Here is a 50,621-nt window from a genome sequence, read left to right as displayed (position 1 = left end):
TTTTTTTGCCTACAACTCCCATCAGCCCCAGCCATTGGCCATGCTGGCTGGGGTTGATGGGAGTTGTAGGCAAAAAAACATCTGGCGAGCTACCATTGGCCACCCCTGAAATAATGCATTTTGCAACTGGATTTTTGCTATTCTTACACAGTAAAAATTCAGTTGCAAAACACTTTATTTAGTGTAATGCAAACACCCCTGTTGTACAGGCCATCTTAGGAACTGTATTGTTGGAATTATCTTCATCTGATATATTTTAATCTTATATGTGTTCTATTTATTATATGTTGGAACCCCCTCTGAGCCCACATTAGTGGGGGAGAGCAAGATATAGATCAAATCAAATCAAAATGAAATAAAACTCCTTGCTAGGGGAAGAAGTTGCATGCATCTGCAAGGACAGGGCTGGCATCCACATACTCTGAGGTGGGGTAGCTGCCAGAGCCTTGGGCTGCTGGCAGGATCCAGCACTGTCTCCCCACCTATCCACCCACTCACTTGCTAAACCCCCCCCCCCACTCATTCTCCATGCTCTGTCCATGCCTCCCACCACCACTCATGCTCCATGCTCCTGTCCCTCTGTGGTCAAGATTGCAGGCTTCCCCTTATAGTATGTTGGTGGACCTGATAGCCTTGGGAGTGGAGGTCCGCTTTGAGCCATGCAGGAGTGGAATTCTAGCAGAAGCTCCTTTGCATATTAGGCCATCCCCCCCCCCCCCCCCCCCGATGTAGCCAATCCTCCAAGAGTTTACAAAATTGAACCTTGTAAGCTCTTGGAAGTTTGGCTACATCGGGGGGGGGGGGTGTGGCCTAATATGCAAAAGAGCTCCTGCTAGAATTCCACCCCTGCATACAACACTTACCGTTCCAGAGGGAGCAGACGTCCCTCTCTTTTGGGCTCTTTCCTTGATTCTGTGTCTTGTCTTGCTTTTGACGCTTTCTTTGCTTTCCCTGCAGGTGTCGGAGCACTAGGTGAGTTTGTCTTCCTTGAGATTCTTCCGCTGCAGGAGGCGGAAGGCTCTAGTCAAAGACAGTCCAGAATGTCATGTGACTTATGGGGAGGGGGGCGTGGTGCATTTTTAAATGTCAGCAGAGTTTGGTTCTTTCCATGGCCACATCAAGTAGTTCAAAGTGGGTTGGGGAGACAGAAAGAGGACGCTGCTTGCTGAAGACTTTGGGAACATCGAATGGACTCACCTTTCCTTCTCTGCCCCAGGGGGTGTTTATCCAGGAGGAGGAGCTTTCCCAGGAGGTGTCTATCCCGGTGCTGGTGGTGGTGCTGGTGCTGGGGGAGTTGCTGCAGCCTATAAAGCCGCTGCCAAAGCTGGTGAGTTGATGTCCTCGGTGCCCCTCGCCTCCTTGCCGCTCAGTGCCCTTGTCTGCTATCACCAGTCTCACCCTAGACTGAAATAATCACAGACAGAATGGATTCATTTTCTTTTCAACATCTCCACTCTGTACATATGGCACTAAAGCCGCATGCCCCAATGTGCCCTGGCCCCACTGGTGGACTTCCTGATGGCACCTGGGTTTTTTGGCTACTGTGTGACAGTGTTGGATTGAGTGAACCATTAGCCAGATCCAGCATGACTTCTCTTACATTCTTATGTGCCACAGGAGGAGGAGGCAAGCTGCATATTTGCATGATTCACTGATCTGGCCTTGGTTCCGCCTTCCTCTAGGGCATGTGTCCTATCTCTGCAACAGTAGTGATTGGTTCGTTCATTCAGTCCTAATGTAGACACACCACAAAGTTAACTGTTGTCAGAGGAGTTTCCTCATTACATCTCTGTATGATTTACAGATCTGGCTATGTTCAGTCAACCTCTATTCATATGTGTGTGAGAGAGAGAGCATATTTCTACTCTGCTTTGGATGTGATCGGAGCATTCAGTCACTTTTAATGCAGAAATGCAGTGGAATTACCCATCGAGATGGCTCTGCAGGATATCTCTGCATGAGCCATTGCTCTGTGCTTGCCTCCTCCCTGTCAAGAGATGCATCCAGAACACTTTAACTCATTATAGAGCACTGACTCATCCAGAAGCACAGAGGCTGGGCTTCTTTAAGGGGTGTCTCAGTCTCATGCATACTCTAAAAGGAGACCTTTTTATATGCAGTTTTAAGACTCATGGGCTAAGTTGAACTCATCCTTGCCTATTCTGCCCTGCACACAGCTATGGCAAGTGGGGCTGCCACCAGTGTTCCCTCTAAGCTGAGTTAGCGTGAGCTAGCTCACAGATTTTTAGCCTCCAGCTCATGAAAAATGACCCCAGAGCTCACTAATTTATGCAGTAGCTCACCTTTAATGCCAGGAGCTCACAAAGTAGAATTTTTGCTCATAAGACTCTGCAGCTTAGAGGGAACATTGACTGCCACCTACTCTTCAAGCTCTGTTCTGCTTTCCCTTAAGCAGCGGCTGGTGTTGGCGTTCCTGGAGGTGTACCTGGGGGTGTTGGCGTGCCCGGAGGTGTTGGTGTGCCTGGAGGTGTACCTGGAGGCGTTGGTGTACCTGGGGGTGTACCTGGAGGCATTGGTCTACCTGGAGGCGTTGGTGTACCTGGAGGTGTACCAGGGGGTGTTGGCCTACCCGGTAAGCTGCTTTGATCTTCCTGTGCCCCAGAAGCTTACCTGCCATATTGGTGTCCAAAGCAAGGGAACCGTGAAGCTGCCTCACACTGTTTTTCTTCAGGGTTTTTTTTAGGGGTTGCGTGCTCAAATGCTTGGAAGTTACAGTCAACTTCTGGCAACCCCTAGTGGTGCTTGGACATTTCAGAGAGGTGGCTTGCTATTGGCTGCCTCTGCCCCCTGCTCCTGGTATTCCAAGGAGGTCTCCCTTCCAAGTACTTTCCAGGGTCAGCCCAGCTTAGCTTCTGAGATCTGATGAGATCGGGCTTGCCTGGGCTATCCAGGTCACAGCTGAAGCTGGCTCATACTGTGTCAGACTATCCGCATATCCTGTGGTGGGGCAGCTGCCAGAGCAGGCCTGTAGCTACAGGGAGGCCAGGCCACTCTGTTCGAATCCGCCTTCCATCTGTATGCCACCCCCCCCCATTGGAAGGCCTCCAATTTCCCCTCCCCCCCTTTGCTCACTGCTGCTCTGAACACATAGTGCAGTCAACCCTGACTGAACATTGGTCTATTTTGTCCTGAATTTGGGGAGAGCTATGTGTGTTAGGCTTAGTTTGTGGCATGGAAACCACCTCCCTCCCATTTGCGTTCCAATAGAGTCTTCGTGGGACAGATCTCTTTCCCTGGCCTGCCAGCTGTCGATTCCTCCTTTCCCTGTCTGGATGCATGTCAGGCTCTGTGATGTGTCAAGTGTCACCCCCCCACCTAAAATTTTATCCCCTGACCGCCCCCCCATCTAAACTTTTCTGGCTATGGGCCTGTGCCAGAGCCCAGGCTTCCCAGCCGCCCATTGATAGTTATCCACCTTCCTGCTCCCTTGCGAGTGCTCCACTAGCTGCATGCACTTCTGAGGGCCGCCAGAGAGGGGGTTCTCTGGATTACAGTCTGCAGAGCACAGGCTGTGGGAGGTCTCATTGGCACACAGGAGAAGGGCACACAGTCAGGAAGGGGAAGGATGGGTGGGAGGGTACAAGGAGGGCCTGGTGTCGGGGAGAGAACAGAAAGGGGCCCCTGGTGACACTTGGTCCAAGACCGCCCCAAACCTGCAGTCAACCCTGACTGAACATTCATCTATTTTGTCCTGAATTGGTATCTATCCTTAATTGGTAGGGACTCAACAAGGGTCTCAAGCAGAGTTTCCTAGCCCTAACACTTTATTGCTGATGTATTTATAACTCACTCAGTCCCTGGGGCTCTGGGTGATGGACAATGTATCTAAGACCACAATAGAATAAAACCAATTAAAATCAGTTTTACAGAGCATTTTAACAATCCAATGGCGATAAATAATTCCAGTTCTGACTGCCAGGCTACATTCCTGGGCGGAGGGTGGGGGGGGGGGGGAAGAGGGCCAAATAGATGTAATTGGTAGAGGAGGATGGCAACTTGGTATGTAATGGCAGTGGGTCCTGGGGCCTTCTGCATGCAAAGCAGGTGTTCTGTAGCATTCCCATACTAATGGTACTTGGGTTAGGGGAATGGAGGATGATTCAAAAGGAATAATTAGTCCCAAGGTGTAGATGATATTCCCTATCTGGGGCAAATGATGCTCTGTATTCCTGATGCTTGGGGAGGGCAACAGGAGGAGAGCTTCTAGAGTTCTGGCCCCACTGGTGGACCTCCTGATGGCACTTGGGTTTTTTGGCCACTGTGTGACACAGAGTGTTGGACTGGATGGGCCATTGGCTTGATCCAACATGGCTTCTCTTATATTCTTATGAAGGTTATGTTAAGTGTCCATTCTTGACATCCCACCTTGCTGGAACAGAATTCCCGTAAGCTCAGAAAAGAATGTCAACGTGCACCTTCCAAGGTGGTAAGGAAGCATTACAGCCCTCAAAAGTACCCCCCCCCCTCCACACTCAGACCCATTGCCCTGCTTTTGATTGGAACAAGGAGCCCGGCACATCTTTAGGTGGAACAAGAGGCCCATTTAGAGCCCTAGAGTTCAAACCTCCTGTCCAATCACAATGAGTCTAGATCTGCTCTCTGGGCCACTCTCTTCAATTTCCAAGGATAGCAGGAGATCTGTTTCAGCCAGAAGTGGATTTCTCCTCCTCCTCCTCCAAATCCCCCATAGGTCATTGAACTGCAACAAGATAGTTCAGTTTTCCTGCAGGACCATCAACTGATTCAGAGAGACTTCATTGAAGTGCATTTCAAAGCACCTTTCAGCTCTGCATACTGAGAGGGGGAGAAAGGCTGAACGTTGCTTTCAGAGGGTTGTGTAAAACCAGCTGTACACAGGTTATGTTTATGCTGGGTCAGCTGAAACCACTCCCCCCCCTGCCCACCCCCACACACACACACAAAACATATGCCCTGATGGTTCTTTCTCTGTTGCTCCCTCATAGGTGTTGGAAAACCCGGGAAGATCCCAGGTAAGTTGACAGGAAAGCACAGGCCCAGACAAAGGCTGAGCCAGAGGTTTGCAGTTACTTATTTCTGCACCTCCTTTTTTTGAGGAAAGTTTGATACCTCCAGCAGGCACTGCAGTGTTCCCTCTAAGCTGAGTGAGTGTGAGATAGCTCACAGTTTTTTAAAGCCTCCGGCTCACCCATTTTTGTCTTAGCTCAGGAAAGATGGCACCAGAGCAAACTGATTTATGCAGTTGCTCACCACTTGAATCCCAGTAGCTCACCAAGTAGAATTTTTGCTCCCAAGAGTCCACAGCTTAGAGGGAACATTGGCAGGCAGTATGCAACTCTCCCCCCAAAGCAGTTTCCTGTGCGTGGAAGTGTTCCCTCTAAACTGAGGTAGTGTGGGCTAGTTGGCCTCTGGCTTGCACATTTATATATATATAATTTTTTTATATCCCGCCCTCCCCGCCAAAGCAGGCTCAGGGCAGCTAAGACATTTTTGTCTTCGCTCAGGAAAAATGGCCCCATGGCCAACTAATTTATACAGTAGCTCAAAACTGTAATGGCTGTAGCTCACAAAGTAGAATGTTTGCTCCCAAGAGTCCACAGCTTAGTGGGAGCATTGACGAGTAGTATGCCAAGATCTCCTCTGTTATGACCAGGCAGCTTCATTGTGAGAGTGCCTTCGGTGCAGTGATGCCCAAAGTTGGGGTGGGTTGCAAGAGGAGTTAGAACATGCCTGGAAAACTCAAGTTACCATATTGGATTCCTCCATTATTCTGTGCCCTTCAGAGCAAGGGAGCCTGGTGCAGAATCATTCACTTTCTACCGATAAGTGTGGGTTAGATTAGGGGCTTTTGCATGCTTGGTGTTTAATGCAAGTCAGCTTCTTAACTGTGTAAGGTTCCCTTTCCTCCCAGCAACCTTTCTTCCAGCTGCTTTTTTTTTTAAGTTTTCCCTATTTTTTCTCCAGAGTGCTTCAAAGGTGGCTTGACAAAACAAGAGGAAAACCTGAGAGCAATGACTCTCTGTAAGGGAGAGGAAACCCATGATACAGTTATGAAGCCAAGCTGCATCACAAGCCTTAGGTTGGGCCTGGGATGCCCTGATGCAGCTTGAACTACAGCAAACAGGTGTTGGCAGAATCTTATTTCTCAGAAAGCAGATTCCATACAGACCTAACTGACTAATCAAAAGAGAAGAGAGGGTTTTATTGGGGCTTTCATGAAGTTACAAGAAAGGTGCCCGCTTGTCAGTCTGGAAGCTGATCAACGAATATAAATATGCCTCTGTTTCTTTGACCATCAGAGTGGAGCGTGCCTGCAGTTATAATCCTGAACAAAAACACCCTGCATCCCAAGTATCAAAAGATGAGATTCTCTGTACAGCTCTTGACAATGGGCAAAAATGAATACAGACTTCCATGTGTGCGGCATGCCATAACAACAAACGGAGGGAGGTGTTCATTGAATCAAGCAAAACCTACATTGACCTAGGTATTTCTCAGGCCTAAATCCAGATTGCGCCTGGCATACATTGCCTCATGACATACAGTGATTCTCAGCCTCAGTTGCTCCATCTGTAAGATAGGAATCATCCATATCAGGTTGCTCTAAACACAGGTAAGACAGACAGGGTAACCAGGCTAGCAAGTGAAAGATGATACCCTGACAAGGCCAGGTGACATGTTATATTTTACACTACTTTGTCGTGGTAACTGGAAGCTGTATAGCAGCTTCGCCTCCCTGGTGGCCATTCTGTGTAAAGGCACTGCAGGAACCTAATTTGGCTTGGGAAAATGGAGAGGGGGGAAGGCAGGAGCCCCTCCTCCCCCTGTGCTATGGTTCCAATCTGCAGGGCTTTTTTGTAGCAGGAACTCCTTTGTGTATTAGGCCACACACCCCTGACGTAGCCAATCCTCTTGGAGCTTACAGTAGGCCCTGAACTAAGAGCCCTGGAAGCTCTTGGAGGATTGGCCACATCAGGGGTGCGTGGCCTAAGATGCAAAGGAGTTCCTGCTACAAAAAAAAGCCCTGCCAATCTGAATTGCGCCTCTGCAATGCTTTTACCCAGAGTCATCACCAGCGATTTGCAGCTACAATATAGCTGCCTGCCCTCAGTGGCAACTCATGTAAAAGGAGAGTTCACAGCTTCCTTTTCCTTCCTTGGCAGGTGTTGGGATCCCCGGTGTTGGGATCCCCGGAGGTCTCCCTGGTGGCGTGCTTCCTGGCACAGGTGAGTCCCCTTGCCCATTTCATCCCACTGTCCCCAGCAGATAAGGGAGAATTGCACACACACGTTCCAGTTTCAGCAAACCAGAGCTTGTTTTGAGCAGGAACACAGTTCTGGCTGGCTTGGTGTCAGGGGGTTTAGCCTAGTGTGCAAATGAGTTCCTGCTGGGCTTTTTCTTCCAAAAAAGCCCTGCAGCAAACACTCAAAAGTTCAAATGATGTTTAGTTTAGCAATTTGGCTTTAGTAGACACTTAACACTTAAATCTGGAGGTGGGGGGGGGGTGGAATTGTCAGAATGTAACTTCCTTTCATTGCTGTGTTGTAGGGATCCGTTATCCTGGTGTAGGGGTTTTGCCGGGTGTGCCAATTGGAAACGGAGTCAAGCCAAAAGTCCCAGGTAGGTGTCCTCCCTTTCCCCATTCTGGGTGACTGTCTCGAGGCTCAAAGTGAGATTTGTTTCTCATACCGTTTTTTTTAAATCCACATGCACTAGAAAATGGCCTATTGTACACATTGCACAGGAAAAAAAAATGTGAGTTTGCTACTCAACTTCCTGATGGTACACCTGTGTGTCTTTCTAAATACAAAAAAGGGTTGTGTTTGCCCTTTAAATTAGGAACATAAGAGCAGACCATTGATCCAATTATTCCCATTCCACACAGTGGCTAACCAGATGCCCCCAGAGAGCATACAAGCAGGGGCACAGAGGCTGGAGTTCCCTTGTGTTGTTGCCTCCTGGTATCTGGAGGGTTACTGCATCTGAATTCAGACCAACTGAGCCTGCCTCGGCAGGGAGGGCGGGATATAAATCCAATAAACCTAGTCATTGTGGCTAATAGCCATTAAAGGACCTATGCCAGTGTTTCCCATTTGCAGGGTCGTGACCCGGTACCGGGCCATGGAAGCCTCACTACTGGGTCACAAGAAAAGCCAAAGCTAGCCCCGCCCCCAGCAAAGCATGACCTCTGCTCTGCTTTCTTCCTTTCCCTGTCTCTCTCTTGTGTAGAGAAAAGCTAGCCTTGAAGACTGACACAGGCTGCAAAGCCTGTGCTCCATTTGGCTTCCTTCCTTTCCCTGTCTCTGTGTTGTGCAGAGAGGAGCTGGGCTGCCTCTCCTTCCTTCTCCCCCCCTCCCAGTGTTTAAGAGAAAAGCTGGAGTCCACTGGCACTTTAGACCCATTAAGTGTTCTTCAAGGTATGAGCTTTCATGTGCCTTGTGGTATGCTCTTTTGGGGAGATTTCTCTGGGAGGCCTGGGCGGCAAAAACGGGGGTGTGTGTTTTTTTCGGCCGGGAGGGGCGGGGAGTGGACATTCCAGTAGCTATTTTTTTTTAACCAAACAACCCCTGGGCAGAATTGTTGCTGGCTGGGGTCATCTGATGGTGAGAAAGGCTTTTTTTTCTCCCCCCCCCCCCTTCTTTCTTTCTTTCCCTGCAAGTGATGCTCTGTCTGTATTCTTGGTGCTGGGATGGGGGGAAGCAACAGTGGGAGGGCTTCTAGTGCCCTGGCCCCACCGGTGGATATCCTGGCGCTTTTGGGGCATTGTATGAGGGAATTTTGGACTGGATAGTCCACTGGCCTGATCCAACATAGCTCCTCTTATGTTCTTTCTTTCCATGTCTTCTTTTCCTCTCCTTCTATTTCATTCTTTCCATTTCTTTCTTTCCTTCCATTTTCACTGGATGAAACTTTTCTGTTCATCATACTGTTGATGCAGACATAGGAGTTCTGCCAATGAAAAATTGGCACCCCCAGTTGTAGCTAGCTGGCCTTTCTATGAGAGTGAGTGAGAGTGGGAGGTGTGGGGCAGAAAGAGATTGTTGGAGATTCCTGCATTATATCTCAACAGCACTGGAAGTGATGGTATTATGAACTTGGCACCATTTTTCTGGTTCTGCTTTTAACAGCTGTCTGACACCAAAATGAAACTCCTCCTGTAGGTATTAAAAAGGATGAAAGAAGTTCACGGTCTAAATATCTGCAAAACAGGTTGCTTTTAAAGGCATGGGAAACACAGCCAGTAAAAAGCTGCAGGCCCCTCATAAATATCCTTTTTGGGATAACTACAGAAAAGCTTGTATGAACTTCATATAACTGGAAATTAATTCATTAATTGCAGTACAATTCTCTGCTACCTTTCACAGCAATTTCCCAGTGTTTCAGCCAAAGAAAAGTATGAAAAATAGCTGTCAAAAGATTTTCTTGAAACCAAGCAAGCTTGGTTATAGCTTGAGCCAGGGTTCCAGTAGTAGCAGCTGAAGGAAGGGCCTCCTAAATGTTTCAGCATATTTTGAGGTAGAGCAGCTGCCAGGGCCCAGTGTGGGTGATACACAGTGCTGTCATTCCTGATGGAAATGGCAACAGCACTCCCAACTGCATACACTGGCCAGTGCTGTTGAGGAAGGGGTGTGTAGGTGGTGCAGGCAATTGAACATGGGCATTAGGAGTGCTTGCAAGCTGGAGAAGAACACACAAACAGATAGGTGCATGCAGGTGTGGGAGTGGAAAGAGAGGACCGCCCACTTTCCATCCCCATTTTGGCTCAGCATAAGTTTCAGAGAGATTTTTCTGAAAATGAAGTTACTTCAGAAGAAGAGGCAGGTTTGGGGGAGTGCCCTGAAAGTGACATCACAGGAAAAGGTGGAGTTTTATGAACATATGTAGCTGCCTTATACTGAATCAAACCCTTGGTCCATCAAAGTCAGTATTGTCTTCTCAGACTGGCAGCAGCTCTCCAGGGTCTCAAGCTGAGGTTTTTCACACCTATTTGCCTGGACCCTTTTTTGGAGATGCCAGGGATTGAACCTGGGACCATCTGCTTCCCAAGCAGATGCTCTACCACTGAGCCACCGTCCCTCCCAATTTTTATTCAGTATGCCCCGGAAATGACATCACTTGGCCCTTGACACCACAAGAAATGACATAATTTCTGTCTTCTGGCTCCACCCCCAAAGTCTCTTGGCTCCACCCCCAAATTTTAAGTGGGCCATGAAGGAGAAGTGTAAAAATAACCAAGCCACAGGAAAGAAAAGTTTGGGAAACCCTGACCTATGCTTAAAGAAAGTATCTAGTTCTCTTTTAAAGTCAGTGAAACTAATAGGCACCACAACATCCTGTGGCAGTAAGTTCCATTTGTTTTATTATTGACTGAAAAACTATTTGCTTTTTTCCACCCTGAATTTATTGCCTATCTACATTGGATGCCCATTAAGTTCTAGTCTTATGGGGACAAACATCTTTCTTTCCCCTTCTTCCGTCTCATTCATAATGTTCTAAACCTCTGTCTTGCGATGGCACAACTCAGCAAGTGAAGGGAAGGCATGTAGGTTTCTTTAAATGAAGGTAAGGCATTTAAAAATGCCGCCCTCCTGAGGAAGCTCCTCTAACTCATGAACCTAATGAACCACGAACCAGTTCAGCAAACTGAAAAGTTCATGGGGGTTTATGGTTGCTCACGAACCTCCACTTTCCCGGTTTGTGCCCATCTCTGTTCAGAACACCATGCTGCTAGTCTTCTGCACAAGGAGATGGACTCTTCTAAACTTCTCTTTGCCTTTCAGGAGCAGGAGGTGGTGGTTTTGCAGGAATCCCTGGTAAGTTGGCTTCTGTGAAAGTTGGTTCATCCCTCCAGCTCCACCACAACCAGAGACAGACCCTGCAACTTGCATCACTGGCTGTGGAAGAGGGCATGGGGCTGCAGGGAGCCTGTGAGCCTCATGCTGATGGTTCTCTCCTTGTTCTCTTTAGGGTTTGGAGGTTTTGGGGGACAGCAGCCGGGACTACCTCTGGGCTACCCCATCAAGGCACCTAAACTTCCTGGTAAGCTAGAACTTTAAAGAACAACAAGGTTCTCTTTCTGTGATTGGAATTTAGATGTGGTAAATCAGCAATATGTTTTGCATACACTGGAAGCCTGTGGATGGAGTGTAGAATGAAGACCTGGAAGCTATGGGTTCGAATCCCACAACCGGTCATGGACGCACTGTGTGATCGTGGATGAGTCACCATCTCGTTCTGGCTCAGTTACTTCCATGTGGGGAAAGAAAAGGAACAAGAAGCTACTGTAGTTTCTAGTTTGTTGGGGAGGGGTACTCAAAGAAAAAGATGGTCACACACATTAAAACTGTCCAGCGCATCTCATTTGTAAGAATTAATGGAACTTCTATTGCCCTTATTGTTAGCTTGTCCATCTCAAAAACAGCTGATGTATTTTAAAGCAAATGCATGCTCTCCTGTTAAAACCCCAACCAAGTAAAACATACTAGAAGTCACTCTGGGAGGGAAGGGGCCATGGCTCAGTGGTAGAATCTCTGCTTTGCATGCAGAAGGTCCCAGGTTCAATCCTCGGCATCTCCAGTTAAAGGATCAGGTAGTAGGTGATGTCTCTTAGACATTCTGAGTAGACAGTACTGCAGATGAACAAGTGGTCTGATTCAGTATAAGGCTGCTTCAGGTGTCACAAAGTTGTCTTCTATCGGAGCTTACGGTAGGCCCTGTACTAAGAGCCCTGTAAACTCTTGGAGGATTGGCTACATCAGAGGGGGTGAGGCCTGATATGCCAAGGAGTTCCTGCTATGACAGAAGTTGCTAAGGATAGGAAATGGAGGAACAGAGGAACTTGGAGTTGGAAAGAGATTTTAAAGAATAACTTCTACACACATGTTAAACTTACATATAAACATCAGAATCATGATATAAAAAATGAAATTGTCTTCCCCTCTCCGCTATTCTGGTTAGGTTTTTTTTCTTTGTTTCTTAAAGGTCTGGGATTTGGCAAAAGGGGTTTGGGGGAGAGAAAATCTGGAGTGGAAGGCTGTTATTTCTCAAGAAAAAGGTTTTTGGCTCTCCAATTATATTTGAAAATCCTGCCCCAAAGCCTGTGTTTTAGAGGCAACCTGCTCTTACAAATGTTAAAGAAATTAAAAGTAAAAGAAAACAATATCCCATGAACACTGTAGGTTATTTTCCATGAAACCATGTTGTGTATTTTCGGAACTAACTGGAGTAGGGGGACAAAATTACAGCTTGTTTTTGGGTGACAAAAGCAGTCCTGCAGCCAGTTCTAATGGAGAATGGATGGGCCAACTTTTTTTTATGGCAGTTTCATATGTTGATTCTCTTTCCAGGTGGTTATGGGCTGCCCTACACTACGGGGAAGTTGCCATATGGCGGTGAGTGACTCTGGCTCGTTTTTCATCCGCCCAGTACTTCGCTCTGGCTGTGCAACAAAGACCCTGTGGAGGCCTGAGGGGCGTGGGACTTGATGAATGTGAACCTGGTGATGTGGCCCTGGCGGCCCCTAGATCAGGGATCCCCAACATGGTGTCTGTGGGGGCTGTGGCACCTACCCGGTGCTTTTGAGAAAGTGGGCAGGGCTAGGTTGGACGTTTTCCCAGCAGGGCTTCTAGATTGGCTGTGCAGATGAAAAGAAATCCTGTTAAGCAGAGCTTCTGCCTGAAATGTTGAAGAGCTAATATTAGAGTTGTACGTAACCTTGATCCTTGATGTTTTGTGGTTGGCTCCACCTTCTGTGGCAGCCATTTTGTGATTGGCTTCACATCCCATGGCAGCCATGCTGTACTTGTGCTAGGGTTGTCAGGTCTGAGTTAGAAAATACCTGGAGACGTTGGGGGTGGATCTGTGGAAAGGCGGGGTTTGGGGAGGGGAGGGGCCTCAGCATTGCACAATGCCATAGAGTATATCCTTCCAAGCAGCCATTTTTCTCCAAGTGAGCTAATCTCTGGCAGCTGAAGATCAGTTGTAAAAGTGGGCAATCTCCAGGCCCCGCTTGGAGGCTGGCAACCCTGAATTGTGCCCACTGCCCTTTGTCAGAGTTCCAAAGGTGCCCAAGGGCACAAAAAGGTTGGGGACCCCCGCCCTAGATTGCCACCCAGAGGCCACTTAGGAGTCCATATGCTGGAAAGGAGCTTCTGCAAAACTTTTTAACCTGAAAATTCTCAGTCCTTCGCTTGGCCTACCCATGACCCTTTTAGGCAGCCCCTGAGTCCCAGAAGACAGAACTGTTTGCTCACCACCAAGCTCAGTCTCCTCGGCACCTCCCCAGGTGCCAAACCAGGAAGCCAATGGCAGCTGATGAGCCTGGGGGAGGATTAAGGAAGGTGGGAGAGGCCAGCAGCAGGGAGAACGTTGGAAGCAGCCCAGCAGAACAGCTCAGGATGGGAGTGGGCAAAAAGGACGGGAAGGGGAGTCTTGGGCTTGCTGCTTGACCCTCAGAAGAATGGGTTCCTCCCAGCCAGGCAAGTTGGCTTTGTGGGCCCATCTAGATTATGTATTTGACCCAGTTTGAAATCGGTTTAATTGCCAGGGCTTCCCTCTGAGAATCATGAGAATGGTGAACCATGTGCCAGACCTGAGAATTCCCAATCAGAGGTAGAGAGATTTGGCCCAACCTAGCCATGCCTCCCCTCTGGATTCAATGTATGCGATAACATGCACACATCTGCCCCTCCCCCCCACGAGTCTTGCCTGTACTTAGTTCGTTTTAGGACAGGCTGGGATCAGATTAAATAGTGCATGCAGGGCACATTTCTCGACTGCCTGAATGGCTGGGGCATGCAGTTCACCCGCCTGGCATGTGCAGGAGCAGTCTGAATGCTCCTCTTGTGCGTGCACAACCTGTGCCTCTCCTGGCAGCAGGGTGGAAGCTCTGTGATTGCCTCAGCACTCACCAAAGAGCACCAGCTTTTTCAAAGCCGGGATACTATCGCGCCAAATTCCCAGTGAGATCTCGCCCTTCTTGGAACTGCAATCCCAGTCTTGGTTGGGAAAGCAGGATTGAAACCAGCTTAAATCTTTATGCTGCTTTCTTTGTGTGCCTTCCCAGAGGTCTGTACTGTAGCTGTACCCCACAGCACTCCTGCAGGCCAGGGCTGCTTAAATCAGCCTTAGCAAAGCTCTGTTGGGCTTCCCTCAACACCCAGCCTGCGTCTCCTCTTAAGTTGTCTTTTTTTTAAAAAAAAAATGTGCAATTCCAGGAACAAAATATGTGTTGTTCCAGGAAAAGCTGTGCAGTTTCCAAAGTAATATTTGTACAGTTCAAAAATGTAAGTTATGCAAAAGTTGTAGGACAATTTAAAAAGGGATTGAGAATGAGGAGGAAAGCCAGCTGGGTGTTTCAGGCTCCTCGAGGATGCCGGGCTTGGAGCTGGCATGTCCATTTCTTTTCCCCCTGCCAGAAGGCTCCTTGCAAACTCCACTGCTGCTGTCTCCAAAGTGCTCCTAGAGTTGCCACCCGCCAGGTGGTAGCCTGGAGATAACCGTGTCAAAAATACTAAACACAACAGTTCAATGCACTTCCATATATTGTATACCATGTAACGAAAACTATTTCTGAATTCATTAGCAATTCCAATATTGATGTTATTCACAAGTGTATCAAATAATAAAATAAGTAACATTACAAATTCAGTCTCGGTTCCTCTAAGGATATAGAGTCCACAATAGATGAAAATTCCTTTTTTCTTTGGAACAGAAGTACCCAACAGGTGCTGACAGTTTCCTTCAGAATAGGAACAAGCTTCAGAATCAAAGTGACACGCTTCCTAGGAAAAATGGGGTGTGTTTCAGTCGATCCTTCGTCTGACAATTCATCACTTTTCCGGAACCAGTGCTCTGTATACTAAATGCAAAGGCAATAGTCAATTTCATTCACCGGGCACAAACAGTTCTCCTAACTGCAGCAGAAGCCACACCTTACCAGTAAATACTACCTGGAACCAGTGCTCCAAACAATAAAAACACAAAGAGTCGATAGTCAATTTCTTTTGGCACAATGGTGGTGGCTGGAGCTCTCCTGGGGTTACAGCTGATCTCCAGAGAATAGACGTCAGTTCACTTGAAGAAAATGGCTGCTTTGGAAGGTGGACTCTGTAGCATTGTACCCCACTGAAGTCCTCCCCTCCCCAAACCCCACCCCCCTGAGGCTCCACCCCTGAAATCTCCAGGCTTTTTCCCCACCCAGAGCTGACAATCCCAGTGTACACGAACACGGCCAAAACAAGAAAACCCTTCCTGAACTTGGGAAGCCCGTTCCTGACAAGATGTGTGAAGTTGTCTGTAAGAGCGGTGATGTGCACACCAGGCCAATCTCCATCTGTGTTGTAGCACCACATTTTGTGCATGAATTACAGCCACGTGCAACAGTGCAGTTCCAACATGTCTCTTTTAAAAGCCGTGCTTCAGGAAGAGCCCTTCAAATTTGCTTCAAGCAGCCAAAAGTCATGCAGACCTGTTTTCTCTTTGCATTTGCAGGTAATGGAGCTCGTGGAGTGCTCGGAGCCGCAGGGAAGGGCAGCTACCCGACAGGCACTGGTAAGTTGCCACATCTTGAGGGGTGAAAGAGGTCCCCTTCTTCATCCCCGTCTCCTGGCTGTCTCTCTACTGCTCTGCACACCCAAAATCACATGCATTTGGCTTCTGGATATGCTCAAAGTCCACCTGCTATTGAGAACCAGATACTGGAGGCTTTTGGAACATCAGAAGAGCTCAGGCCCAAGGTCTATTTAGTTCAGGATCTTGTTTCTCACAGTGGCCAGTCAGATGCTTCCATGAAGTTCACCAGGAGGATACGAAATAAATAGCCCTTTTTTCAGCTGTTTCCCACCAGCAACTGGTGTTCACAGCTATAAAGGTAAAGGTAGTCCCCTGTGCAAGCACCAGTCGTTTCCAACTTTGTGGTGACATTGCTTTCACGGCTCCTGAATATGGAGGTTCTGTTTCCCCAGCATAAGCTGTTGAAAGATCTTGGTGGCAAATAGTGGAAGACTTTACTGATGGAGTTAGCTGGGTTTGAAGGAGTGAGGAGGTATGAGTAGGCAGGGAAGACCACTAGAGCTTTAGCCTTTGTTCTTTTTTTGTTTGCTTTCATTTTTTTAACTAAGTGGGGGACTGGAGTGATGTTATCCCCCTTTTGGTACATAAGGGGCAGGATCCACAGTTCCTTGTAGACATGGATATCCGATACAAGGTATTGAGAGCAAAACAGACAGTGGCTCAACCACCTGTTACGACAAGAAAACAGGTGAAGGCAAGTGAACCCTCCCCTCAGCAGCCCTTGGCAGTAGATGCAGGGGAACAGCTGGGAGGAGAAGAGGGGGAGGGAAGATGAGCAGTTGAGTCAAAGGGATGAGATCTTTCCTGTTAGCACAGATCCAGTAACATATAAGCAGGAAGTAAAGGCGTGCCCGTCCCTTAAAGAGTGCAGAGAAGCAGTAAGGGAGGATAAGACTGCGTTGAATAAGCCAGGAGATACCAGGTTTGTCTGGATAAATGAGCTGTTGTTCAGGGAGTACGTTCCCAAGAAAACAAGATGTGACTTGGGACTTGGAAAACAGCTTATAGACCCAGAAAAAGTTAAAGAGGAAGTTCTAAGAGCTGGGCATGATCTACCATTGACTGGTCACCGTGGGTTCAAGAGGACACTAAACAAAATCAGTTCAGTCTTCTACTGGCCAGGTATACATAAGGATGTGAAAAAATATGTTGCCAGCTGTGAAATCTGTCAGAGGTTTGGGCATGCCTCCAATCATGCAAAGGTGCCCTTGGGAGAAATCCCAGTGGTTGCTGAAATTCAGATTGATATTCAAGGGCCTTTTATACCCTCTAGTTCTGGAAAAAGAAATATTTTAGTAATAATTGACAGGGCAACCTTTTTCCCAGCAGCCATGCCTTTGAGGACGGCCCTTTTTGAAACAGCCCATTGGAGATGCTATTTGCTCTGCTGGGAAACTTAACAAGTACTTCAGCCCTTTTTCTCTTCATGCCATGGTTTCACACTGAATTGGGCTCTCCTGTGTCTGAGAATTAAGCTTCAGCGTGGAATTCCCAGTACACGTCTGGTTTGACAAGACCTGGAATGGACCCAGAAACATTGTTACGTGTAGATAGATCTAGGTGGGTAGTCGTGTTGGTCTGAAGCAGCAGAACAAAGTTTGAGTCCAGTGGAACCTTTAAGACCAACAAAATTTTAGTCAAGGCGTAAGCTTTCATGTGCATGCCTTATATGTATGGACTGGTAAGTTCCATTTCATTGTATCTGAGGAAGTGTGCATGTACATGAAGTTCACCAGGAGCCAGTTTGGTGTAGTGGTTAAGTGCACCGACTCTTATCTGGGAGAACCGGGTTTGATTCCTCACTCCTCCACTTGCAGCTTCTGGAATGGCCTTGGGTCAGCCATAGCTATCACAAGAGTTGTCCTTGAAAAGGCAGCTTCCTTGAGAGCTGTCTCAGCCCACCTACCACACAGGGTGTTTGTTGTGGGGGAGGAAGGTAAAGGAGGTTGTGAGCCACTCTGAGATTCAGAGTGGAGGGCGGGATATAAATCCAATTTCTTCTTCTTCTTCAAAGCTCATATCTTGAATAAAACTTTGTTGGTCTTAAAGGTGCACTGGACTAAAAACTTTGTTCCAGTGTGACATGTAGTTAGGCCCAATTTAGAATGGGATTCCCAGTGAGCAGGGCTGGAACTGGACACTTCCTTGGAATGGAGATCAGGGAAAGGGAAGAAAGCGGTTCCACAGCAACTCAACCAGGGATGATTTTCAAATTGTGCATCTTTTAGACTCCCAAACTACCCTTCTGATCTTGCTTCTCCCTTCTGCCTGTGGAAGCCCTGAATCTTTATTCCGGCAACATTTTTCATATTAATTTCCTCTTTTAAAAGTATGCATTTTTCAGTGTTGTTTGCTTATCAAAACCAAGCAGCTTTACCAAACTGACAGCAACCAGCTGGAGGAGGGCAGGGAGCTGTTCCTGTTGGCAGCAGAGGAGAGGACTCGCAATAATGAGTTTAAATTAAGGGAGGGAAGGTACCTGCTGGATATTAGGAATATTTTTAACCTACAAGTTGTTCAACAGTGGCATCGGCTACCGAGGGAGGTGGTAAGATCCCTCTCAATGGCAGTCTTTAAGCAGCGGCTGGACAAACACTTGGCAGGGATGCTCTAGGCTGATCCTGCATTGAGCAGGGGGTGGGACTAGATGGCTTGCATGGCCCCTTCCAGCTCTGTGATTCTATGATTCAGCAGGGAACGAAAGCTGTAGACAGAAATATTAAATGAAAAAAGAACTTATTGCAGCCCTAAGTCACATTTTTGAGCAAGAAACACCCACCTCTGTGACTATTTTTGTTTCTCTGGCAGGTGTAGGAGCGCAGGCAGCTGCCGCAAAAGCTGCTGCAAAATACGGTGAGTAACTTGTCAAGGAAACCACTGAGAATGCCTAAAAGCCCAGGTTGCCTATAGATTTTAACCATCTATAATCCTACTCACCTTGAACAGCTCAAAAATCTTGATTAGAACACTGCAGACCAGAAGTTAATGTGTTCCCCTTGAATATCCAAAGAGATAAGGCCTGGTAAATCACTGTGGCTAAACATTAAGCGGTGCCATCACAAAAAGGCACTGTTCTATCAACACAGCTGCTGTTACTGGAGGAATGCAGAAGAGGGCCTCGTTTTAGAAGGTTTTCCATGAATCAGAAATGAAGGAAATAGGGAGTGCAATAGAACATACAGAAGCAGGCCAGCCTAGAGTAACCATGCAGCCAGCGCTCTCTTTTCATTCCCTTAGGGGACCTACCCAGACTTTTGGGGAAAGAGTTTGCACTCGTTTCCTCAGACATCCCCAGATATCCCAATTTTGCCCTTTCTAAATTTTGTTTTGCAATGTAATTATGGAGCTTTCATTTATTTATTTAGGTTTATTATTGATTGGCCACTTCTTCTACCCCCAAATACCCAAAACATTAGATATGTACAGGGCTTCTTGAAGCAGGAATGCCCAGGAACACAGTTCCAGCTGGCTTGGTGTCAGGGTGTGTGGCCAAATATGCAAATAAGTTCCTGCTGGGCGTTTTCTACAAAAAAGCCCTGCGCAGAACACTCGTGATGTCAGGGGTGTGGCCTGATATGCAAATGAGTTCCTGCTGGGCTTTTTCTACCAAAAAAAAGCCCTGGATGTGTATATTGGGGTTTGTCTATTTGTTATGGGAACAGAGAGTGGGAGTGAAGGGGCTTGGAATTATAGGATCCTGAAAGTAAGTTGGAGGGTCCAGAGTGCCCTTCGTCACTGGCCTTTACTTTGCAAAGATTCCTCCCCCACAGGGCTACCAGCTCTGGGTGGGGAAATTCCTGGAGATTTGAGAGGAGAGGCTGGGGAAGAGTGGAGTTTGGAGAGGGAAAGGAGCTCAGCTGGAATGTGACGCCGTAGTCCACTCTCCAAAGCTGCCATTTCCTCCAGAGGAATTGATCCTGTAATATGGAGATAAGCCATCATTCCGGGAGGATTCCCAGCCCTACCTGGAGATTAGCAACCCAAATCCACCACCCCCTCACCAGGCTTCAAATGACAGTCCACCATTCACTGTGGTCTTTTTTCCTAGGAGCGGGAGCCGGTGTTCTGCCTGGAGCGGGAGCCGGTGTTCTGCCTGGAGCGGGAGGCATTGCAGGTGTGGGGCCTGGAGGCGCTGTCCTTCCGGGAGGTATAGGTAAGTGTCGTTGCCGGGGAGGGGTGGGGCTCAGTCCTGTGAATGCAACCTTTGCTTCGCTAGATGCAACCAAGATGGCCTATCCAGTCTCACACTGGGCCTCCAGTAGCAACCAGCTGGGAACTGGTAGGGTTGTATCTGGAGATTTGGGGGGTGGAGTCTGGGGAGGGCAGGGTTTGGGGAGGGGAGGGGAGGAACCTCAGCAGGGTCTAATGCCATAGGGTCCACCCTTCAAAGCAGCCATTATCTCCAGAGGAGATGATCTTATTTATTTATTTATGTTGATTTATACCCCGCCCCTCCCGCAAACGGATTGGGGCAGCTTCCAACAAAATACAAAACATCAGAATAATAAATAGAATACAATCTTGGTTGTCTCAACAGAGATAACAAGAGATCTCCAGGTACCACCTGGAGGTGGCAAGGGTTCACCAGCCTGTCTCCTTCCAACATTATTCGGCACCACATGCTGCTCAGTGTGTGAACAACATAAAGACAAGGGCCTGTTCCCTGAAGGTCACGGCGCACATAGACATGTGTGACTAACTGTGGAGATTCTTTGTTTAGTCCTCCGCAGCCCGAGCACCTCCAGAAGGCTGGCAAAGTCCACTTAATGTTGTCCTCAACACATTCTGAACATCTCCAATTGTCCTGCAGGTGTGGGTCCAGCGGCGGCGGCAGCGGCTAAAGCAGCAGCCAAAGCGGCAGCTTATGGTGGTGAGTCGGCTTGCCTTGTGCTGCGAATCCAGTGGAGGGAGTGGGGGTCTGAAGCAAACCAGATGTTTGATGGTGATCTGGAGCACCGTCAGATTTCTTTAGAACAGCAGCAGGAAGGTTGTGATTTGGAGAAGGAAAGCATCATCCTTCCTTCTCCACCACATCTCTGCACTCCTTCCTCACTGCTGTTTTTCACCCAGACCACAGCCAGGTATGTTTGATAACCCAGCTTCAGAAAGGCCTTTCTCCCTCCTGTCCTTCAAATCAACCCTCTCCCTGCCATTTTTATACAACTGCTGAACCTGCAGCGTTTGCTGAGCGACCAGTTTGGCTCTTTTAACCCAGTATTCTTAGCTATGGATCCTCATTGGCATTGGGGTGTATTGTTCAGGGACTGGACGTGGACAGTCTTTATGGGCACTTACTGAGGGTAAGGTCTGAGATTTGAGAAGGGAAGGGACTGCTTTCTGGAAAGGCTGAAGCAAAAAGCTACGTTTCTAAGCCACACCTCACCTTCAAGACCCAAACGCTCCCTCTCTGGTGCATCTGGATCACTTGCAGTGAGAGCTCTCCTGGGAAACACTGCAGAGAGGATATTCGAATGGGGGGCCTCCTGAATTCCTCCTTCTCTTTGCCAGAATAACATCAGCTTTTTGCTTACTATCCAACTGAATGAAAGACTGTTCTTCAACAACCTGACACTAAGCTTTCCTTCTTTAACATTCAAAAAACTTCGTCTAGCATTCAAAAAAAAATCCCTGGCAGATTTAAATTGATGCAGGCAACAGCACACTGCTGGTCTACTAGTTCTTTGGACTTTGACTACTTTTTTCTTCTTGGTAGGTGCTGGAGTGATCCCTGGCGTTGGCGGCGTGGCCCCTGGTGTCGGTGGGCTGCCCGGAGTGGGTCCTGGTGCTGGAGTGCTTCCAGGTGCTGGAGTGCTTCCAGGTGCTGGAGTGCTTCCAGGTAAGCTCGTTTGGGTGGCTTTCCCAGGTTTTGGTAGGTGAAAGGAGAAGATGGAGGCAGTCTTGCTTGCTTTCAACCTAGTACCATAAGGAACCCAAGCCTCCCACCCCTACCAAAGATCAGAACAAAACTCTGCTCAGTGGCTTTACCATGCACCTGGAAAGCAGACTACCATGTGCCATCCACTGCCGACACAGAGGAGATGCTGCAGCTAAGTGGTGTGCAGAAGGATAAGGAACCCCAGGGCTTTTTATATAGCAGGAACTCCTTTGCATATTAGACCACACACCCCTGATGTAGCCAGTCCTCCAAGAGCTTACAGGGCTCTTAGTAGAGGGCTTAGTGTAAGCTCAAGGAGGATTGGCTACATCAGGGGTTTGTGGCCTAATATGCAAAGGAGTTCCTGCTACAAAAAAAGTCCTGAGGAGATAATACCAGTGCCCTCCCACTAGAACCCTAAGAACATGTTGGATCAGGCCAATGGCCCATCCAGTCCAACACTCTGTGTCATACAGTGGTCAAAAAACCAGGTGCCATCAGGAGGTCCATCAATGAGGCCAGGACACTGAAAGCCCTCCCACTGTTGCTCCCCTCCCCAAGCACCAAGAATACAAAGCATCACTGCCCCAGACAGAGTTGCATCAATACCCTGTGGCTAATTGTCAAGCATGCGATTTTCAAAAGAACGAGTCAAGTAGATACAAAACTACGTTTATTGCTAAAATGAGATGCTCTCTTGGTACAGGACCTTGAGAGTGATACTAGAAATACATTGATACAATTCTTTTAAGGCATACTTTAAAGGATCCTCAAAGGAGGGGGTAAGAAATGCCAGCCAACACATAAACTATCATAAATGTCTATGTTCCCACAATGTTATCAGTGTCTTGTCCTTGATTTCCCAGATGGCTTACACTCCCATGTAGGAATGTATGGGAAGGTGTTCATTCTGCTTCTCCCACTGCTAGTTTCGTTTCTCACTATTCTACTGCACAAAGCAATAAAGCAAGAATGGGGGGGGGGGGGGAGAATAACAGAGCCATACTACACTGACCCTCCATGATGTTTCACAGACCAGCTTTATGGAGGGCCCTAAAACCATAGATTACCATTGAGCTTTTACCAAGCTTGACACTAATAGCCACTGATGGAGTTCTGCTCCATATGTTTTTCGAATCCCCTCTTGAAGCTTACTATGCTTGCAGCTGCCGCCACCTCCTGTGGCAGTGAATTCCATGTGTTAATCACCCTTTGGGTGAAGAAGTACTGCCTTTTATCCATTCTAACCCAACTACTCAGCAATTTCATTGAGTGTCCACAAGTTCTTGTACTGTGAGAAAGGGAGAAAAGTACTTCTTTCTCTACCTTCTCTATATTGCTCCACAGTAGAACAGCTAGATTCAAGTCCAGTAGAACCTTCAAGACCAACAAGATTTAGCGGGTTTGAGCTTTCAAGAGCATCTTGGCATGCATCCAGAGGTGGAATTCTAGCAGGAGCTCCTTTGCATTAGGCCATACACCCTTGATGTAGCCAATCCTCCAAGAATTTACAAGGCTCTTTTTTTGTAAGCTCTTGGAGGATTGGCTACATCAGGGGTGTGTGACCTAATATGCAAAGGAGCTCCTGCTAGAATTCCATCCCTGGATGCATCTGACAAAAGCTTTGGCTGTCGGAAGCTTATACTCCCCAAACCTTGGTGGTCTCTAAGGTGCTATGGGACTCGAATCTGAAGATTCTTGGTGTGCATTTAAAACTGGTCATGTGGTTATCTTTACATCCTGTCAGTTATATTGCTTCTTTTCTTTGCTTATACCAGGAGTTGCAAGTCCTGCAGCGATAGCAGCCAAAGCAGCCAAGTATGGTAAGGCGCTGTGCAGATGGGGGGGGGGGCAATTGTATGCAAGACTTTTAGGTTGGGTGGAGCTTCCTGAAGTGGTGAAAAACACAGCTTCAGTCCCCCCAAAATACAAAACAAGTTTCTAGTCCTTTCTGCAAGAGAGAGTCTGGGAAGCATGTGCCCAGTGCCCACTGAAATCTCCAAAACAAGAGGAGTAAGACTGGAACACAGACCCAGGGTGTGTGGCGAAGGCCAATGAGGCAGTAACCTTGCTGAATCCCACCAGCACTTGTTTGTGTCTGGATTGGAGGTTGCCTAGAAAAGGATGATGCCTGAGGCTGTGAGGAAGAAAGGCTCGACAGAACCAGAACCGATAAGCCGTTTCTGCAGAGCAGGCAAAGGGCTGCTCCTGAAAACTGCAAGCCTGCATTTCATTTTCTCCAGTTACAGTGGTATGAAACATGTAATTTGATATCATTGCACTGTAAGATTCCGTGTAGGCAAAAAAAAAAAAAAGCATTGTAAGCTGTGAAACTGGGAGCACACTGAAGATATAAAGCCTTGCCTCTCTTATAAGCAGGGCTCTTTTTTTTTTAGCAGAAACACACAGGAAAGCAGTTCCAGCTGGCTTGGTGTCAGGGGGTGTGACCTGATATGCAAATGAGTTCCTGCTGGGCGTTTTCAACAAAAAAGCTCTGTGTGAAACAATGGTGGCATCAGGGTGTGTGGCTTAATATGCAAATTAGTTCCTGCTGGGCTTTTTGTACAAAAAGTGGATGTTGCAAGCTAGAAAGGGGACCTGAGATGGCTGTTTTCTGTGGCAGCTTTGTGTCTACTGTAATATCCTGTTCCCACCCAAGATTTCCTTTTAAAAAAAAATTAGAAACTTTTACTAGGATACAAACAGGATAAAAAACACAAAAGCATAAGATACAAACAAAAAAACCCACCTAAGATTTCCAGTAGAGAGATATCGATCAGAAGGGGCTCAAGACATTTTACGGTTTCAAGTGCCATCCTTATGTGCTACCTTACTGGGTCAAAGGCAGGTTACAGGAAAAGCAGAGGGTGCCCTCACCATTGTGCACCTGTATGAGTCCCTGTTCTGAGTGTTCTTTAGGAAAGAAATCGTGCTGAGTGTCTAATCCAGAGCAATTTAAAGATCCAGTCATAGCCCATACAAAGTTGCAATAAAAGCAATTGGTAGGAAGCAGGACAGGGAATCATGTAGAGAAATGGCAGGTGCTTTTGTAGGCAGGTGGATACTTTGGGCTTAATTAGAGCACTTATAATTGCCTTGTATCTCCTGGCATAGTCGCCTTGCCTCGAGGACAAAATTTTGGAGACACTGCTGTAGACTTGAGGAATGAGAATGGGCTGATATAGCAACAGTGAATCATCACGCTGAACATATTTCCCATGTCCTACCTTATTGCGGCTGGCAAATGCTCAGCGAGATCAGTCAAACTGATGGGGTCAAGATTAAGTTCTTATTGAGCCTCTTCAGAACAACTTGCTGCTCAGTTTCTCCTCTTCTGTCCCAGGTCAGGTCCCAGGAGTTGGCGGTGTTCCAGGCGTCTACCCAGGTGTTGGTGGGATCCCAGGTGTTGGCGGGATCCCAGGTGTTGGTGGGGTCCCAGGTGTGGCTCCAGGCACTGTTCCAGGTGAGTTGGGATAAGAAGATGCATCCCCTCCCTGGACAAATTCTGCCCTGCATCTTGACCACGTCTTTTGCATGCACCTGCAGGTGTTGGTGCAGGGGCAGCAGCGGCGGCAGCAGCAGCAAAGGCAGCGGCTAAAGCAGCAGCATATGGTGAGCCAAATAGCCAATTTATCTATTCCTTGCAGAATTGCTGTGTGACTTTCCTTACAAAGATTACAATCCTTCATTCATCTCCCTGATCTAGGGCATTGACTAATTAATGTCTTTTCTGCACCATTCCCACTTAAGAGGAGTACTAGACAAGGACCATTTCCGCAGAAATTCCCTTCACTGACATTTTTTAAAACTACACATTATACGAAATTTTTCACAGTAGATTTCTCCTCACCAGATGCAAACCCAAAGTTTTCTCCTTCTTACCCCATATTTTTGGAACGTGCTAAAACTGCGGATTCCTAAAATGTGGGGTAAGAAGGAAAAAAACTTTGGGTTTGGGCCTGGTGAGGAAAAATTTATCATAAAACTTTGTATAACGCACAGTTTCAAAAATGTCAATGCTGAGAATTTCTCTACTGTGGAAATAGTCAGTTTTTCTCTTATTTTGATCGGTGTTTGGAACCTCTGGCTTCTGCTGTCAGGAGAAATAATAACAATTCATGGCTTTGTACATAACTCTTCAGAATTTAAAATTGTTCTTTACGCAGGTGATCTTTTACCGTTCAGTTTGCAACCTCAGTCTTCCATTCCTGTATTCAAGAGCATAATGATTTGTCTGACAGATTAACTACACAAAACCTGAGGTGATGCCATTGGGAGATGATGACCGATTTCCCACTCGCCTTATGCCACTCTGACGTTCCTCTTTTCAGTGGGGCTTCTGTCTGATTTAACACTATCTGCCCCAGGGCTGCAACTAGTGTTGGCTTTTTCATGCAGCAAACAGAAACTGGTTTTTAGAGGCTTCTGTCTGATGTGCCAAAAAGCCAATGCTAGTTGCAGCCCTGGAGCAGATAGTGTGAAATCGGAGGGAAGCCCTGCTGAGAAGAGGAGTGTCAGAGTGGCATAAGGTAAGTGGGAAATTGGTCAACATGTCACGGACTGTATTTACTGATGCGGGAGGGAAGGCGGTACAGTATAGCCCGATTTCGTCAGACTGCAGAAGCTAAGTACTTGGATGAGAGACTGCCAAGGAAGATTCTGCAGAGGAAGGCTCTGACAGACAACCTCTTGATCTCACTTGCCTTGAAAGCCCCTTGCTGGGGTTGCTAGAAATAGACGGTGACTTGACAGCACTTTTTTAATGCACACATTTGCTGAAGGGGATTTTTGGTTGTGCCCATATGTCGCTACTTATCTCAGAATACTGATACCTAAAATTTTTAACTATATGATAATACTGAATCTTAACAAGTCAGTCACTGATATATCTTTGGACTTGAACAGATGGGCAGTCGTAATCCTTTGTTTGTGAGGTAAAGAAAATACACTCAAAATGAACATTACACCTTGGATTATGTGTATATTAACATGCAGTCCCTTTCCATATACTTTGTAGATATCTCTATAAAATTAATACTTTATTTAAATTTATTTATTTATCGGCTCCATTCAGAACAAACTTGCCCTCCAATTTCACTTCTTCTGTCCCAGGTCAGGTCCCAGGCGTTGGCGGAGTACCAGGCGTTGGTGGAGTACCGGGTGTTGGCGGAGTACCGGGCGTTGGCGGAATCCCAGGCGTTGGTGGAGTCCCAGGCATTGGTGGCTTTCCAGGTGTAGCTCCAGGTGCTGTCCCTGGTGAGATAGGATAAGAAGGTGTGTCCCCCACCTGGACAAATTCTGGGGGTCTGCTTCTTGACCATGTCTTTTGTATCTACCTGCAGGTGTCAGTCCTGGGGCAGCGGCGGCAGCGGCAGCGAAGGCCGCAGCTAAAGCAGCAGCATATGGTGGTGAGCTGAATGGCTTATTCGTTCGCGCGCAGGATTGTTGTGGGTAGTCTTGTAACACAAACCAACTAGACAAACCTGGCCTGAAATTCACTGTTACGCTCAGCTTTGAGTAACTGATGCTTCTGTTCCTTTCATTAAAGTTTAGCCAGGGAGAGGTTCGCATGATTCCAAAGGGCAGAGGTAGAAACGATGTTCTGTACACACATTCCTTACATGCGCCATGTGACCTTTTTTGTGTTATTTAGAAAATTAATATGCTGCCCCTCAAGACTCGCTTGAAGCAGTTCACAATAAAAACCAAGCATCCAGACAGTTAAAACAAATCATACCTGTGATGGAATGAAGCTCTGTTTCCTCAAGTTTTGGGAGCTGCAAGACTGAATAGACATGGTGTGTTTGCACAGATCAGGCTTCGAGCATTCACAATACAGGTTTCTTAAACAACAATAAAGAGAGTACACACGATCTGTACAAGGCTCGGTTTAAGCAAGGATGTAAAGAAAAGGTGAAAACACGCAGTCCTCTAAACCCTGAACTCTATACTTGTCCTAAAACTGTGTCCGATTAAGTCCTTCAACACATAGTCAAGGTGTAAAGATTTAATCCTGATGTAAAGATTTAATCCCTTACTGCAGCGTTTCTGAGATTGGGGAATTGGGCATTGTTGATTGGATACGTTATTTTCAAGCTTTATGTTTAATATGAAATTTTCAAATGTCAAGGGTGTGAGGGATTCTAGAAAGCACAAAAAGTTCACTTCTGAATTGAAAATTCTTAATGCTGATGTGGCTTTTTTACAAGAAACTCATATAAAGGCAAACAATAAGAATTACCTGCCTAGAGACTGGGTTGGAGAGGTTTATATTGCAGATACATCAGATATAGATACATCTGATCTAACCGTGCTGCTATGTTGATACATAAATGGGTTTCTTTTCAGGCACAAAAAACAATAATAGATTGAAATGTTTTCTTTATTATTTTTGTAGAGAAAAGCTCTGATTCTGTTGTTGTTATGATTAATGTGTATGGTCCAAATATAGGCTCTCCAAATAGTAATAAATGTTTCAGCTACCTGGTAAATTTCACATATGATTATCTGTGCTTGGGAAGCGATTTTAATGAAATATTACATACAGTTCTAGATTGAAGTATGCCCCCATGCAAAGAATATTCTTTGGTGAGATCTACACTTAGAACTTATATAGCTGAACTAAGTTTGATTGATTCTTGGCATATTTTGCGCTAAAGGGACAGAGATTATACTTTAGTTTTCATTGAATCACTATGGCTTCTGATTAGATTATGTTCTTGTTTTGTCTCCTTCAGTGTCCCATATTATAAACTGTGATATAGATATAATTATTATTTCTGACCACACTCTCATCTTGCTAGTCCTTTGGTTTCCAGATTTTTAAATGGAATGCATTAAGGGTGGTAAATACTAAGCCAGTTCAGAACAAGCTTGTCCTCCAATTTCACCTCTTCTGTCCCAGGTCAGGTCCCAGGCGTTGGCGGAGTCCCGGGCGTTGGCGGAGTCCCAGGCGTTGGCGGAGTCCCGGGCGTTGGCGGAGTCCCAGGTGTTGGTGGAGTACCAGGCGCTGGTGGTTTTCCAGGTGTGGCTCCAGGTGCTCTCCCTGGTGGGTTAGGAGAAGATGATGTGACTCCTACCTGGACAAATTCTGCCTTGCTTCTTGACCACGTCTTTTGCATCTACCTGCAGGTGTTGGTCCAGGGGCGGCGGCAGCAGCAGCAGCAAAGGCAGCAGCCAAAGCAGCGGCATATAGTGAGCTGAATGGCTTATTTGTTCACTCACAAGATTGTTGTGGGTAGTCTTGTGATGCTGACCTGAAATTCACTGTTATACCCAGCTTAGGGTAACTGATGCTCCTGTTCCACTGATTTAAGTCCAGCCATGGGATTCCAAAGGATAGAAGCTGAATCAATCTCTGCACACATTCCTTACACGCTCCATCAGACCATTTTGTTATTTGTTTAGAAAATTAGTATGCTGCCTCTCAAGACCTGCTTGAGGTCACTTACAATAAAAACCAAGCACAGATTCATACCTGTGATGGAATGGACTTGCAGGCTCTGTTCCCTCAGGTTCTGGGAGCTTGCAAAAGCCCTGAAGACATGGTGTCTTTGCAGAGATCAGACTTTCAGCATTCAAAATACGAGTTTCATAAACAGCAATAAAAAGAGTACACATGACTTGTACCAGCATCTGTCTGAGCAGGAACATAAAGAAGAGGTGAAACCATGCAGTCCTCTAAACCCTGTAGTTTTCCTAGACAACGTTGAATTAAGATAGGCTAATAATTCTTGATGATGTAGCATTTCAGAATCCATCATAATCTTAGTTCTCAGAGATGGGACTTTTGATCATTGTCCCTCAACACGTGGTCAGTCCTGATGTAGAGATTTAGTCCTTCATGACTATAAGCTTCCTGGCCAAAAGAGTTTCTTCCTGAAAATGTATAATTTCCGTTTTTTCCCCTTTATTTATTTTTTTTCCAAATTAAATGGCTTATTCAAGTAACGTTTCAATAAATAATACAGATTTACAGTAATGTTTCAAAATTAAACTTCTGAAATAATACAGAGGTACTAAGGTTGAATAAATTAAACAGTTAACATTGGATAACTGTCAATTATACAATAATACAATCAAATTATGCTGAGATAATAAATTTAGAATATTTGTATAGATTAATGAAAAAGATAACTATTTTGGGTTTTGCTTGATAATTGGGAGGAGTTAGGTAAATAGTCAGGAAAAGCATTCAACCGTACAGTCCATTTACTAATTCAATTATGTATGCTAGAGGTACTCTCATACTATATAACTCAATCCATAATTTTATCTAATAAGAAATAGTCCCATTCATCTACCACTGATGTATCTCTGGAATATACTTTTTCTTCCAGTGTGATGCTAAGACACTTTTTGCTGCAGTTAGTAATATCGAAATAAGGTTTCTAATATCACGTGGAATTGTTGACCTAGACTATAAATTTATTATAATTTCCTCTTTGAGAGTCCATCCCCTTCTCAGGGGCAATCCTGATTTTCCTGCCCTCAAAAGGAAGAAAATGCAATCTAGCCTTCAGGCTGTCTCAGCCTCTGTCTCTTTTGGTGTGACAATTTAGAAAGGTGTTAGATAAGTTGCTACATTCCTCCCTTACTTTGACTTCATGTTTCGGCCTTAGGTCCACTGGTTGAAGAATGAACTAAATTTAAGTCCAGTAGTGATTTGGTTGTAGTGGTTGAGTGAGCGACTCATACCTCGGAGAACTGGATTTGATTCCCCACTCCTTCACATGCACCTGCTGATGTGACCTTGGGTCAGCCACAAGTTCTCTCAGAGCTGTCCTGCTCAAGCAGTTTATGTCAGAGCTCTCTCAGCCCCCCTACCTCACAGGGTGTCTGTTGTGGGGAGAAGAAGGGAAAGGAGATTATAAACTGCTCTGAGGCTCCTTCAGGTACTGAAAGGCGGGGTATAAATCCAATCTCTTCTTCTTTTTCTAGCTCCTTGGAGAACAGTGAGATTTGTGGGGTATCAGCTTTCAAGGGCCAAAGCTCCCTTCATTAGACTCTTGTTGGTCTCTAAGGTGCTACCAGATTTAATTCTAGCTTTCTTGTTGCAGACCAATACAGCTACCCTCCTGAAACTAGTTGAAGAAAGGTGATTTGTCAGTATTTTAAAATAAATAACTATATTTTCCTCAGGGGGTGGGGTAGCACCTGGCTTTGGAACTGTTCCTGGCGTAGCACCTGGTGGTGTGATACCCGGCGGTGTGGCACCTGGCGGCGTGATACCTGGTGGCGTGGCACCTGGAGGCATTGGAACTGGAGGTATGTCATTAGCACATGATAACCATAATGAAGGTGCTTTACAGAAAATAGATGTCTTGGTTCAGTGTTGGTTTCTGCCATGATCTAAAAGACGGGAAGGTCTAAAATAACAAAAGACTCTTGTGTTTGCGGGTAGCTCTCTTAGTCCAAGGTACTATCCACCACCAAAGTTGGGTAATACCTTTTATTAGGACCGACCCAAATAACAGAAACCAGTATGTAAATCTTAAATTTCTCAAAGATCCTGGCACCAGATTAGATGTTTAAAAGGAGCAAGAATAAATATGTTTCAGAACTGATCTTAAGACTGCATCCTGTGTAGAAAGCAAAGGAGATTTGAATATATAACAGTGGTACAGGATAGAGCTGGCACTATGTCAGGGGTGGCCAAACTTTCTTAATGTAAAAGCCACATAGAATAAATGTTATTTTATTTTATTTTTTTGGTCAGATGTTTGAGAGCTGAAAGACTTGAACATCAGATGTTGGAAGGAAGGAAGGAAAATGGATGGGAAGAGAGGGAGGTGAAAGGAAAGCAACTTTACCTTTAAATGCATTCTCCAAGCCGCCAACAGGGTGGTGGGCGCTTTGAGAGCCACACAATATGTGTGAAAGAGCCACATGTGGTTCCTGAGCAATGTTCTCTCTATGCAGAGTTAGCGTGAGCTAGCTCACATTTTTTTAGCCTCCAGCTCACACATGTTTGCCTTAGCTCAGGAAGGATGGCCTCAGAGCAAATTAATTTATGCAGTAGCTAAATTGTTTGCTCACAACTTCAAAGCCAGTAGCTCATGAAATAGAATTTTTACTCACAGCCGGAAGTCATGGCAAAAGGTATTACTGATGACTGACGCCTACTAGCCTCTACTGGGGACTTGGGGATATTCAGGGAGGTGGCTGAATAAAGCCTGCCCCTGCCTCCCAACTTCCGGTATTCCAAGGAAGTCTCCTATCCAAGTACTGGCCAGAGTTTGTCCTGCTTAGCTTCGTTCTGAGATCAAGCTTGCCTGGACTATCCAGGTCAGGGCAAAACCTGCCCTTTTTGAGGTTTAGACATGCTACAGACATTTGCCATGTCTTTTTACATCTGGCCAGTGAAGATAACTCTGGGATAGGTTGCAGTGGGGGCACTTGATGAAACTAGAATAGGTGGTTTCTAGTCATCTTCTTCTTCTTTCTTCCCTTTCTTAGCACTAGTACCGGGAAGTCCTGGAGCAGCAAAAGCAGCCGCCAAGGCAGCTAAATACGGTAAGTAAGAGGCTTATTGTGTAGGTGCCCCCACCCAGCTAGGGTTGCCAGTTTCCAGCTGGGGCCTGGGAATCTCTCAGAATTGTCACTGTTGCCCAGTCTATAGAGATCACTTCCCCTGAAGGAAACAGCTGCTTTGGAGGGTGGACTTTATGGCATTATACGCTGCTGCAGGGGTGTCAAACTCATTTGTTATGAAGGCCTCAATTTGTTATGACATAAATGTGACCTTGTCGGGCCAGGCCATGTGTGTCATAAAATGTAATGCCAGATAGCAGAGATATAAACATTGTAAAAGACACAGAGAAACACACACTCAGCCTAATCCACCTCACTGGCTTGTTGAGCCTCAGTCAATAGAAGGAAGAGAGGCTTGGCTCAGTAGCTCTGTTGTGCAATTGAGAGAGGCTGGTAAAGCTAGCTCTCCTCCCCATTTCCTCCCCAGGGGAGGGGCTTTACTCTGTTGCTCCTGTGCGATTGAGCAAGCCTGGCAAAGCAAGTTATGATGCAGAAGGAAGCAAGAGAGAGAAAAGGAAGCAGATGACAGTGAGTTGCTCGTGGGCCTGATAGGAGCCCTCCAAGGCCTGAATCGGCCCCCCCAGGCTACATGTTTGACACCCCTGCTCTACTGAGTTCCTTTCCTTCCCCAAACCCCATCAAGGCTACATCCCCACTTTCCCAGGATTTTCCCAACCCAGAGTTGGCAGCAATCCCTAGGGTAGAAAAAGAAGAAAAGAAGGAGATGAACAGCAGCCTGGCAGATACGGTGGCTCAAGTGCTTCACCCACAGCCATTTCTGTTAGCCCACTGGGCCACATGTAGCCGGTGGCCAGCATTTCTGGATAGAAGAAATAAAAGAACAACCAGCATTGTGAGCACAACTGACACACTGCCCTTTCCCATCCATACAAAACTGGGAAGCCAGGCCCTTGGGGAGAGATCAAGAGAAGAGAGGTGCCCTCTTTAGATTTCTTTCAGGCTTTGATTGTCACTTCTTTGAGGCACATTTTGACTTCTTCTGTGACCATAAGGAAAGTGGGTATGGATGCTGACCTTGTGTTGCTATAGCTATTAGGCTGTTACCTGTTATTTTGTTGTTGTTGTTATGTTAAGGAAAGGAAAGGTCCCCTGTGCAAGCACCAGTCGTTTCCGACTCTGGGGTGACGTTGCTTTCACAACGTTTTCACAGCAGACTTTTTACGGGGTGGTTTGCCATTGCCTTCCCCAGTCATTTCCCCCCAGCAAGCTGGGTACTCATTTTACCGACCTCGGAAGGATGGAAAGCTGAGTTAACCTCAAACCGGGTACCTGAAAACCCAGCTTCCACTGGGGATTGAACTCAGGTCGTGAGCAGAGCTTAGGACTGCAGTACTGCAGCTTTAACACTCTGCGCCACGGGGCTCTTCGTGTTATGTTAAAGGTGTGCTTTAATCTTTAATCAAACAGGAGCTGCTGCAGCAAGAGGCCTGGTGCCTGGTGTCGGAGGGGTTGGCGGCTTGGCACCCGGTGTCGGAGGGGTTGGCGGCTTGGCACCCGGTGTCGGAGGGGTTGGTGGCTTGGCACCTGGTGTCGGAGGAGTTGGTGGCCTTGGAGGTTAGCAGCCCTGCGTGTGTTCTGTCATTGTGGTGCTTGTTGCCTGTGGCATTCCTTGCTTTCCTTCTAGTTCGTATTCCACATTTCTAGGTTTCCCTGGAGCAGAGCTAATTGGGCTGATTGGCAATACCTGATTAGAGTCTGTGCTCTTAACCACTACACTGAACTGGCTCTTCCCCACTCCTCCCCGTGAAGCCTGCTGGGTGATCTTGGGAGTTCTCTAAGAACTCTCTCAGTCCCACCTGCCTCACAGGGTACCTCTTGTGGGGAGAGGAAGGGAAGGAGATTGTAAGTCACTCTGAGACTCCTTAAGGTAGAGAAGGAAAGGAAAAGGAAAGGCCCCCTGTGCAAGCACCAGTCATTTCCGACTCTGGGGTGACGTTGCTTTCACAACGTTTTCACGACAGACTTTTTACGGGGTGGTTTGCCATTGCCTTCCCCAATCATCTACACTTTCCCCTAGCAAGCTGGGGACTCATTTTACCGACCTCGGAAGGATGGAAGGCTGAGTCAACCTGGAGCCGGCTATCTGAAAACCCAGCATCCACCGGGGATCAAACTCAGGTCATGAGCGGAGCTTAGGACTGCAGTACTGCAGCTTAAACACTCTGCGCCACGGGGCTCTTAAGGTAGAGAAGAGCAGGGTATAAAAACCTACTCTTCTTCGAATTCTGGACTTAACATTAGAAATTTCCCTAGTGAAGCCAGAATTTAGGGGAAGTTCTATGGCAATAAAAGAATGGAATGCAGGGTGTTTGTGTATCCTCATTCTGCGGAATCCTGGAGAGAGAGGGCTCTCGTGGCTCCTATCAGGAACTCTTGAATGAAAAAATCAGCAAGGGTGGGACAAGCTTCTCTGAAAAGACCAAACAACCCACCAGTCTCTGCAATTAAATCCACTGGGGCAGTGCCAACACGTGACTCCAAAGTACCTGTTTTGGGCAGGGTAGTCCTTAAACAGTTGGACCCTTCCATGTCTGTTTAAAGCTGGACCTTTTTTGCAGTAGGAACTCCTTTGCATATTAGGCCACACCCCCTGATGTAGCCAATTCTTCAAGAACTTACAGGGCTCTTAGTACAGGGCCTACTGTAAGTTCTTGGAGGACTGGCTACATCAGGGCTAGTATGCAAAGGAGTTCCTGCTACAAAAAAAAGCCCTGCTAGAATGTAACTCTGTATAGGACTGCAGCGCCATAAACAAAATCTGCTGTGTGTTATTGGAAGGAGACAAAAGGTCACATGTTGATCCACAGCGGGAAAAACAGCAGCGTCATACTTTTTTTTTAAAATTGGGCCAGCCAAACTATCTCCAAGTAGCACATAACCTTTGAGTTCCCAGGAACACTTCACCAAATGGGATGATCTGTACATAAACAAAACCAAAAATAAAAAAAGCAGTGGGAAGAGAAGAAAGGCGTTTTCAGATCAGCGTCCCCAAAGTTTGCTTGCAGCTCTCCGAACGTTTTCTTAGCATTTTCATTCTTGTCCCCTGTTACAGGACCACATCAGAAATGAAATAGCCTCAAAAATGCATGTGCACCTTTGATTTGCAGCCCTCACTCATTAAAGTAACCTCCTGCATGCCCTTGTTCGCCCACACACATGGATGGCTTTTGTTAGTTCCTGACAGAGGCCTTCAACTCTGCTTGTAAAAATACAGAACTTCCCTGTTCAGAGGCAGTGTATCTTGCAGGTACTAGAAGATGCTGAGAGAGAGGCAGGCTGTCATTTTTGTACTCCACTAAGGTGATCCCAGAGGCATCTGGCTGGCCAGCTGCCATTGGTGACAGAACTGTTTCTCTAGTTCTGACCTTTTTTAAGCCTGCAGGCACCTTGGGAATCCTGGCAGAGCATGGTGGGAGCAGTGACAAAATGGCTGCCACACAATGGCTGCCAGCCACTGGAGGCACAGCCAGTCACAAAATGGCTGCCACAGCTTCCCTTCAGTCACACACTGGAGATCCTTTTACAGTGGGGGCAGCTGGTGCCAAAGCAACGTTTTTTAAAAATCTTCACAGCCAATCAAATTTCCAGTTGCCAACCAGAAGCCTTGCTGGGCAAAAGCCCCACCAGGCCTCACCCACTTCCTAAAAACTCTTGGTGAGCACCAGGAAAGGTGTCGGGAGGCATGAGGGCTCCCATGGGCACCACGTTGGGGATCCCCAGTCTAAACTGCCATGATGAATCCTTTCTGTTTTAGTGCCTGGGCTCGGAGCAGCAGCAGCGGCAGCTAAAGCAGCAAAATACGGTGAGTCTTGCTTGCACCCAACTCCTTTGCCCCAGTTTTTCCCTCTTCTTGTCCTAGCCCTGCACCACACAGCTGGCCACAGCTGTCTTTCTTGGGTGAATGCAAAATGGAGTCTTCTGTGCATGGATTCAGCAAAAAAGCACAGAGTAAGATCCCCATTAATGTGAGTGAAGCGAGCAAAACCCTTTACTGGTTTGAAGTCTGCAGAGGGGACTAGGAGACAATATGGGGTTAGAGCTTTCCTCTTCTATGTGACAGTAATCCTAGGAGAGCTTAATTAAGTTGCGGACAGTAGATGAGGGCCATGCCTCTTCCTTGCCAATGTGTGATGATCACCATCGGACAAGCTTCTGTCTCAGAGTGGACCTCTAAAACTTTCAATCTCTCTGCAGGTGCTGGAGGCGTGCCCGGCGTGGGAGGTGTGCCCGGCGTGGGAGGTGTGCCCGGCGTGGGAGGAGTGCCCGGCGTGGGAGGCGTGCCCGGCGTGGGAGGCGTACCTGGCGTGGGAGGCATACCTGGTGCAGGTAACTGATTCTTTTGCTACCCCTCAATAACTGCCTCCTCCCATATAAACCTACCCGTGGATGAAGAAGATCTTTCTTTGACTCCAGGTTCCCACACTGTCTGTAGTGCAGTGGGTCAGGAGTCAAGACAGGGTCTTTTCTGTAGTGGCACCATGGAACTCCCTACCCAAAGAGGCCTGCTCTGCCCCGTTTCCTCAGGCATCCGTTTCTGATTCCTCAAAGACTTTTTGATCCTGCTGATGACTACAAAACTGCCAAGCTGATTTTTTTTCTTACAGCAAGGATTTTTAATAGGATTTTTAACTTACAGTTTGCTTGAAATAGTTCTGACAGTTTTGATTTGATTATTACTTTAGAGTTTTATTTTGCAGTATGGCATTCCTCTCCCCCCCCCCCATGATTTTGTTGGCAGCCTTGTAGATGGGCCTGCTCATTAAAATGTTCTAAATAAATAAATATTGGTGCTCAGATCCTCCTCACTTGCGAATCTTTTATTGTGAGATGCTCATTTGCAAAGCCCAGGTCCCATGGATCAAGATGGCCAACCGTGAGGGCAAGCCTGAAGGGAAGCTTTAGGCAACAGGTTTTCTGACAGGAACCATTTCTTTCAGGCCTCATTTTGGGCAGGAGCTCACAGGAGCGGACCTCCGGAATCTCCAAATTTTATTGTGCTCTTTCTTTCTTACCCCCTCTCCCTCCACAATACTTGCTTCTGGACTCCACTGTTCAAACCCCCTGTGAGAATTTTGCTGAACTCTTAAGATTTGACAAGATTTTTAATATTTTTCCCCACAAAAAATGGGGAAATAAGCAAAACATAAAGTAGACAGATGGAAATCTTCATCATGCCACCGTGGCCACATAGGAGAAAGTAATTTTTAAAAGTATGATGGGAGTAAGGTTTTATTATGACGATTATAATTCAGGAAGCATTTTAAGGTAGATGCTGAGCTGATATAATTTAGTAGGCCTTCTGGTGATGTCGGGGTGTGCGGCGTATGCACATGAGTTGTGCTAATGAGCTCCAACACCTCTTGTTCTACAAAATGACCCCTGATTCTTTTCCATGTTTCACAGGGATCCCCCAGATTGGAGCACAGCCTGGAGCCAAGCCCCCGAAATATGGTACGTACGTGGGATTAGAACCCCCTGTGTGGTCCTGGCCATCCTGTCCTCTAAAAGGGGGATGGATCCAGCAGAAGATGGGAAACCAAGAGGCTGCAGAGATCATTTCTGGTCCAAGCCAAGTCCAAGAGGTCACCTTTCATACCCCTGTGAATTAACTCAAGGTCCCAATCTGGCAGGATGTTCTCCTTTCCCAGCCCCAATGACACAACCACAGATTGAACCTGCTGGAAACAGCTGCTATCCATCTGCCTCTACTAATGGCGGGGCTTTTTTTGAGCAGGAACACACAGGGATGCAGTTCTGGCTGGCTTGGTGTCTGGGGGTGTGGCCTAATGTGCAAGTGAGTTCCTGCTGACTAATGGCACCCCGAGTCTGCCAGCTAAGAGGGCTGGTTTCACTGTACTGCTTGTGAAGGCCACCTGACTGCCCTTCCCTCGACCACAAAGGGAAATATGACAGTGAAAGGTAGGATTAGAACGCAGATCCATGGACAGCAATCCTGGATCTGCATCAGTGAAAAATGGTTTCAGAGGGCAGCCATGTTGGTCTGCAGTAGAACACTTAGACCGATTTCCCACTAGTCTTATGCTGCTCTCACTCTCCTCTTCTCCTTGGGGCTTCTGTCAGATTTCACACTATCAGCCCCGGGGCTGCAACTCACTCTGCCTCTTTTCCACAGCAAACAAGATCCTCTAAAAACCAGTTTCTGTTTGCTGAGCGAAAAAGGCAAAGCTAGTTGCAGCCCCAGGGCAGATAGTGTGAAATCTGACGGAAGCCCCAAGGAGAAGAGGAGAGTGAGAGCAGCTTAAGGCTAGTGGGAAATAGGTCTTATTCTAGTTCAGTGGCTCCTTAGAGACCCACCAGAGTTTCAGGGTGAGAGCTTTCCAGAATCAAAGCTCCCTTCATCAGACACAAGTAGGAATGAAGATCTCCAGGTTTTTATATCTCAGCCAGAAGGTGGGAGGGGTATTGTAGAGAATGCTTGTAAAGTAGACAAAGGTACAAATGCATGTCAGTAATCATCTTGACCAGAGCAGAAGGGAAAGGCTTGAGGACAGAAAATTAGCACCTGCAATGAGATAAGAAACCTCTGTCCTAATTCAGTCCAGCAGGTTGTAGTTTCCATTATTTTGAATGAACTCAAAAAATGGGTACATGCTTCTGACTTTGTTCCTTGTCCCTAACAGGTGTACCAGGGGCTGGACTGGGTGGAGTCGGCGTAGGAGGTATGGCGGCGGGTACAGAAGGGGGTGGGTCGGGAAGAGGGACACCAGTTGCAAGGAATCCTGGGAGGCTGGGGCATTCTGTGCAGGCAGAGCATTCTGTGTGTGGGGCAGAAATAGCACTCCCAGTGCCACCTTTGGCTGTGGTGCAAGATGGTTTCCTCACATGAAGCTGCCTTATAGTGAATCAGACCCTTGGTCCATCAAAGTCAGTATTGTCTACTCAGACTGGCGGTAGCTCTCCATGGTCTTGGGCAGAGGTCTTTCACATCACCTCCTGCCTGGTCCTTTAACTGGAGATGCTGGGGATTGAACTTGGGACCTTCTGCATGCCAGGCAGATGCTTTGCCACTGAACCACAGCTCCTCCCCAGTTTTCCAGCTAAAGTGGGAGGCAAACAAGCAACTACATGTTGTCTCCGCTGTCTCTTGGGTCTGACCCTCCCCCCCTCCATCCACACACACTTCAGAACAGGGCTTTTTTTTGTAGCAGGAACTCCTTTGCATATTAGGCTACACCCCTCTGCTGTAGCCAATCCTCCAAGAACTTACAGTATGCCCTGTAAGAAGAGTCCTGTAAGCTCTTGGAGGATTGGCTACATCAGGAGGGTGTAGCCTAATATGCAAAGGAGTTCCTGCTACAAAATAAAAGCCCTATTTCAGAACATGTGAAAATATAAGGCTGCCCGGTCCCCACTCAGGCTGTCAGTCCACCTACTTCATCCTCATCTCCTTTAACCAGCAGTGTCTCTGTTCTTTCCCAGCCCCTGAAACCAGAGAGGCTGAGGATTCTGTTTTGAAACCTGAGACCTGCATGCTCTGCTGCTGAGTTGTGGGCCTGTCACTAATACAGAAAACCAGACTCTCCCAGGCAGTCCCCACATGGAGCAATGTACCTCTGAACACGAACAGAGTGCCTGAGCAACCGGGCCTCCCCCACATCCCAGAGTTAATTACTGACTCCAGCTTGTTAGAGAGAGGGAATTGTAAGCCAGCTGGAGCCCCAGCACCTGTTTCTTAAGAAAACAAATCCTGGTGGACTGACCATAAGAGGAGGAGGCACTGGAATAGATTTGGAGGTAAAGGCTCCTTCTCTGCTGAGCTGCCTTCCCGAGGACTGCACCTCCCATGGTTCTTCTGCCATGGATACTGAGGTTTAAAGCATGAGTCAGGATGCTCACAGTGGAAAACTGGGCCATCCACAATCTCCCAGAACGATGTGAGAGAAGCCTAGTTTCTCTGAGTGTCTCTCTCACACACAGTGCTTTTAATAACACTTCCCTTCTTTGCAGGGCTGTTTGTAGGAACGATATCCAAAGTTCTTTTGAGTCCTTAGGGAAATCACTCTGTCACCGTGACATGTTGTGGTCAGATTTTGTTGTCGTAGGGATGCTAGTCTCCAGGTGGGACCTGGGAATGACCTGGAATTACAGCGTATCTTGAGACAACAGAGATCAGTTCCCCTGGAGAAAAGGGATGCTTTGGAAGGGTGGACTCGACGGCATTGTGCCCCACTAAGGTCCCTGTTCTCTCCAGTCTCCATCCTCAAATCTCCAGGAGTTTCCCAACCTGGATCTGGCAACTCATACCCCTCCATCCACTGCTGGTGGCCGGAGGGGACCTGGTAACCCTAGTGTCAAGGATAATTGATTTGATAACCCCTTTGCTTGTCGTTTGTGAACCTCAAAGCATATCAGGGCCAGTACAGCGGCAGCGATTCTGCCCAATGCAAGAGAGGTCATCCACAGCTGCCCAGTCCCTCAGCTCAGTATCCATTTTAAGCTGTGGCACGGTTTGGAATTGCCCCCGGTGCAGGACACTGAGGCAAGGTTTCTGACAGAGCCTGTTTTTCCACAGGCCTTGGCGGCCGAGGAGGATTCGGAGTCCCCGGTTATGGGGGCATTGGACTTGGAGGCGTGGGAGCCGGAGGGCTGACTCCCGGTGTGTAGAGGCGCATCTCCTGGAATACCTGAAGGGGGAAAAGCCCTCACTTTCCCCACACTCCCTGCTCAAATCAGATGAACAGAAAACAATCACAGCAAAGTGTCTCAGGACCTAAATTTTATGTATTTTCTTATTTATGCTGTTTGTAGTCCGCCTTTCTTATTGGGACTCAAGGTGGATTACACAGCTTTCTGCACAAGTCAGCAAACGTGGCCATATTGTTGACATTTGAGTCATTATTGTTGAATTTAAAGGTTATAAAAGGGTTAAGATAGTCCCCTATGCACACACCAGTCATTTCCATCTCTGGGGTGACGTCACATCACAACGTTTTCACGGCAGACTTTTTTACAGGGTGGTTTGCCATTGCCTTCCCCAGTCCTCTACACTTTACCCCCAGTAAGCTGGGTACTCATTTGATCGACCTCAGAAGGATGGAAGGCTGAGGCTACCTAGAGCCGGCTACCTGAACCCAGCTTCCGCTGGGATCGAACTCAGGTCGTGATTAGAGAGTTTGACTGCAGTACTGCAGCTTTACCACTCTGCGCCACGGGGCTTTCTAAAGACTATACACTTATTTTATTTCTTAAAATATTCACATCCTGTCTTTCCATTTGGCCCAAGGTAGCTTACAAAAACAATTAAAACATTATAAATAGCAACTAAATAAATGTAAACCTCTTCTCTGCCAAAAAGATGCTGTCTGCTTTTACCCCATCAAACAATTAAGTAGGAATCTGACATGTTCAGAGTTCACACTCTGTATTTCTCCCAAATCAAGCATGCATTCTTTTGTGTATTTCTTTGGATTTTAGAAAAAGTATTTTACAAATCTGTTTATGGTTAGCAGGCCTTTTGATTTTTAAACACTCAAATCAGGAGCGTGTGTTTTGTGAACTTGGGAGAGGGGGACAATATTAAGAGTTAGCTTGAAGATAGTTTCAGGTGGGTAGCCATCTGCAGTAGAAGAGCAAGATTTGAACCCAGTAGCACCTTAAAGACCATCCTTAATGATCAGTACCGCTGCAACTTCTGCCTACATACCCACCCTTCCGAGCCAGTTTGGTGTAGTGGTTAAGTGTGCGGACCTTTATCTGGGAGAACTGGGTTTGATTCCCCACTCCTCCACTTGCAGCTGCTGGAATGGCCTTGGGTCAGCCATAGCTCTGGCAGAGGTTGTCCTTGAAAGGGCAGCTGCTGTGAGAGCTCTCTCAGCCCCACCCACCTCACAGGGTGTCTGTTGTGGGGGAGGAAGATAAAGGAGATTGTGAGCCACTCTGAGGGGAGGGCGGAATATAAATCCAATGTCGTTGTTTTACAAATCCCACGCTCTCGACTTTGCACCCCTTTGCCACAAGTCTTTTTCCTCCTGCTGATCTTTGGAAATATCAGCATCCACCTTTCCTTCAAGTCAGCTTCCAACAGCCTCCACAACTACATCAGTTAACCTAAATAAACAAGAAGTTCCTTCTCTACTCAGCTTCCTTGACCTTGAGAAGACCTTCCTGATAGGGTTGCCAACCTCCAGTTGCTGCCTGGAGTTATCCTCTTATTACAGCTGATCTTCAGACTGAAGAGACCAGTTTCTGCTGAGAAGGAAAGGGCAGCTTTAGAGCATCAATCACATCCCTGTTGAGCTGCCTCCCCCAAACTCCGTCCTCTCCAGGCCCCCCAAAATCTTCAGGAATCTCCCAAGACAAAGTTGCAGCCCTTTCCCCACTGCATCTCTATTTAGTGCCCACCGCCCTGGCATGTAGGCTGTTTCCTTTCATGACAAAATTATGACTTTCTCTTCTTACGTTGCACAGGGTTACAGTATCCAGGCGGTGTTAAACCACCCAAAACAGGTAATATGAAACGGAATCTTCCAGTAAGGGGTGCAGGTGGGGCTACCAACCTCCAGTCCAAAGAAAGTTTCCTTCAGGGAGATGAGGTGGTGTTGATAAATTGTTTATGGGGGTCTTTCCCTTCGAACAACAGAATAATGGTCCATTCTTTGAGCAATGAGGGGTCTCTCATTGACTTTTGCTGGAGAGACAATACAGAACTGGTGATTTCAGTTACTATGCGGGCCTATTTTGGAGGTGTTTGGACTTGTATTTGAGAAAGTGTGTATTTTCCTAATTGCAGTTCCGAGTATGTATTGGTTGCGCTGCATGTTTTGGACACTGTTGTATTCTGTACTGTTGTGACTTTATGAACCACACACATATAATATATTTTGTTTATTATTTGAATACATGATGTCCTCATCACAGTATTAGGAGTGTATACTGGATTGCTTAGAATACTGTGACCTTCTCATTGTTTACTGTGAAACAGCTTGGCAGTAGATTCTTAAAGACTGTGAAAAAGAAATAATATTTTGTATAACAGCCTTGTGGAACTTGCTGCCACAAGAAGTAGCAGTGGCCACTGGCTTAGATGAGTTGACACAGGGCTAGACAAGTGGAGTATAGATCTACTACCATGGTAACCAGTTTGGTGTAGTGGTTAAGTGTGCAGACTCTTACCCGGCAGAACTGGGTGATTCCTCACTCCTTCACTTTCAGCTGCTGGAATGGCCTTGGGTCAGCCATAGCTCTTGCAGAGCTGTCCTTGAAAGGGCAGCTTCTGGGAGAGCTCTCTCAGCCCCACCTACCTCACAGGTTGTTTGTTGTGGGGGAGAACATAAGAGAAGCCATGTTGGATCAGGCCAATGACCCATCTAGTCCAACACTCTGTGTTCCACAGTGGCAAAAAAACAAACAGGTGCCATTAGGAGATCCATCAGTGGGGCCAGGACAATAGAAGCCCTCCCACTATTCCCTCCCCGCCAAGCAGCAAGAATACAGAGCATCAGTGCCCCAGACAGAGAGTTCCGACAATACGCTGTGGCTAATAGCTACTGATGGACCTCTTCTCCATATGCTTATCCAATCCCCTCTTGAAGTTGTCTATGCTTGTAGCCGCTGCCACCTCCTGTGGCAGTGAATTCCATGTACTAATCACCCTTTGGGTGAAGAAGTAAAGATAAAGGAGATTGTGAGCCGCTCTGGGACTCTTAAGATTCAGAGTGAAGGGCGAGGTATAAATCCAGTATCTTCTTCATCTTCTTAAATGGGGCCTCCGGGATCCAAAGGCACAGAGCCTCTTGCTGTCCAATGCTGGGCAGCAATCAGTAGCTGAGGGCTCCCAGCAGCAGGTCTGCTTGTAATATCTGACTGGCTGCTATTGGAAACAGGATGCTGGACCAGACAGGTCACTTTCCAGTCCAGCATGGCAGCTCTTAAGCATACTATCTGTGACGGTCCATTCATACTTGCTGCAGTTGCAATTATCAAAAGATGAACCTTCCTGTCTGAACCAGACATGCAAACTGTTTTTCCCTCAAACCTCTTTTGAACACCCCCCCCCCTCTTCTTTTCATTACAGGAGGTATTCCCCAAGTTTTAAATGGGTTATCTCCCATATCTCCAGGTATGTCCTCTGGATTAGTTTCTGTTGGATGATATGATGATATTGGATTTATACCCCGCCTTCCACAAAAAAAGGGCGGGGCGCCCTCCACTCTGAGAGAAGAGCCCCGTGGCGCAGAGTGGTAAAGCTGCAGTATTGCAGTCGGATCCCCCTGCTCACGACCTGAGTTTGATTCCAGCGGAAGCTGGTTCAGATAGCTGGCTCGAGGTTGACTCAGCCTTCCATCCTTCTGAGCTCGGTAAAATGAGTACTCAACTTGCTGGTGGGAAAATGTAATGACCGGGGAAGGCAATGGCAGACCACCCCGTAAAAAGGTCTGCTGTGAAAACATTGTGAAAGCAGCGTCACCCCAGAGTCGAAAAATGACTGGTGCTTGCACAGGGGACCTTTCCTTTCTCCACTCTGAATCTCAGAGCAGCTCACAATCTCCTTTTACCTTCCGCCCCCCCCCCCCACAACAGACTCCCTGTGAGGTAGGTGGGGCTGAGAGAGTTCCTGCAGCAGCTGCCTCTTTCAAGGACAACTTTTGTGAGAGCCATGGCTGACCCAAGGCCATTCCAGCAGCTGCAAGTGGAGGAGTGGGGAATCAAACCCGGTTCTCCCAGATAACAGTCCACACACTTAACCACTACACCAAACTGGATCTGGGTCTGGAGAGAATGCAATGAAAGATTTCCCCAAAAGGGCCAGTGATAGCTACTGGAAGTGTTCGTGGCATGGGTTCAAATGAGGTGACAATTGTGCTGAGGGAGGGAAGGAATACTAAAAGTTTTCCCTGGGTTAGGCTGCACTACATACAATACTGTGTGCTCCCTCCCACACACACTACTAGTACTAAAAGCCAGTTTGGTGTAGTGGTTATGTGTGTGGACTCTTATCTGGGAGAACTGGGTTTGATTCCCCACTCCTCCACTTGCAGCTGCTGGAATGGCCCTGGTTCAGCCATAGCTCTTGCAGAGTTGTCCTTTAAAGGGCAGCTTCTGGGAGAGCTCTCTCAGCCCCACCTACCTCACAGGGTGTCTGTTGTGGGGCAGGGGAAGGTAAAGAAGATTGCAAGCCACTCTGAGATTCAGAGTATAGGGCAGGGTATAATCCAATTTCTTCTTCTTCTAAGCAACTGGGTAATGTGAAGTGTTCAGTTTATGGGAGCAAAGCAGACTCTGCCTCAAAGGGCCAACCATGTTACACTGGGCAGAAAAGATAGGGGGGAAGGTTAGACCTCAGTCATAAACTGAGAGGCAGCATGGTGTAGTGGTTGGATTGATATCTGGGAGACCCAGGTTCAAGTCATCACTCTCCCATAATCCTGAGCCAGCCACACACAGCCTAATCTACCTCACAGGGTTGTTGTGAGGATAAAACAGAGGCAAGGAGAAGTATGTATGCCCCTTTGGGTCCCCCTCAAGGAGAAAAGTGGAGTATAAATGCATGGAAGTAAGTACACCACCTCGAGCACCTTGAAGGAAGAACAGGGTCAAAATGCACCAGATGGATAAATAGCAGGAATCCAAATAGGAGGGAGCCCATTGAGAAATAGTTGTGGGACTTTCCCCCTGATTTTTCCCCCCTGGGATGCCTTACATGCTTATTTGTGTCTGGGGGGGTGGGGGGAGCCAGTCACCTGAGGATGTTGCTGCATTAACCAGATTCTCCTGTTTTGTCTTTGGTTGGCAGGCCAATACGGCTATGGTGGTAAGTGTCAATCCTAGCTTGGGATGGAGGGAGGAAGACCAGAAGGGGCAGGCTGCTTGCCTCACCCTTGCTTTTTTCTCCTCCCCACAGGCAAACCCCCCAAGCCCTACGGAGCCCTGAGCGCACTGGGCTACAGAGGTAGGTGTTATTGTGCCTGGCTTAGGTAGCTCTTTCGTGTGTCCTGTGAAGTGCCAGCTTGCTGGGAACAACAAAGGAAAGGTCATGCAGTTCTAGAATTCAGGGACGCTGCTATGAAGCACATCGGAAGGAGACTCAGGGAGCACTTCTGGCAGCGCTGAGTTGTGACCCTTGCCAGTTCTTGCAGCAATGTGCTCCATACAGGGTATCCCGCTCTGGATTGGGAAAATCCTTGAGATTTGGGGTAAGAGAGGGGTTTGGGTAGAGGAAGGACTTCAGCGTGGCACAATGCTATGAAGTCTACCCTCTGAAGCAGCCATTTTCTCCAGGAGGATGGATCTTTGTCGTCTGGAGATCAATTGTAATATTGTGAGCTCTCCAGGCCCCACTTGGAGGTTGTGCAGCCCAAGAGTGAAGTCACTACAGACTGTGCAACAATAAATAACCCCCAAAGGGTTATTGGGACCAAAAATTTACTAAGTGTAATATACTACAAACGTATAACTTCTGTAGGTGACTCGTTCATATTGACTCATCAGCAATCACATAAGCAATCACAATACAAGCACAAACAATCACAAGATATATTTCTACAAAAATACAGTACAAGGTAGAGTTCCAATGCACAGGAGGTCGACTTGACGTCCTGCTTCAGAGTTTCTTCCAGCAAAGGTAAACTCTGCGTTCCCCTCTTCAATGGAGACAACTCCACTAATACAGTCACATTCCAAATGGAAGGCAACTCCAAACTCCAATAATTTATAACATCTCCTTTAGTACATTTACAATTAAGACACAAAGAGTCTTCATTCTCTGCTTACAAACTGGCACCAGCTCAAAAAACGGCTCAAGGCCCTGTAGAAGTTATAAGTTTCACCTATAGAAGTTATGATTCACCTATAGAAGTTATAAGTTTGTAGTACATTACACTTAGTAAATTTTTGGTCACTATAACCCTTTGGGTTATTTATTGTCCCACTTGGAAGTTGGCAACCCTAGTTCCATGCATAGTTGACAGACAGATTTGCTGTTGAAGGAGGTAGGGGTGGCCAGTGGTCTTTGATGGCATGAAGAAGAGATGGGGGTGATTCACAGCTGTCGTGAGAATCAAGGAAGCTGGACCAGACGCGTCGTTGCTCTGACCCAGCAGAGCTCATCTGGAGTAGTTGGAGCATGCCCCAAACCAGTAAACCACTGATATGGTACCTGTGAGCACCATGGTGCCTGCAAGAGTTGCTTTCTGATGCCTCCTTCCTCCTTCCCTAAAATGTCTCTTCCTCCAAGCAAAGAGTGAATCCTTGCTTTCCCTCCATCTCATTAGAGTGGGAGGGGCTTCAGGGTTTGCAGGGAGCACTCATTCAAAAACAGCTGACTCCATCATAGGGGATCCTTGGCTTGGAACATCCCAACATTGTATGACTGGCCACAGTCCCCATGACATCCATTTTAGGGTTTTCTGTGCCCTTCATTCATGACAGCCATTTTTGGTTGGCTGTTCCCTTCCTCATGGCAGCCATTTTGTGGTTGGCTTTGCCCTTCCTTCATTAATGCCATTTTCTGGTGAGCTGTGCCCTTCCCTCATGACAACCATTTTGTGGGGCACCTGCTCAGTGTTCTCGATTCCAAAAGTGTCCACAGGCTCAACAAGGTTGGAGACCTCTACCTAAACCGTGCCCCTAAGTAGCATCTCCTTGGTCTTACCCCAGTGAAGTAGTTCTCAGTAAAGGTTGCCAGGTCCTACCTTCTTGCTGGCAGGGGGTGGGAGAGAGATTTCCAGGGCTGAGGGGGACGGGGTGATGTCACAGCATGCAACATCCTCAGCATGATGATGTCATGCTGATGTCATTACACAGAAGTGATGCCATTACACAGGACATTGCACAGCGACACTCTGGTATTTGGGGCAAAACTCTAATAAAGTTTTGCCCAAAATACCAGAGCATGACCGTTCGACATTCCCATCATGATGACATCACTTCCATATGACCTCATCACTCTGGGGATGTCACACCCGGTGCTGACCGCTGAGGTGGGGCTTTCCCCCACCGGTTAACTGGCAGGCAACAAACAGGAACTTGCAAAATCGAGGGATCCCTCTTGCACCTGGGAACTGGCAGCCCTAGTAGAGAGGATTTCACAATTTTCATCCCTCGTACAAAAATCTCCAATCTGATTTCACTTCTCCATTGTGCAAATTGAACCCACGTTCCTTTATTTTTCATGCCGTCTCCTGTTCCTTCATAACCAAAATGCTCCTGTAAAGTGTGAGCCTTTTCAGTATTATTTGAGCATCCATAAACAGGCATTATATGTCTGTATATTATACATCTAAAGCACTGTGCATTTAGAAAATGTACATAATGAGGGACAGATCTGCAACCCAACAGTGAAATTCAGGCAACTGAAATCACTGACAAGAAACAAAACAGGGACATTTCCCCAGTTCCTAACCTCTGATGAATCCACTTAACAGTGGTCAGTTGGACTAGACCAAGGAGATCTATATCTACTGTTCCTTGTGACAAGCCGTGTCCTGAGTTCCAGTTCTGGGCGTAGTTCATAAATATCTCAAGGTGCAAGCAGGAGCTGATTATACTGCTGGCAAAAGCTTAAGAAAATGCTAGGAGAACATACGGCCACCTGAGGCTGCCTTATACCGAGTCAGGCACTATCTTGTTCTGTTAAGGTCAATATTGCCTACTCAGACTGGCAGCTGCTCTCCTGCACCCCAGGCTTGGGGGTTTTCACATCCCCTTCTCCCTTTCTTCTTTTCACCAGCGGAAAAGCTGGTAGGATCCAACCCAGTGTTCTCCCTCCGCTCCCACCCACCCCAAATTTTTTCTTAACTCCAGCTGTGACCGGCAGGTGAGATGTGCCTCCTGCTCCCCCACCCCATGGTGACAATCTTTTCTCTCCCGCAGGTGGGATCGGCCGCAAGAGAAAGTAGCCCCGCTGGACTTCACACCATTCACCTCATGAACTTTGGTGCTACTGCCTGTTTTCCAATGTACCTCCCCACCCCGAGTACAGCAGAGAATCCACCACCACCTCCACCACCTTGTGCCTCGCCCCACGTCCCCCAGCCAGTCTCCCCCCCCCCCGTCCTTCGTCCCTCTCACTGGTGCTACGACCATCCTGTGGGGAACACCCTCCCTGCCTTCCCCCCCTCCCCGGGGCTCTTTGGTGCTGCAGCCAAGGAGGGGCTGCTCGTGGAGGGGGCCGCCCCAGCACTTTAACCTGCTCCTGAGCCCCGTGACCACACGCGGGGGTCAGTAGCCCCTGGCCAGTCGGCCCTGCCCCCCGTCAACTCCATCTCTGCAGGCTCCTCTTTGGATGGAAGGGGGGGTGCCACTCGTTAACCCTGGGCCCCCGAACTGGAGCCCTTTTCTCCTGTCCCGGTACGCTGCCTGCTCACACAGGGAGCAGCTCGGGTCAGTCCAGCGGTGCCAACGGGATTAACCTCAATCCCGCAGCGGCTGCCAGCTGCCACCCCCTTGGCGGATTAGCCCCGCCAGTCTGCGTCCAGCATATCTAATGCGGGCAGCGTCACGTCGTCTAGATCCGAGCAAGCGGGGAGCCCCCGTGCCTCTCCGGGATCCCCCGTCCACGAACGGCTGACCTGCTCCACGTCTTCATGCTACTCACTTCGATGTAACTTGGATGGGACACTTTTTATAAAGAAGATCCATAACTGCTTTCCCCTCAAAGAATAAAATCAACTAATAAATAACTTTTTAAAGGAAATGCCCATCTGTTTTCTTGGGAGCTGACCTTGCACAAAGGCCTGCAGGTATGAGGAAGTCCAGCCTGACCCACAACCTGGTTCGGATGCCCTAAAGCATGCGAAGAAATCATACGCTGAAGTGCCTCTGAGCTTGTGCAGAGGATATTTCCATTTTGTGGTCTTACTGAAATTGACCTCTGCCCCTGTTAACCATGCAGTATCATTTTGATGCCAGAGAACTGCTCCCAAATATTTATTTACTTCATTTACACCCTACTTTTCCTCCAAAGGGGGCACCCATGAGCGGTTTACATCATTTTCCTCTCATCCATTTTAACCTCACAATTGTTGAGTCTGGAGCTGCAAGAAAGAAAAAAGAAAGGGGAGGGAGGTCTTAACCCAAAATTTGAATCAAGAACCAAAAATGTTAGTTGTTGACCAATATAGGGCCAATTACTACAATCTAAATATACAATATATAATGTAAATATTTAAAATCTAAATATTATCCCAAAATACATGTATTTGTTATCAAATGGTTAAAAACATTTATGAGCCCAATTGTAGCCTCATTACATCATAAAAATACAATGCATACATACGGGAACTATTGTAACCTGATGCATTTTGGCTCAAATAGGCCTTTAATTATCAGTGTCTGTACATAAAGGCTCATGATACAATAGTATATACAATATACAAGTTGATATAGGACCAAGAATGGAGTTAGAATCATAGAGTTGGAAGGGACCACGAGGGTCATCTAGTCCAACCCCCTGCACAATGCAGGAAACTCACAGATACCTCCCCCTGAATTCACAGGATCCTCATTGCTGTCAGATAGCCATCTAGCCTCTGTTTAAAAACTTCCAAGGAAGGAGAGCCCACCTCCTGAGGAAGCCTGTTCCACTGAGGAACTGCTCTAACGGTCAGGAAGTTCTTAATGTTGAGCTGGAAACTCTTGATTTAATTTCAACCCATTGCTT

General features: G+C 47.1%; 1 protein-coding gene and 2 long non-coding RNA genes across 3 annotated transcripts; all 3 read left to right on the top strand.

Moving 5' to 3' along the window:
• Window positions 1–4,422: 4,422 nt before the first annotated feature.
• Window positions 4,423–42,629, top strand: ELN (elastin). The gene is made up of 27 exons (XM_060259632.1): window positions 4,423–4,447; window positions 4,986–5,012; window positions 5,965–6,021; window positions 7,164–7,226; window positions 7,549–7,620; window positions 10,782–10,814; window positions 10,969–11,040; window positions 12,348–12,392; window positions 15,493–15,552; window positions 18,382–18,426; window positions 19,236–19,276; window positions 19,622–19,720; window positions 20,384–20,507; window positions 21,287–21,409; window positions 23,227–23,271; window positions 24,792–24,911; window positions 24,995–25,060; window positions 30,590–30,715; window positions 31,907–31,963; window positions 33,410–33,556; window positions 35,757–35,804; window positions 36,197–36,328; window positions 37,406–37,453; window positions 38,644–38,682; window positions 40,536–40,619; window positions 42,431–42,492; window positions 42,603–42,629. Exons 1-27 carry the CDS (start codon window positions 4,423–4,425, stop codon window positions 42,627–42,629), a joined length of 1,887 nt encoding a protein of 628 aa, XP_060115615.1.
• On the top strand, window positions 26,788–28,641 carry LOC132587049 (uncharacterized). The gene is made up of 3 exons (XR_009556399.1): window positions 26,788–26,853; window positions 28,353–28,496; window positions 28,580–28,641. It is a non-coding gene; the product is annotated as an uncharacterized LOC132587049 (long non-coding RNA).
• A 3,083-nt stretch (window positions 42,630–45,712) lies between the features above and the next one.
• On the top strand, window positions 45,713–49,655 carry LOC132586920 (uncharacterized). Its single transcript, XR_009556395.1, has 2 exons — window positions 45,713–45,911; window positions 48,833–49,655. It is a non-coding gene; the product is annotated as an uncharacterized LOC132586920 (long non-coding RNA).
• Window positions 49,656–50,621: the final 966 nt, after the last annotated feature.

The sequence above is a fragment of the Heteronotia binoei genome, chromosome 18, assembly GCF_032191835.1.
Source record: "Heteronotia binoei isolate CCM8104 ecotype False Entrance Well chromosome 18, APGP_CSIRO_Hbin_v1, whole genome shotgun sequence".
In the NCBI taxonomy this organism is placed as follows: Eukaryota; Metazoa; Chordata; class Lepidosauria; order Squamata; family Gekkonidae; genus Heteronotia; species Heteronotia binoei.
Note: the sequence above shows the minus strand (reverse complement) of the source record. Positions and strands in the feature narration are given on the sequence as shown.

Bases quoted from the DNA above. Each gene is read 5' to 3' on its own strand.
- ELN (XM_060259632.1), top strand. From the start codon at position 4,423: ATGTCAACGTGCACCTTCCAAGGTG. The intron at 6,022-7,163 runs GTAAGGGAGAGG...CTTCCTTGGCAG, and splicing joins CCTGAGAGCAATGACTCTCT to GTGTTGGGATCCCCGGTGTT. The intron at 25,061-30,589 runs GTGAGCCAAATA...TATTTTCCTCAG, and splicing joins GGCTAAAGCAGCAGCATATG to GGGGTGGGGTAGCACCTGGC.